We start from the raw sequence: 72,089 nt of genomic DNA on the forward strand, positions 1-72,089 counted from the left end.
AATGATGCAATAGCATCAAGTGATGTAATCACACACACTTTGAAGATACTCACCAAGACATTTTGTTCTGAACCTACTTCATCATAAGAGTAGCTACGCATAGGAGAGAGTAAGTGATGGGATTGTTAAATTGTGCAGCAGTTACATGGAACACAAAGAATTCATGCAATAGATTTCGTGGAGAATGTTTGTTCAGCACGAGCATTGTGAAACGTACAATGGTCAGTTGAGGGAGGATTCATCTGGGTCTCCCCGGCGCATGTATTGTGGGCAGTGCCACAAAAGCAGTGGTTTACGTTAATGTTTTTTTGTAAGCACTCTCCACATAACCGATGTATTCCTAACCGCACATAAATTCCAGAGAGACACGCGTCTGCGTTCCAGAGCCAGATTCGTTCCACAGTGATAAGAGGAATATGGCTATCAGCTACAACAGACAACCCTCGTGGCAAATTTGTGCATGTTTGTATTGATACACATCTAAAATGTGATCTAGAGTCAGATGAGAACTTGAAAAATTATTTTTTGTAATCTGCAAAAACAAAATGACCTTCGAAACAAGCTATAAGGGTCGTCGTCAGAATCATCAGGCTGGTCTTACTCTGGTGTCAATTTCATTACTGCTCATACACGTGCATTGATGTTTTAGTGAGCCAGGACTGTAATACAGTTCCTAAGATTCAAGGACATCAGATAATTTTTTATTTCGTCCGTCTCAGTTGCACTTCTGTAAAATTTTTGTTATGTGTTTACTGGTTTCGGGCTGACACTCCCATTCTTAAATCACACACCTTGTTATTAACCGTAATTAGTCATACAGTATCACAGCACGAATAGCTTCTGTACAGAAAGGTATACTGTGGACAACAAGTACTCTCATTGATATTAGCCTATCTGTCTGTTGCGCCTGACTGACACACTTTCATTCTGCCAGTCAGGTACAACAGATACATAAGCTAAAATCAATGAGAGTACTTGTTGTTGACAGTACACCTTTCTGTAGGAAAGCTATTCATGCCTTTTGGAACAATATTGCATGACTAATTACGGCTTATAGCAAAGTATGTGTTTGAAAATGGGCTATCAGCCCAAAACAGGTAACCACTGCAATAAAATTTTTATATCAGCGCAGCTGAGACGGGTGAGATAAAATATTATCCAGTTTCCTCAGTACTGAACAGTTGCGGACCTACGCTCCCGTGGCAGCATACCTCCAATAACCTAAGACTCGAGTTTTCATGTCTTTTATCGTGACGTTTTCCTCTGGAAATACTTTGTTTATATGGAAAATGTCAGACTGTACCTTGGTTAGGACTCTACAATAATTATACAGGAGTTTGACAACTTCTCTCGCAGACTTCTAGAGGTTGTAGAGGGGACTTAGTAGATGAGGATTTAATACGGAACCCATGTCTGGAACTGTGTCTTTTGGACATAGAATAAGTTTGAAGATCGGATCATTTCCAAATCTCCCACTTCATTTATGAACACGGCAGAGTCGAGGGGCTACGACCTAAGTCCTCTACAGGGGGCTGCGGCATGGGCAGTACCTCGAGCACTCGTCATCGGCTTCTCTTCTGCGTTACGACGTAAGTGCTAATTCACGCCGAGAGTGGAAACTTATTTTATATACAAACGGCACATTTCCTCACATGGGTTCCTTATAAAATCTTTATCTACTAAGTCCCCTCTGCAACCCCGCGAAGCGTGAACAGAAACTGTGAAAAGGTCTATACTGAAAGTGTAGGTGGCTATGTAACTTGTTTCACAGATGGGAGCAAGGCAAGTACATGCCATCCAACAGGAGAGTAGTGTCCAAACCAAACAATGTGAGCAGCTCTACAAGCTAGATGTCGTGGCAGTCTAAGCCGCCCCGTCCCTCCGGAGGTTCGAATTTTCCCTCGGGCACGGGTGTGAGTGTTGTCCTTAGTGTTAAGTTATTTTAAGCAGTGTGTTATTCTAGGGACCGATGACCTCAGCAGTTTGGTCCCTTAGGAATTCACACACATTTGAACATGTGAACATCTAACCCACCAACATCGTCGATGCCCAAGTCGGTCACTACGCTGTCCAGACACATTAACATGACCACAACCTATGCTCGACGTCAACGTGCTATAACCGCACTCAAACTGCAGGTGGCAGCGCTAGTAATGGAGAATAAATAAAGCGTGTCTGGTGGGGGGGACACGGAAAACTGCAGTTGTTGTCATAATGAGGAAACGGAGCGATTTGTCTGACGTCCAAAAGGGCATGATCAGTGGATTTTGGGCCAACAATGGAAACGTCTAAGTTTGTAAACTGTTCGTGTGACACCGCGGTTAAAGTATACCGTGCTTCGTAAAATGACGCTATCCAAAACTGGCGCCGAGGCAGTCTGTCGTGCATCATGGGCTATAGATGACACGCATCAATAACGGTTGCGGAGATGTGTTCAGGCGACTGTCGAGCGGCTGACCTCCCAGATGAACCAAGGGGCTTCCTACAGTGCCTCCTCAACAACCATTCAGCAAACACTGGTGCAGCAGGTGCCTTGTTCATACTCCCGTGCTGACTGCTGTTCATTGACAATGAAGGGTGGAATTTGCGCGCAAGTACTACAACTGGACGACCACTAAATGGCGACTGTTGGGCTTTTTAAATGAATCACATCTTAAGCTGCATCGAACAGATGGCCAATGGCGTTTTACGGTACGAAATATCTGAAGCCAAACACTCTGCAACAGTCATCAGAAGGTTCCGGGCCAGAGCGCATTTTCTGGGTGACCTTGTCATTCCAGAAGGCACAATGGATCAACGTAAGTACGCATCTATGCTTGGGGACCATGTGCACCCCTACGTGCAGTTTGTTTTTCATCGGCTCAATGGATTTACCAGAAGCACAATGCAACGTGCGACGCCGCTCGCAGTGTACGAGCGTACCTCGAAGAATATCAGGATGGGTTTACTGTACGCCAGTGGCATCAAACTCCCTGATTTAAATCCAATCGAGGATCTGTGTGACCACCTTGATCGGGCAGTTTGAGCCATGCGTCCTCAACCGTGAAATCTAGCGCAGGTGGCCATGGAACTGGAGTTGACATAGTTCAGCATCCCTGTCAGTATCTTCCAGAATCTCATTGACTATCTCCAACACGTCTCGCAGCGGTCTCCACTGCAAAAGGTGGTTTTTCAGGCTTTTCAAAGGTGGTCATATTAATGTCCCTTGACAGTGCATTACTGAACGAAGACTAGCGGGTCATGAGAGATCCATGTGATGGGGTAGACGCCTGCCTAGAGTCTGCGACGGTAAACTGGAGGGGTAGTTGGTCAACATCACGATCCCACTACGTGTTGCTACTTGGAACGACATGCGCATGGGTTTGTTGGATTATGTGACTACCAGCGGAATGATTACGCAGGGAATTTGTATTCTGATGTTATATCTGAGGCCGCCTTCAGTTACGGATGGATATGGGTTCAATTGTCGTTAGCTCTCAGGTTTCTTCGAGATATGGGGGTCTGGAACGGAGTCCACTCGGCCTTGTGGATAAGAATGAGGAGCTTCTTGGATAAAGAAGCAGCGGCATCAAAACGATTCATTTATTGGCAGTAACGGCTGGAGGATCGGCGACATGCTGATCGGGTGTTCCTCGATCATAGATCGCTCCTCCTTCTGCCTTGTAGGTAACGGTCGACCAGTCCGAACAGGCCTAGGGTCTAATCCGTTTGTGGTATTTACATTTTACGATTATCTTATTACTGAGCAGTAATCCAATGAGTTATCTGAATTGAAGGAAAGCCTCAATCAAGGGAAGACTGTTCTGAACATTACACAGAGATATAGATTTATTATTTGAAAAGAAGAGGAATGCTGATGTTTAGAGCGTGCATTGAGTGACACATGTGTTATAGCCTGGACAGAGAGGGCACTAGAGACTCGGATGGCGTAACGGTGTCAGAGCAGCCGGCGGCCATTAAAACCGGCCACAGACGGCGGCTCCCATTAATGTGGGAATGCCCGGCCCCGTGTCACCTTGCTTCCTCCTCTCCTGTGTCTGGTCACAAGGCCGGTTTACCTCGCCACTGTGGCAGACATCTTGCGAATGTAATGCGTAGTTCGCTAGAAAGGATGCGGGAGAGGGGAAGGTCGTTCAGGGTGATCAAGAAGGGAAAGACAGGGAATAGAAGTCATCAGCTGAAGTATAGACCCACATCACTGGCATCGATTTGCAGTAGGACCTTACACCATATATTATGATTTAACGTTATGAAATACCCGAAGAAAACAAACTGCTGACATATAAAAACCACGAATTCAGGAAATGCCGTTCTTGTGAAACTCGGCTGGCTCTTTATTCGCACGATATTACGAGTACTGTCCATAGGGGTCTAAAGATGATTCCATATTCCCTGAAAGCTTTTGACGCCGTTTCGCACAAGCAGCTTCTAAACTGCGTGCCGGTTGAGTATCATCTCAGATGTGTAATTAGATTCGTGATTTGCTGTCAGAAAGGTCGCAGATGGTAAGTCATCTACTGAAACAGAAGTGCTATCGGAGTTTTCTATAGTAAGCTTTAAAGACCCTCTCCTGTTATTAATCTACGTGCACGATATAGGAGACAATGTGAACAAGACTTGCTTATACCGTTTGCAATTGATGTTGTTATAGTCATCAACAGATCAAAACAAACTGCATAGAGATTTAGCCCCTACATCTGTATGCTTGGAAAGCGGCAGTTGAAGCTAAAAGTGTGAGATCCTCTACATGAATAATAAAGAAAAATACTTTAAATATCGGCTACTTGATAAATTATATGAATTTAAAAGTTGTCTATTCGATTCAGTACCTAGGGGTTACAATTACGAGCAACTTTAATTAGTTCCATTACACAGAAAATGTATTTGAGAAGGCGAAGTAAAAGCTGTGTTTTAGTGGCAGAACGAAGACACACCAAATCTACTAAAGAGAATGCCTGTATTACGCTAGTCCGGAAAAGTTCAAAGAATGACAAATCGTTTGTAAATTGCGAAATGGGGCAGAGAGTGTCGCAGGTATGATACATGAGTTAGGTTGCACACATTAAAACAAAGGGATTCTTTACTGCGCCGATATCTTTTTGCTAAATTTCAATGACCATCGTAATAATATAAGAAAAATCAGTGCTCGGGCAGAAAGATTGAGGTGTTCACTTTTCCCACGTACTATTCGAGACTGGGAGGGTCGAGAAATACTCTGAACGTGCTTCTCTGAACTCTTTGCCGAAGACTTAAGCGTGAGATGCAGATTGGCTCTGTAAATGCGGTTGTAGATGTAAAGTATATTTAAATAGGTGACAAAACTGGAGACTGGTAGGTTCGATTAACTAATGCAGTTCAGTTGCATAAATTTATTAGTGCTGGTTTGGTTCCTTGCATTGTGACCTTTCAGTGTTGTGTGATAAGAATAATGATTTAGTTCTTGACACGGTGATATGTATGTGTCAACTGTATTGTCGTGTACTACAAAATGAGGGGGGGGGGGGCAGAGAAAAGTTAAAATCCGGTAATGGCTGCTGGTCCTTAACACACTTCCAGATTAAAAAACTGCAATGCCCTCAGCTATTGTCTTAATTGGAAGCGGGGTATAAAATGTACGTACTGAGGGACTGAATCGTTAATCATTCATTCTTCATGGTCATTGGCTATCAGATGACGCTTAGGAGATCTGTCTGTGCAAACTCTGTTTTCACTCTACAGGTAGTAACTGTTGTTGAGTTCAACGGTGAACAGTGTTTACAACATTCATATTAAGGCGCAACTACGTCCCACCGACGAGTACGTACTCCTGTTGAACAGCTTCAGCCATTTGAACGGGTTCGATTGGTGGGCTTAAGGGAAGCTGGATGGACGTATCGACAGATTGTCGCACAGGCTGGCACAGTGTATCGGTGGTATGTCACTGCTTTCAACCTGCATAGCAGGTTCTGTACGTCCGCATAAACAAACGCATGTTAAGACGGACGCAGTGTGCAAGGAGCTGTGGCCCACCGAACATCATCCAGGTACGGAATCCGGACACATGTTACACTTGCTGTGCCATCAAGGACCACTGGGAACCGCCTCCTTGCAGGAGAACTGAGCTCACGTGTGCTCTTGGCCAGACTACCTCTGAAAACACAACACAGCCAAGCGTGGCTACTCTGGTGTCGTGAAGGAGTTGAGTGGGGAGCGGAATGGCGCTCAGTTGTCTTCAGTGACGAGAGTAGATTCCATCTGTATGCGAGTGATGGACGTACACGCGCATGGCGTAGACCTTGTGAGCTGTCTATTCCAGAATGTATTCGCCCTCGACACCCAAGTCCCATCCCAGGCTTCATGATGTGGTGGGCCATCAATTACAACTCGGGGTCGCATTTGCTGTTTCTGCAGGGTAAAGTAACCAGTATCGGCTACAGTGCACAGCTTGCCATTCCCATGCTACTGCCAGTTCTTGACAGGAAGATGATGTCCTTTTCCAATAGGGCATTGTACGTTCTCATACGGCTGCTAGTATGCAACGTGCTCTTCGTGATGTACAACTGCCCTGTCTAGCAAGACCACCAGATCTCTCGCCAACTGAACACGTAAGAGAGAACGTTCTTGTTTTCCAAAGCCTGCAAGAACTATTGTCTAAGCGCACCAAAATGCACAAGATGATGGGGGCTGCCTGTCGCAGGATGACCTTCGCCACTTTTATGATCGTTTGCATACGAGAATACACGGCTACGTTGCAGAGGGGATTACTCTGTGTATTTGTACGACAGTTGGCACGCTTTATCGTGACTGTGTGTTTCAATTGCTGTGAATTTGTTTTCATGCACTCCTACAACGATGAATTAGCTCTAACCTCACTTGCGAGTAAAATGATTTCGGTCTTCAGGGTGCTGCATTCTCTTTTTTATGGCAGCATAGGACCGAGGGGGCCGCCGAGCTTAGCCTACCCAGCGAAGATACGGCGTTACGTAGCCTCGATGAGTCACTGCGGAGGTATTTCGGTTCTAACTAATGACGTTGGTACAGAGTGGGCCGAGTAAAAGTGGCACGGACGAATGGATACGACTGGACGTGAATCTATGCACGTAACCAAACTAACACCAACTTCCAACAAGATGAGACAACTGCCCGTAAAGCCGCACATTTACACAGTCTTCAGGCTTGACAGAGCTGTTAGCAGAGGTGAGTCTGGTCGTGGCCCTAGCTAGCCACCCAGGTCACCTGATCTTGTCAGTGCGCGATTACTTTGTGTGGGGAGCCCACAAAGTCAAATGTGTATCCCTACAATCCTCGTAGTGTTCAAGAACTGCAGCAGAACATTCCGGATGAGACTGTAGCAAGTCCAGCAGTCCAACTTCGACCCGCTTTCAGCAACTTGCTGACAAGAACCCAAAAGTGCCAAGAAATGAATGGTGGTCATTTTTAACACCTGCTAAAGTCAGGTTAGTATTGTATCTCCTTTTCCCTGTTGTGTTTGTTTGTACCCTGGAACACTGTTATCTGGGCCACTTTTATGTGCCCCATCCTGTATCAGTATTGTCCAGCAGACAATACACACTTTTCCTCATTTCCAACCAAATACTGGAGGCGAAAGTTTCTTCCACCACCTGATTTCAAAGCAAGTCGCGGGTCACAACATTAGGGAGCGTTCGCGACCTAGGCTATGGTGAGGTGCCTGCAGCTGTTTCGCACAGCGACCCCTCCTGAGTTTTAGCTTTTTTGATGCGTTGATGGAGATTGTAACGAGTTCATCATTGCACAAAAGCCCATGATGTGTTCGAAAAAACATATAATTAGGAACGGTAAATTTTGTCCGTCAGTGTTCTGAATCGCAAATAACGAGAAAAATTTGGAAATAGTAACTTTTTTCCTCCATTTAATTGCTTGTTTCAATTCATTGACTCCTCGGAAAACGGTCACGCGTTAGCGCTTATGCATGACTTTATCTGTCCAGCAAGCTCTGCACTTCTTCACGAAATGTCGCTTCTATTTTTATCATTCCCTCCCCATATGAGTACGTGAAACTGGCTGTAGGCTGTAGGAGATCAACTGCGTTGTATGTTGTCAACGCATAAAGTTATTTCCATACATTACCATAGATTAAAGAACCGCTTTCATCGCGGCCAAAAACCGTTTCGTGATCAGTTTAGCGCAATTTTTTGTATTTTTCTCGAGAAAAAAACTGTGCTCGAATTGGTAGCTTATAGCCTTTCCAGAGCGTGCTACGTTCCAAAGTTCTTTTTTTTTAAATACACTATACGACACATGAGCATTTCACAATACTGTGACCATTTTCTGACACTTAGTAGTCATCTTCATACTGTCAATAGATAAAAAGAGAAGAGAAAGAATCATTATATAATCTATAAAATCTACCAAGTAACTATTTATTGAATGATAAAAAAGAATAAAATTATTCCTTAGAAGTCTCTTTTATTGGACGTCCAAGATAAATCTATAAAATCTGCCAAGTAATTATTTATATACTGATAAAAAAGTATAAAACTGTTCCTCAGAAGTGCAACACAGTGTTGCCTGTTACCGGTTTCACGAACACTGTTCCTCTTCCGAAACGTACTAACGACGGATCTGCCTTTATGTGAGCAGTCGCCGAGTCCAGCCGTTGACTTAGTGCTTGTCCCAGCTAACTGACTTTTACAGCCCACCGTTTGTCAAAGACATTCGAATCGTAGCTACCACAATTCCTTCTACATGCTTAATCCGCCCTATGATTTCTCTGTATTGGCCCTCTACATGATTACGACTTCATTCGCTGTATACGCTTTCTAGTGGCTGTAGGCACCATTTAGCGGCAGAACAAGTTCTGAACGAAGGAAAAGTTAGTTTCTCACTGGCAGTAACTGATACAAAACCACCTCCAGGTTAATGGCTTTGTTTGTTGGAGAGGAAGAATGGCACGGCGGGCTTAATTTCCTGTTCTTTTATTTGGTGGATCGTTTGTAATAAGATTTAGTTCCTCTTGGCGTGTTAAAGAGAAACAATACGTTATTCTCCCCATTATCTTCAGCTTACAGAACAAAGAAAATGCATGCTATCACAATCTCTACAGCAAGAAACCTTTACTTCATCAACAGCTTGAGTTCCAGTCCGTTCTGCTGCACAACGAACAGAGGCCGCGTAATACGAAGTCTTTCCATTGAATGACATCTCGTTTACTAAGGATATCAATGTTATTGTGTTGAAACGTACAAAATTTATGGAACACTTTACTAAAGTAGTAAAAATACTGGTACGAAGAGGTGACGAAAATTTTAGTTCCTTAGTACAGTGCCTATGAATTAACACGAGTGATAGTGAGTCGTATCTTTGATGAGCAACGTAAATGTTACTCATTGTGAGGTGTGAGCTGTAACTGACCTGAACTTCACCACTCGCGGCAAATCCTCACTCAACTTCGGCTCACGTTCCAAGTCAAGACTTTAGACTGAGGACAGGCATTGCAATCACTTTCAGAAGAAGCGGGGTTCAAACTCCCACGCACTTTTCCAAATTTATTTGTTCCGTGGTGTCCTTAAATCACTTCAGACTTACGCCAAGACTATTCCTTTGGTAAGACCGCGTCCGATTCGTTATCCCTTTCTTCTTTCATCCTAGATAGCGCTCTTTTTGTTATGATCCTGACGTCGACGGGGCAGTAATTGCTAACTTTCTTTCCTTAATATGACAGTACCTCTCGGCTTCTTTTCTCATGTCCAGAGATAGTATTAGGCGTATTCCTTTGGCTGTGCACCCACGGTGGAAAGAATAACGACGAAACCACAATCTCTGATATCGTTCCTCGGAATCCAACTGTATCCAAAACAAAGGATACTGTAGACCGATGAAATTCTATGCAATGGAACTGCGTTACTACAGGAAGTGGCGGCGAACATTGGTAGAACTGTATATGTGTGCATCTGCCATGTGGCGTGAGTGGTGGTTGTTAATACGTACTGAAACAGACTGCACTGCATTTTCTCAGATAAAGGTTTCCAGTGATCGCAAAGAAGTGGGTGATGGCGAAAAGTTCTTGCTTGACGTATAGGACTGTAACCGTCTTTGAGCACAGCATGTTATGTTGAACATTTTTGACAGAGACGCGAAAATACTAGAAGGTCGTTACACGAAATAGAAGAGGCTGCAAGTTGAGTTTGAAGAGTTAAAGAAGCGAAATTTTGATCGATTTATTCTTATGCCTTCGTATGTCAAAATCTACGACTGTGAAGGAGATACCGCAAACGAAGAAATTTAAGTAACACACAATTCCATAATGTTGTGTTTGTAAAAAGGAATAATCAATACTCTTGCGACTGTTATAGGGATTTATAGTCAATATTGAAACAGATAATGAGCAGGCACAATTGGAAGAGTGGACAGAAAGGATTTAAAACTTTTGAGTGTGTCCCTAAAATCAACCTCTGATCGCTGAATCTGTCCTTGAGACATTACAAGTTGATATATTGACAGGTCAATATTAAGCTTCATAAAGAAGAGTTTTATACTACGTCCTCCCAAAATATCAAAAGCAAGAAGCTTGCAGTAGAAGAGATCGACTGTCAAAGGTATCAGAACGATTTTCGCTTACTACTATCGTTTCCGGACCAGGTTCCCTTACCTCAAGTTGATACAGTTACCGTTCTCCATCATACCTGAAAGTTAGTAACATCATCACGAAATCACCCTTTATTTCAATATTTTCTACAGGCATAACAGTGTAAGTGACTGAAATAGAGTTAGTGAACATCATTCAACTTTCCATTACCATGTTATGATGAAACTGGACGGCTGTTGGCACAAGGAAGTCCTAAGGTGTCGTACATTACACTTGTCATCTATTCCATTAAAATTTTGATTTGAATGTATTGAAGCTGATTATTGGCTACCTTTCGCTGCACATTGACTGCTCTGTCTCTGTTTATAGATTTCCAGCAACTAGCAGATGTTTTCGCCACTAATAATTACTGCATCACTTTAGACACATGGATTTTAAACTAGTATCTAAAAATGAAGTGACAATAGTTCATTCACAAGGGACATATTTCCAGTCTGTCGTTGTTCCAGACTTAAAAGTCACATCTTTTTCTCTGCTGATCTCTTGTAGCGGTTATACGAAGTGGAATATCATTTCGCTTAATTCAGATTAAAGCGTCTTGTTATGTACATTTCATGACCTTCGCAAACTGTATATTGTATGATTCGCTTAATATTTTTATAGATTACACTTACAATAGTCCTCTTTATTATTCTCAGACTTTCTGTGTAAACTCGCTATGATTTCATCTAAATACTAATTAACACTCCATTGACAGCTATGCAAAGATAGCACTGCTCAGGTGGACAAGGACGGAGGGAGTAATCAGATGCTGTCATGCTAAAGAATAGCAGAGCACGGTCATTCGCTACGCCACGGAAAATCGAAGAAGAACATCCTAGACAATGATTTACACGCAGTTCCTCCAGAGAACGAGTCATTTTCTGCTTGTATATTATTTAACTCTATAACAACAGCCTGTCAACCAGTCGTTTCTTCAGCGCCGCTCCATTAACAATACAGCTTAAATGCGACACAGCTTTTGCAGATCCTGTTGTTCATAAATATGCTGAAATTGGTTAGAGTGAGTGACGTTACGTCGGTTCAACTAAAAACTACACTTGCAGTAGCTGGAAGTAATCATGGAACTCCGAGCCAGGATACGACACGGGCTGGACCAGGAATTGACGCAAATATCTGTTTATCTGTTGCCTCGATCTCACACGTGAGACTTCTTCCTCCTATTTCTTTCTCTTATTCGTCTCCTCCTTCTCCTCTTCCCATTTCTGTTTTCCCATCTGGTCATCCTCCTACTTCTTTTCCTTCACCTCCTCCTCTTCATGCTCCATTTCTCCTCTTATGACTTATGTCATCAGACACGTTTCGACTGCTCATAGCTTGTGAATGTGTCCCGACATAAGAGCAACCGGGTGACTAGCCCCTAAACACTCTCGGCCGGTCCGACTTTGTAGTGATCATTTGTGTTCGCTTTTTAAAATGCCTTTTCCATACAATCTGTAAGATTTCTCTTATGTTGTAGTGGAGGCTAATTTTTCGGTGTAGCTGCAGTTAAAGACATTACCAGAGCTCCAACTGCCATCACATTTAGGATTTATTGACTTTCGAATTAAAACTCAAGTGACAACATATTAAAACTCGAAGCATTTAACTAAATCGCCACATGAAAGAATAATAACCCTCTCAAAGAAGAAAATAGTTTCGCAAATAATTTATTAATAAATCGTTTAATAAAATAAAAGTTACTATACGGTAATACCATCTACTTGATGGTATACTGAAGGAAGTCCTAATACTGGATTTAGTTCCTCTCCACCTCTATTGCTACACAGGTAAACTGGCGTTGCCTTTGCAGTAACGTTTGTCTGTTTGTTTCTTTTGCCGTAACATTCATCTCAAGAGATAATTAAGGTTGAACTTGCATGCTAGATTCCAAAGTATTCAAAAAGTTGCTAATTTTTCTTAAAAAATAAATATTAGCTTTCGTAAAATCTGTTCGTTATTGGTTTCGTTCCTTTTCAACTTCTGAAAATTCGGAGTTGTTGCAGTCTTCGGCTATATATGGTTTAAATAATTAGCAAGACTCAATGCCTTCTGATTTCATAAAAAAAATAAGGTTACTCTGAGGTACGTACATACGTTGTATTATAGTTTACAACACATTCATCACAATAGATGGAGTTTGATACAGAACGTTTGCTCAAGCCTAGTACTGAAACTTGAAAAATATTGTCTAATGCGTAATTTTTGCCAAACATTTTGTCGACTCAAGTGAACCACACCCGAAAATTGACATGAAAAGGATACGTTGAAATTGTCAGACAGGATTTATTAATCTGAATAGGTGAGTTTATTATCTGCTAACATAATATAAAGCTCTCCCTGAACACAGTTCAAACTGGAGACCTTTCCACTATCTTGAATCCTTATGCCACGGCCGCTGTGCACTTTTGACATCTCTACACTACTGAAACTCAAGTTATTGGAAAAAATACCAGAAGATTCCAATTTGAGATTATTTCCACATTTATTCTTGATCCATAACTGTAAAACATAACAAAATTAATGAATGTAATTGCCTTGAAGGAACATCAGATTACTGATTGCATAACCTGCGCTGCAACTACCATATAGCAATAACTGCTCATTATTGAGGAACCCTCTCGAAATTCATCGCCGGCCGGAATGGCCGAGCGATTCTAGGTGCTACAGTCTGGAACCGCGCGACCGCTACGGTCGCAGATTCGATTCCTGCCTCGGGCATGGATGTGTGTGATGTCCTTAGGTTTGTCAGGTTTAAGTAGTTCTAAGTTCTAAGGGACTGATGACCTCAGAAGTTAAGTCCCGTAGTGCTCAGAGCCATTGCATTTTTTTTTAAATTCATCCTCGGCACTTATAAATCAGAACCTTTCAAAACTAAGCTCATGGAGAAAAGTAATTATTTCTCAAATGTTCAAAATAACCAAAGCAGGACCGTTCAAGTAATACTACAAAAGGAAAATCAACTGCGTCATTTTTCGAAGTATCTTGGCGTTTGACTTAAGCTATTTAGGGATTTCGTGGAAAAGCTAAATCTGGACAGCCGAAGGGGATTTGACTACATGTCCGCCGAACGTGAGCTCAGTTTGTTACCAAAGTCTCGAATAGTGGTATGAATATTGTCCACGCTGACATCTCCTGTGAGACAGTTAGGATTACATAATAATCAGACAGACATCTGCAACTGCTGTCTTATGTTAAACTATTGTTGACAACATGGCCGCATTGTGACATCTTAATCTGTCCATAAATGTTGTTGGAGTACATGATCGTGTAACAGCCAGCTAAATATTGTTATGAGTTTCGAACTGATTTCATTTTTTTTTTTACTGTTAAAAAAGTGATGGCAGGATATAGTCGTGGTCTGTATCTACTGAAGATGATGAGTGCTAAGGAACTGCAAAACCTGGATGACCAGAGAGATGGAGGCAAAAACTCACTGTGTTGTACTCAACAATGGCTCATTATAGGTACGCGAGCTCGCTTACATTGCAAAGATTTCCATATACCGAATACAACACATTTTGCACGAAGTTTTTATTACTAATAAGGTTTCCACTCAGTGCGACTTCCTCTAACCATGGGGGAAAATCGCCACTAGCACTCAGACCTGTTTAACGCAGAGCACTAAAGAAAGCAAAAATCTGTTCCATTTCCAGAAAATGTAATGACTGTTTTTGTGGCATCATTATGTTGTGATCCTCAGAGACCACATTCACGATAGCAAAAATCATCTTCGCTTGAAAGTTCTAGCCAACTGTTTGCTGCTTTTAGGACCAAACGTCCACGTCCTGCAAAGCGGAAAACCACCCTCCATGACGATAGAACACTGATACACAGGAGTCTGATCAAAAGCAAGTCTTCGTTGGGGAAGGATAAAAATCTTAATTGATTTGGTGATGTTGTCTAACGCAAACATTGCGAAATAAATTACCAAAATGCACCTCAATTACTGATAATAATAATTGCCATAAATAGGGACATTTCAGTTAAATTCAATATATTCACGCCTTTTTCGTGGCAGTATCACAAAAAATGAATTTACAAATAATCCACTTTATCAAATAAACGCCAGTAGCAAGCAATAAACTTGTTAGGAAAAAGTTTCGCCATTTCACCTATGCGTTCTTGGCACTCTCGCTAGCTCCAGACTTATGATACCATATTCTAGCGAACTGTAGCGAGGCATTTACGAATTTCTTATCCATTTACTACAGAGGATAGAACTGACACTGTCGGGAACAAAATACATATATATTTAACAATACTAAAACATTAATATTAAATATCGATTGAGGATTCGTCAAAGCATGACGGAGCGATACGGAGACAAGGATTCGAGAGTGAAGATTCAGCCAGAGTCCAGTTTGTTGTAAACAGACGAACTTGAAAATCAAGTGGAATTGATAGAACTCCCTTAGGCTGATCTAGTTGAGCCTTCTAGAAGCCGATAAGAGCTGTACTGTAGAAGATAGTCCCCCCCCCCCCCCCCCTCCCAACTAATTCTTGTTGCACGCATCCAACCAGCATCTCAAGGCGCATCCTTAATATTAGCTAAACATGTTTGAAAAATGTCTCTCGATATTAACAGTTCTGAAAAAGTTGACTCGCATTATTTAAAATATTCGAAATACTGCCTGGTATTTTACTTTCTGTAATACACCAGTGAAGCATACACGCCTTAGATCTTTTAACTAGGAGCCATAATTGTCCCTGACTGTTGTTGCAAGGCTACATGACCTACACTTCAGAGAAAGTCCACGACCATCATATTCACTTGATCTGGCTCCCATTAATCATTTTTTTGCGGCCAAACTTGAAGAAACGGCTGGGTGGTTAAGTGTTTACATATAATAATGTGACAGACGCTAAATTTACGCACTTTCAGAAATCCAATTTTGCTGACGGTATTAAAAGGTTGAATACATTAATCGTTTTAACTTAAATCACGACTCTGTTGAAAGATAAGACCAAGGAAAGGAATTATCTCTTAATTTTTACTAACTTAAACATCTTGGAAAGGTGGAACGGTGACGACTGTAGCAGTCTGAGAAAAGCACCCGTAAAAAATGTTCAACTAGTGAAATTACGTATTAATTTACTCAGCGTATTACATTTTTCAAAAGACTAGCTTCCATCATCATGTATGGAAAGGTGAATATAATGAAATAGTAAGGTTCTCATATGGTGTCTGCTATTGTAAATAATTCACCTTTACTGTACTGGGACAAAGATGAATGAGTGCCCTGTATGAGTAGTGAATAAGATCCTTCACTCTATGTTTAGTTTTATGTGTGGTCAGTTGTGCAGCGCTGGAGCGTTCTTACTTAAGTCATAGTAACGAGCAGTTGAGTATTTCAGTGAGTGAGATATGTTATTAGTGAGTCTGGGAGAAACTATCTGGAATACTTTATTATGTAGATGAAAACGCATTTATAGTACTTTCTTATTCTTTATATCGATGGTGACAGTTTTGAAGGAATTTTAAAGGTATGTTTGTAGTACTGTATCTTTGTAATGAGAGAATTTTGTAATCGTTCGATTCTTCTTGTGTCGTGCAGTCTTTTTGTCAGTAATCAGTGTTTGATTTCTCAAACATGATTTTCCTTAACCCCCCTTCATGATTTGTAGTGAAGTTTTAAATTTTCTGTCGTGTACGCATTGCACCTTCCGCCACGCGCAGCAGCAGATCCTTCCCGACAGTCAAAAAACTTCAGAGTAGATTATTTATCTTTAGCTGATGCACCTGCTGATTTGTATTTGCTTTCGAGAACGTTAGTACTCCAGACACCAAAAATATGCTGAGCAAGAGATAAATCACTTTTGTTTCAGTGCAGATCTCATCCCAGTAAACAGTGTTGGTAATTTCAAACGGTTATTTTCTTCCAAGTAGAGAAGGATTTTACATTTGGGGATATCCCAAGTCAAACATTGCACTTCTCATGACGCAACGCTCATAATGTACTTCGGCACTGAGTTTTAGTTGTATAGTTTTCATTCGGCACACAGTTAATTTATTTTGGCATTTAATTAGATTCATTTCATTATTTCAAATTTTACATTTCATGAAGGTTAAAGTTTTATTTCACGGCACTGTTCACATCCGCAACACACGGCTAACCAACAGCCAGATTTGTTAGGAGAAAGTTTTTAAAATCAATATATTCAGTTTTATCGCATACAGCCAATTTTTATAGATAGCTTACAAACTATTCACATAAATACTTAACCAAAGTAGTCCAACAATGACAGTTTATGGAACCTGATAACTAAACGTGGATTCCATAAATTGTCACTGGTGGCCTGTGCGAATAGTTCAATGATATCGCCTTCCCACACCCGATGTGGTGTGGTAAATAAATTAATTCACAGTGGCAGAGGCTGCCCATTCCTTGTATCACTGCATTTCTCATCCATCACGATAAAGCATCCTTACACTGGTAACTGATCTTGCGTTTCTTTGTCACGCAGAAAACTTTCTGCACGTGCCACGTAACTGACAGTTACAGCGCCCGTTACAACAGTCTCCTTTCCTTTGAGGCGCTGAGCGCGGCCTGTCTGCACCCTAGCTGCGTACTTTGTGTATCAGCAAAAGTGCAGACTGGCGGGCTGAGCCAGCGCCTTGCTAGGTGGCGCGTGGCGGCAGAGGCGACCTCGCAGACGCGCCGCGGTGTTGCGGGTGGAGGCTGTGGCGGCGTGAGGAGGCGGGGCCGCCCCTCCCCTCCCAGGCGGCCATCCCTACCACCTGCGCCGCGCGGCGGTTCTGCCTCGTGCCTCTGCACTCGCTAAACGACCAAAACAAATGTCTCGCGCTACTCCCTACTGGGCTGCAGCGTATTGAGACATCAAGGGAAACGAAATTGAACACGATTTGGCTGTATGGGGCATTCGTGATGGAGAAACTGGTCATTGTGGTATCCTGTACCGATTTCCTACTTATAGGGAGAGCCACATCGAGGTAAGCGCGGGACAACCGACAGCAGGAGCCCTCAGAAAGAGAAAAGCTCGCTCGAAAATGTACATCGCGCTTGGAGTGCATCGCTGGTGTGACCACCGACAATTCTCAGCGAACTTCACAAAAGCCACCATGCGCTTGCTTCAGTCGCGAACTTAGTAAGAAACATACATCGCGCGTCGATCTTATACGATTCCCACTGTATGCATTTTTTAATGAGAGGGACACCAACTATATATTCTTAGGCAGCATAAAAAACGTGATCCCGCATACGCTGTATTAAAAAAATAACTTCTATTCGTAGTGTTCTAAGCTTCTAAATATTTCAAGACGTTATTATTAATCACAATACAGCTGCTGCGAGTACACATTCTTTATTGTTGCGAATACACTCTGTCTGAAGATCAGATTCAGGCGAATAATATAATACAGAGTGGAGAAACCAACCTGATAATAAGATTAGAGCAGGGTTGCAGACTCCCAAATGAGCAATGCGATGTATACAGCCTGCACTGCAGCACTATCCGGCCGCTGTGACCGAGCGGTTCAAGGCGCTTCAGTCCGGAACCACGCTGCTGCTGCGGTCGCAGGTTCGAATCCTGCCTCGGGCATGGATGCGTATGATGTCATTAGGTTAGTTAGGTTTAGTAGTTCTAAGTCTAGGGGACTGATGACGTCAGATGTTAAGTCCCATAGTGCTCAGAGCCATCTGAACCATTTGAACTGCAGCACTCTAAATACCGTCACTTTAATTATAACCACCCTGTATTACTTTCTCTGGCTTTAAGAACGTGCCACGCACAGAAGAAGTCGGAATGCTGGTAGGACGGAGACTCTGCCCACACCACACAGGTGGGTGCTGCCTTCACTTACTCGTTCTAAGTGTGTATCGTAGCTGTTTATCTGGCTCAAACTCAAGGGCGGAAAATCAATTTTTCCATTTGTAGCGCCTCACTACGCTGTCGATGGAAAATAAAGACGCCGAATAGAAGACACGTAGTGCTCATGCAAGCAGATACTACGCCTGTCCTACCTTGACAGTAGTTGTATGACAGACAGTTGGTACTGAAATAAAAACGTCCACTTCAACGAGTGTCACTTTTGAAACAAAACGCCTTGCTCAAATATGCTTGTGGTAAGACCTTAAGTCTGTATTCTACAAGGTTTTCGTTCCCAAAGGTTTACACTCACAAGTCATCACGCAATAGCTGTAATTTACGAGTAAGTTTTTTATAGTTCTTCAGCGAACGATTAAATATGTTTAACACCTAAGCTGCTACGAGTGATATCTTACGAACTGAATAGGGGAGATAAAAGGAACAACATAATTCATTGTCTTGTTTCTGAGAGAATTGTATAACAATTTTGGGCATTTCATATCGGAAAGTGTTTCGCACTGGTAAATGCCATATCCAAGGGAAGAGACACAAGCCTTGAAGGAATGCTTGTGGTGAATAACAATATGGAACTCTTATAATGGTACATAGTTTCTTGGAGTCTTGTGTGACAGTCTCAGGAAGATACTATGGCATGCTGAAAGGTAATGCTCCGAATTTTTTATGTGAAAACTCTTAAAGCTTTTTAAACAAGACAAAGTAATTAGCGTTTTAAATCTTAATTCTCCATGTTCAAATACTTGCACCCCCCTCCCCACCCTTCTGCTAGAGAGCTCCGAATTTTAGCGTGTAATATGGTAGTGTGTAATGTAAATATTTTGGTACGTGGGAAGCAGCGTGCTGTGTTTGAATTTTGATTTGTGAAATGAGGCACGAGTGGGAGGTGTGCCACAAGTATGCAACAACTGAGTGTCATTCTAGGCACTCAAGAAATTAAACTGTGCAAAATAAATAATTGCGGAAGAAAATACAAGTCAAGGTTGACAATATATTTATCTTACATCGGTAATTGAAATAGATCTGTTAAGAAGTACGGAGATATGAGCAGGTGATTAGCGCCTAGGGCAAATTTTGGTAATTAACTCTGTATATAAACATCTATAATTCGCGTAAATAGTCACAGCATCGTTCATTTGGAGGGAGAGCATTACGCAGATGCTCAACAAGCTGCAGAGGCAGGCACTACAAGAGACGCCTTCTGCTTCACGGGGAGGCTTACTGTTGAGGTTTCGAGAGGCTGCGTTCCGAGAAGAGTCGGGAAACATATTACTTCCTCCCACTCACATTCCGGGGAATGATGACAATGAGAAAATTGGAGAAATCAGATGTTGTACGAGGATTTACCGACAAACATTTGCCCCACGCGATATTCGGGGGAAGAACAGAAAAGGGAAGAAAACTACAGTGGCACCAGAGGTACTCTCCTCTACAGATGATAAAGTGGATCGCGGTTTACAAATGAGTTTCCAAACTAAAAAAATTAAAGAGACAAGTTCGAAAAGTGATTATTGCAGCAGAGATAGAACGTTCACGTACTTTGACGTCATCAAGAGTACATACATCTTTATATACAGTGAAGCGCTAAGGAAACTGGTGTAGGAATGCGTTTCAAATACAGTGATACGTAAACAGGCAGAATACGGCAATGCGGTCGGCAACGCCTTTACAAGACAAGTGTCTGGCGCAGTTGTTAGATCGGTTACTGCTGCTACAATGGCAGGTTATCGAGATTTAGAGTTTGAACGTGATGTTATAGTTGACGCACGAGCGATGAGACACAGCATCTCCGAGATAATGATGAAGTGGGGATTTTCCCGTACGACCATTTCACGACTGTACCGTGAATATCAGGAATCCTGTAAAGCACGAAATCTCCGACATCGCTGCGGCCGGAAAAAGATCCTGCAAGAACGTGACCAACGACGACAGAATAGTTCAACGTCGCAGAAGTGCAACCCTTCCGAAAATTTCTGCAGATTTCAATGCTTGGCCATCAGCAAGTGTCAGCGTGCGAACCATTCAACGAAGCATCACCGATATGGGCTTTCGGAGCCGAAGGCTCACTTTCGTATCCTTGATGACGGCACGACACAAAGCTTTACGCCTCGCCTGGGCCCGTCAACACCGACATTGGACTGTTGATCATTAGAAACATGTTGCCAGGTCGGACGAGTCTCGTTTGTAATTGTATCGAGCGGACATGGACGTGTACGGGTATGGAGACAACCTCATGAATCCTTGCACCCTGCATGTCAGCAGGGGTCTGTTGAAGCAGGTGGTGGCTCTGTAATGACGTGCAGCTGGAGTGATATGGGACCCCTGATACGTCTAGATACGACTCTGACAAGTGACACGTTCGTCAGCACCCTGTCTGATCACCTGCATCCATTCATGTCCATTGTACATTGCCACGGACTTGGGCAATTCTAGCACGACAATGCGACACCCCACACGTCCAGAATTACTACAGAGTGTCTCTAGCAATACTTTTCTGAGTTGTACACATCCGCTGGCCACCAAACTCCAGAGACATGAACATTATTGAGCACATCCGGAATGCGTTGCAACGTGCTGTTCATAAGAGATCTCCACCCACTCGCCCCCTCGTACTCTTACGGATTTATGGACAGCCCTGCAGGATTCATGGTGTCATTTCCCTCCAGCACTACCACAGACATTAGTCGAGCCCATGCCACATCGTGTTGCGGCACTTCCGTACGACATTGGCAGGTTTACCAGTTTCTTTGGCTCTTCAGTATATAAATGCATTCATATCTTCATAAGGTGATAGTACTCACTCTGTTTCTGTTTGATTATAGTTCTATTATTTACAACCTAATGTAAAATGGCTTCTAGAATCAAATATTGTCTGTCATTCTTTTTAGATTTGAATTTTCTATTCTTTAAGTCAGATAACCTGCATTTAGTATACAATTAATATTGTTTCTGATTCATAATAATTTACGAATATATATATATATATATATACCACTATTTAATCATCATTATTATTATTATTATTATTATTATTAGGCACAACTTGGTAGCCAATCAAATTGTATAAAGACAGAGAGTAGGGGTAAAGGAATCAACAAAATAAAATATAGTAAAGAAGTATAGATGTAGGTGGAGATTCCGAAATCGTTTGATTCTCGTGATCGTAGGTCTTCGAGCACCGACTGGGATCAGTTATAAAATTTATTTGGCTCGCAATTCTTGACTGGAGCGATTCAGGGTGGCACGATAACATGAGTCTGGCAGTGCGAAGAGTTGAGCCTGCTGGTCTAATGGTGTTCGTCCGGCTTAGCAGCCGAGCGGGTTGGGCATGCTACGTGTTCTCCGCCTGCAGTGTGAGCACGCGCGCCTTTTTACTTTCTCCGTTCGAGACTAACGTGACACCGTAACGCGACAAGATCATGGCGAGTCAGAGCAGGAAATAAACATTGAAATTTGCGTTTAGTAACGACTTGGCTGGGTGAAAAGCGCTGGAAGTCTAACGCCTTTTAAAGGAGGAGATAAATATATCGGCTGCCAACATCGTAGGCATCCACGTTTCGATCGTAAGTAATACGGTCTGTGTGAAACGCTACATGTGGCAAGGTTCATCGAAAGGCAAAGCAAGGACTCCGCTTCCGCCACGCGCACGGAAGTGTTGGCGGCGTTGACGCTGACTATTGTGGAATGGGACCACGGACTATAAGCATATTCGAGCTATCCTTCGGACTCCCGTTGGGGGGCGTTGTGGAGGATCTCCGCTCCTACGGCACAGTACAAGAGCGCGTGGCAGAAAAGCAGACCCAATTTAAGACGTATTCAGTCCTCAACGGAGAGCACAAAAGGCGAATTGGACTCCAACTACACGTACCATAATACCTCAGATAGGAGAAAATGTGTTCCGGATGGGGCAATGGAGATCACCTACGTTCCGAGTGCCTTCAGCGTCGGATAACACAATTTACATCACATGGCGTGATATCTCCACCGAGGCCGACGAAGCTCCGCGGCCGACACGACGTCTCTGCCAATCCGACGTTCTGTAATGGAACAAGCCGCCGCAGACCGATGTGCACTGTGCCGGAATTGCCGCATATAACTTCACGTAACTAGCCCTGTTATTAGTAGACACAACCCCGCTCCAATAAAAGAAGAAACTGAGAAAAAAATTTAAATAATATTAAGAATTAAGATTTTCAATGTGAAGGAACTCAGGAGTAACTCTCTCGCTATACAAAAGCTCAATTTCTGGGGAACTGCAATTGAGCACACAAACGGCAGGTATTTGAGTAGATTGTTGTCGATGTCGTTTTTAAATACCTTTCCGTTGTGTATTATTATGTTAACGTCAATAGCAATGACTTTTAATAGGTAGTTCCTCCTATAATGACGTGAATACACTAACGGAACAATGCACTTGCGTATCGCATAGTGTCCATTAATACCAAAGATTAAATATCATAAAGTGATCGAAATTAATCTAAAATTATTTTGTCTAAACACGTACGTAAGAGGTAGTGCTCTAGAACTGTTCCTATAAGAAATAATTTCATTTTTTTATTCGTAACCTTTTGCAGTAGCCAAGAATCACTACTACCAGTACACATGTCAGACAGCTGTTTCACATAAGTCACAGACCTTAAATGCCTCATTTCCCTATTGGGCTTCTGGTAAAATCACAGTAAAGGTTGACATATTTTTGCTGTCTTCACTAAAAATCCAAAATATTTAACAGATATTTGAATTTTGACAGATACAGTCAGTGATCTATTTTGTTTCTATGGCAACGTCGACAATATAAACAATGTCTCTATCTTTATGTTAAGAAACTACGTTCGTAAACTTTCAACGTTAGAACGAAAATAAACCAATCCTTTGTATTTTCTGTATTTTTAAATAGACAACTGACTCTTACATCCTTTTAAACCCCAGCTATAGCCCTAATTATTTTATTATGGTTTTATTAATCAAATGATCTTGAAGTGAAAACTCTTTATCTCGAAAATACTTTGGATTACCTTTCTTGTGTCCATTTATCATTGAATAAACTCTGACTTTGAGAGCTCTTTTCTACTTGTTAATATTCCACAATTTAAGATCTCGCTTTCTTATATCATAACGAATGATTTCTCTCAAACATCAATTATTTAATAACATTGAGCTAAATGAGAACGCGGGGACTAGGTTTTGACTTTTAAACAAAATATCAATTTACTTCCTTCTCTTTACTAACTACATACAGAGACAAACGGGTGATAGAGTGACAAACAAAACTAAGTCTCCAATGTAAGCGAAATTAAGTAATTTAAAATAATCAAGCAAAATCCTAGCTGCGACCACCATTTTTAACTCAATTCTGAGCCACTTCAGATGTTAGCGATCCGCGATCCCACTAACAGCTCAATGAAAATGTCACTCGTGACTATTACATTTACATCTGTCTACATCTACGTGATTACTCTGGTATTCACAATAATGTGCCTGGCAGAGGGTTCAATGAACCACCTTCAAGCTGTCTCTTTACCGTTCCACTCTCGACCGGCACGCCGGAGAAACGAGTGCTTAAATTTTTCTGTGCGAGCCCTAATTTCTCTAATTTTATCGTGATGATCATTTCTCCCTATGTAGGTGGGTGCCAACGGAATGTTTTCACAATCGGGGGAGAATACTGGTGACTGCAAGTTCATTAGAGAATATCCCGTCGCAACGAAAAACGCCTTTGTTTTAATGATTGCCGCTCCAATTCAGGTATCATGTCTGTGGCACTATCTGCCCTATTTCGCGATAATACAAAACGAGCTGCCCTTCTTTGTCATCCGTCAGTCCCACCTGTATTAGCTACAGGTATAATGGTTGTAGTGGAATTCCGCTTAAATATGGTTCAACCCTGGTCTGGACCAACACGGAACGTTACTATCGGACTCTGAGCGGGGTAAACTTTATCAAAATAAAAAATAAAAAAACCACAGGTCTGGGTGTTCCGCTAACCATCTTCAAATCTCTACAAAAATCAAGAACTCGGCTGGACAATAAAATAATTCTGCATCCACAAAATCCTATTCACATATCACCTCAAATAGCAAATCCATCCAACACATTCACGGCCGTTGCTCTGTACCTCATAGAACGCCTTCTTCCACTTTTACAATTAATCGCAGCACCCACTTTATAGGCGTGCTACAAATACTTCATAACCGGAACCCCGACTCGAATAGCTTTTGGCCAATCGCTGAAATCAAACAGTGCTTCTTCGATTCACGATTCAAAATCCTCAGAAAACTCGTAACCGTGTTATAAATACAAAACTTAAACCCACACTCAGCTAATTGAAGAATGCGTCACGGCGATAATTCTTCAAAATAAATCGAGAAACGCAATAAAATTAAATTACTTCCAGTTTCTGATATCCAATTCCATGCTCGTTGCTGCAATCTCTCACCGAAGTACAGGCACTTTCACTCATACTTGTAAAATTGCGGAAACTTACCTCCGCCATACATCGGCACAGCGGTCCTATTAATTAATATCACTAGCTAACCGCATCAGCTCAAGTTAGCGAACAAACAGCAACTAAGCATCCGGTCCTTCCGATCCTCTACACACAAACTTAGTTCCTAGTAAGTGTTTCTCACTGCTCCTCGATAGTAACTCAACTTCCCTTGGGCATAAAACCAGAAATGAACCCTTTCGTTGACAAAAATATGGTGCCACAATTATTCCTTAACAATTATTAATGAGCAGCCGTCGGGTGTTCTTCTAGCGGCCATCTGGTGCACGATGGTCTATGACTCCAGCGCTCTGCGGCTGTCTCTGGGCTGACAGATGATCTTTGCCTCCACCTCCTTTACATACTGCACAAGGTATTCGATTACCTGTACAAATACACAAGACATACATTACGTACAGAAAGTTCCTTTTCCTATATTTTATATGTCTAGTGTCGTTTCAGTAAAATGAAATGAACCCTAAAAAAAAATTACATCGCCAAAACGTGCGAAATCATTCTGTCCCAGCATAGACACCTGTCCGGTCAGTCAGCCAGCCTGGCCAGTGCCAGAACTCCGTACTGTCCAGTCGATAACACCAAATACTGCGGGCTCGCAAACAGTAAGTGGCAATCGATCCACTTATCGTACCAACTGAAGTCTTCGTGCTGTCAAGACGTGAATCAATGCCGTCGTCCGACACTGAAGGCCACTCACGAAAACAGCGTTCACCAAAACGCTGAAAGCGACGCCGCAGGACCGTATCAGAGCACGGCAGCTCCCACTCGCCGGATGAAGAAGAACTGATCTGACACGACACCAACCACAAGGCTGACACCACTGATACCGACTCCGACTCCGTCCCAGCGGAACTGACGGCAGGGCGGGCGGCGTCCAACTGCAAATACTCTGCAGCGAACAGTGATCAGCAGGAGGGTTCCAGTGCAGACTGTGAAGCTGCTCGGTATCATTCTATCAACCACTACAATCTTTTGGAACACAGACTTCTGTGGCCACACCGTGGTCTGGTGACGTCGTAGGAATCTGATCGGGGACCCACTGAGATGTCGCCGGAATCCAGTCTGAAATACCCTGGGAGGGTCGCGGTCGCCGGGGTATGATGTCACTCGCGATGTCCTCCATCATCACTATGCATAACACTGCCGAACCACTGTGCCGCTCGGCTTACCTCTTGGCCACGATGGAAATCAACATGGTTGCTACCCTGCCACGATTTAACTCCTGAGAGAAACAACACGAACCACAGGAGTCGACTTCGCACTCCTGTAAGAAGTGGAAACACTCACACTCCCGGAGTTTTATAGTTACGGAACATACGTGACGCCTGGTGCTCCCCCAGACACTGGCGTGGCGATTTTAGTGCGTGACGGCATCGAAGCCACAGACATCATGTATCTCCCCTCACCTCGAGGATTACCGGTAGCAGCACTCGACATCTGATTCTACAATGTCTATGCCTCGCCGGGCACCACCAAACATCGTGACCGGATCAGGTTCTACTTCTCGGACATCACCCCCTTTTACTAGGGTGGTATGGACGCAGCGTCTTCACCGGCGATTTTGATCTCGTCCTTCATCCCAAGAACTAAATCCCGCGCCACACGCCTTGTTTGCAGTTGGGTATGGTGATGCAAGATCTTCACTTGGGCGACACGTGAGATTAGGTACATGGTGACAGCTCTGGACACAAGCATCTTACCACTCACTGGTCGAGCAGAGTGAAACGCATATTTGGGTCACAAGTTCATACACAAGGAGTGGTGACCGGCGAACGATGCCATCTGGCCCCTCCTATCACAGCGGCAGTATCTGTACGATGCACCTGCAACCCCATCAAGTCTGGAATACCAACGGCGTTTGGAAAATGAATGTAACTCACCTCAACGTCGTCAACATCATTACCGATATCCATCGACTTTGACGTGGTGTCTCTTTTGATCCAAATTGGCAATCCACAAGACATGTATGCAGTTTGAGAAGGAAACGGCTGTGTGGCACCGACAGACACAGTATTTTTACTATGCGTCGCTCAGGGACCTCGATGTTCTACATCCATCGCCAAAGAAACAACGAGAACGACTCCAAATTAAGGCTCACGTACTATCATTGAAGAGTCGCCGACGAGAAGCGCCACAGTCCGCTCGCGACGACACGACCGAAGGGCCGCAGAGGTACCCATAATGGACCACATCGTGGCGGACATGCGCCGACATCGCTGACGGTTAATCACACCCCTTACGATGCGAGACGGACGCTCCTGTACAATCCAACCAACCATAGTAAAAGCCATGGAGGATCATTTTCGCCATCTTTAAAAGCAAAGAACCATAGACACGAAGCCACTGCAGACGCGCACTATGGACATGGAAACAGTGGCAGCATTAAGGAGGAAGCTTGGGCTGAAGAGGTGGGAGGCGCCTTGGACAATGGTGCGGGCAGTGTCTCCAGTACCTGATGGATTAGCAATCTAGTTTTATCGGACCTTTCGTGACTCGATGATGCCCCGCTGGTTTACAACTCATGTCCTTGCACTGCACTGTACGATCTACTTTTGTCGGACTTCTTATTCTCGTAAACAAGCTGGCGGCAAGGCAGTCGGGCAACGACTATCGGCCACGTACAGTGTTTAATACCAACTACAATATTTTCGCCAGACTTTCGGCAGGTCGCATTGTGACGGCATTACCAAAGATCCTCGTCCCAGACGTTGCAGGGGCGAGATGCCAACATTCAAATGGCCACCGACTGTAGGGACTTAATTACGATCACCTCGACATGCCGCCTGAGAGCGGCGATCGTCTACATCGATTTCAGTCGGACAGTAGAGTGCACCACTACTACCTCCAACATGAGATGGACTATACGGCATTTTCGCCAAGCCTTATCGACATCCGACGGCGCGTTTTCGCAGCAGCCAGCTCTCAGGTCCAGTTCAATAGACGGACGGTGGGCTCAATTACCATTAAGAGGTCTCTACGACAAAGTTGTCCCCTTTCTACCTGCCGTTATGCAACTGCACTCGAGCCACTCCTCGGGCTTCTCAAGCACATGCTACCCGGCATCACACTACGGGTCACCACCCTCCGCTATAGAGCATACACCGACGACATGCTACTGCTCGTTCGTTTCACCGATGAAGTCAGCAGTGTACTAAACTGGATCGAGCGATACGGAGAAGTCGGCGTAGTCTCGGGCCAGGCGCTGTCGCCCCCGTCGCACCAGTTACTGAATTGAGATGTTGGTAGTCACGTTTACGTAGGATGTGCGCGGAACGGCCGCGGAAAACTATCGAAGATTATTACGGATGATGGTGTGCCAGAGCCTGCTCTGGAACTTTAACCAGCTGCAATGTGTGGAATACCTGAACTTCTACGTGGTGTCAAAATCCAATCGCCGCGCGGGTTAGCCGCGCGATCTGAGGCGTCTTTCTGCGGACGGTTCCACTGAGCGCGGTGGAAACAAATTACCCATCTGTCCATTGGCCACGAGTGTGTAAAAAGATACACCACTACTTATTGCCCACCACCGTGAGCGCGGCATGGTATCAAGTAACCAACAAAAAATGTGCGACAAGACACTGGCTCCACATTATTGGATTAACGGCCGCCCCCTTCCACCTTGTCATGACTGTCACCTCCTGGACATCGATGAATATCGCTTCACATGCATGTCGGCTGACGCAGATCAACTTAGCTTGTTATCTCCACGTCACATCTGACATGACTGAACCTTGGACCCTCCTGTGACCAGATGACTGTTGCTTTCCCCAGAAAAATACAATGCAATTACATGGTTCAAAGGAATGACCGTCGACAATGTCGTCGGCGAAGGGGAGAAAGTGGGGCCTAGTTACTGGTGGTACCTGAAAAACGCTCACAACGCCCTGAACGCACACCGAGATGCCGTACGCTCTTCATAAGTTATTTACGCAGTTAACTCCACCAGTTGCGGATTGGCCAGCTCCGTCTGGCGACCCGCACAGCGTCACATTGAAGAAAGAAAGTCCTGAATTGTAAGCAGTGAGAAAGAAAAGATATTGGATTCATGGAAAGCTGCAATCATTGAAGCATTAGCGAAGCAGAATGAGTTTGTTGTAGAGATTATTACATGGCATTGCTGGAGATAGGAAACGCTGATGGCAGTAGACAAAAAGCATCCAGCCGCACGGTTTCTTTTTAGCTGAAGTTTCACAAGCTATCAACAATTTTTTTACACATTTATTAATTACAGTCAGGTAAAGAAACTGTAGAACACTAGATCCTATCACCTTTGAAGATTTTTCGAAATAATTAGGGGCAACAGCTGAAGAGGGATAGTTCACATTTTTTAATGGTAGGGTAAAAGGAACGATGCCAAGTTGGGGTAGCTTTGAGTTTTGTTTCATTTTATTTTGAAGGTGACACTTAGGCAAATAGATAGGCGATATTTATATGGCGGTCAAGGCATTAGACTACCAAGCCGCTGGTTCGCGCTCTATTCTTGGTCTTGACATTTTATTTCAAAAAAAGAAGTGCGAGCATGGAGAGCAAAAGAAGATCGCAGTATCGAGGCCTGGTCAGACACTTGAATTTTTCACTCTGCCCTTACGCTAGCCTTCACCAATCACTGATGTGAAGATATTCCTGGAACGACTTGTGGTTCAAATCCCATATTAAAATGTAGGTTCCGTTTTGCCGGTAGGGTTACTGTAAAGGAGACCGCTTCTACTCATCATCGACTTAGTCCAAATGTTTGGTACGTGCAAGTCTTGGGTACATGCAGGTCATGGTCAGAAATGAAAATGAGAGAAAAGCGAGATCCAGATGGCCAAGCGTTTAGAGAGTGCAATTCTGCGATGTCTGTTTTTTTCGTCAGGTAATGAAATCGATAGAAAACCTTCAAACCTGCTCTTTTCTCATCGAAAGAGGAAAAGAAATCGCTTTCCGAGAAGATTGCATAAAAATACATTCCACTGTACATCGCTAGCTATCCTATCCAATATTTGGCGAAATAATGTTTGGGTACCAGACTGTGCGGTGAGAGAGAACCTTTTCTGAATGCAAATCATTTCTTTGTACAGAAATTTTAAAACAATATTGTAACTGTAAAAATACGGTGTTTATTAAGCGTGCGAAATCGCAAGAAAATTAGTGCATCACGGTATTTTTACAATAAAAATGACCCCAACACGTGTAAATCATCAACTCTAAATTTAGGAAAAATATCTGATTTTATATACGAAGTCCAAATGTACGTCTTACAATCCTTCCATAGAAATTTATTTACAATTGCAAATTATCCTTTGTCTTTCCTTTTCATGCGTTTTATGAGAAATGTTAATAAATAAAATATATTGCGCACTATTTGGGTTTGTTTTCATTATACGTAACCTAAAAGTTCAAAATAAAATAGTTTCAGAATAGGGGCTCGATATCACGACCCTGATGTTACCGTTCTCTACGCTTCTCGCTGCACCAAACGCTGCCTTGAGACTATGCTAACATAAATGGCGCATGATTCGCCTGATGCGCGCCGAAAATGCTGTTTCTTTTCTTTTTCCGTTTTGGACGCTTAGCCATCTGTAATTCCCACTTTTGTCACTTTCATTCCTGGCAGAGCCATGTATGTATCATAAATGTGGACGAAGTCGGTGAGGATGAGTAGGAGGGGTCCCTTTATGAGGTAGGTTAAGTGCGCTCATGTCGCCGAAGTGGTATCCAGCTGAAAGAAACTGCAAAGAGGAAGCTATTAGACAACCGTGTCATACTAATTTACCTTTTAGCAGTGAGGCAGATATCAGTCTCAGGTTCTTTGGAAGAATCCTGAAGAATTGTAAGTGATGGTGCAAGCATCCTCATTCGTGTGTAGATTACAAGTCCGTCGTTAGACCAATCCTTGAATGTTGCTTTTCAATCTAGGACATTTACCAAGTCTGAGTGGCGGAAGATAAAGAAAAGTTTCGAAGGAGAGCTGCACGATTCGTCACGGGTGACAGTGTCCCAGAAATGCTCAGCAAACCGCAGAGATACTTTCAAAAAAATGGCTCTGAGCACTATGGGACTCAACTGCTGAGGTTATTAGTCCCCTAGAACTTAGAACTAGTTAAACCTAACTAACCTAAGGACATCACAAACATCCATGCCCGAGGCAGGATTCGAACCTGCGACCGTAGCGGTCTTGCGGTTCCAGACTGCAGCGCCTTTAACCGCACGGAGATACTTTCCAAAGGAGGTCAACTGCATCATGGTCACTCTTATTTGCAGAATCCCGAAAGTCAAATATCGTACTGCTTCCTGTAACATACTTCTCACGTAATGCCCACGACACAAGACTGAGACCAACTAAGAGGTGACGAAACTCTTTCTTCCTGCATACGGTTCGCAAATGGAAGAGGACGGGAGTAGGATAAAACTGGTGCACTAGTAGCCGCCGCCATACACCATACTGTAGCTTACCGAGTGCAGATGTAAATGACGAAGACTGTTAGGATTAACGATGTATTGAGCAGATACATTCACAGCTGTGTTCATTTATTTGACCGTTCTTCATTCACTCTACGATCGTGGATGCCAGAACCACGCATTTCGCAAATATTTGGGAATTTTTATTCAGTTTGAAATGAACAACATGAGTTATCTCTCTTAAATAATCAGCAAAGTGTTCCCAAAAAAGGTAGTACTGAGTTTCAGTACAAAATGTTATCATTACCATCACGAAGCCTTTGTATACCAGTTTGTATACGTCGTCATTCTGTGTGCTGGTGGACTTGTCCGTGAAGGCAGATACCATCTGTCCGCTGCTAGGAACACTTTGGAGGCTAGAGCGTTTTCGGGTTGTCGATTAGCTTATCCGATATTGTGTTTTCCTGGAAGTCGTTAAAGGCTCTGCGTAATGTTCCGGATATCTCGCGGCACATCTCATTTGCTTCTCTCGATAAACCGAGACCTTCACTCTTGAGGCGAGAGGGGTTTACTTCATTGTTTGTTGTATACTCGTCAGGATTTCACACGATCGAAATTCTTTGTCTATTCCCTGTTTCATTATAATACATCATATTGCGTTTTGGCATAAGGTAACCATGTCAGTAGGTAGTATGCAGGTTAGTAGAGTGATTTTAGAGAAATTAAAGTAGTTTTAGTACAGTCTTTTCCTGGGGGTTCACCAGAGCGTTTATTGGATTGTTATTGTAGTTTCCATTACTGCTATTAAGAATTATTACAATTGTTGAAATCGCTAAAACATTAATGTGGTAGACAGAATTGCTTCAACTACGATTAATCTGGTACCTTCAAATATATTGATATTATTTCTTCGTGATGTCTAAGAACTTGAAAAATGTCAGTATAATACAATGAATTCAATAACGTTCGCATTGGCACCTTTCTAACTAGATGATTCACTGGGAACGGAAGTAGTTTCGCTATAATAATTGGCTCTGTACGAAAATTTCCCTCCCCCCATGAACCATGGACCTTGCCGTTGGTGGGGAGGCTTGCGTGCCTCAACGATACAGATAGCCGTACCGTAGGTGCAACCACAACGGAGGGGTATCTGTTGAGAGGCCAGACAAACGTGTGGTTCCTGAAGAGGGGCAGCAGCCTTTTCAGTAGTTGCAGGGGCAACAGTCTGGATGATTGACTGATCTGGCCTTGTAACACTAACCAAAATGGCCTTGCTGTTCTGGTACTGCGGACGGCTGAAAGCAAGGGGAAACTACAGCCGTAATTTTCCCCGAGGGCATGCAGCTTTACTGTATCATTAAATGATGATGGCGTCCTCTTGGGTAAAATATTCCGGAGGTAAAATAGTCCCCCATTCGGATCTCCGGGCGGGGACTACTCAAGAGGATGTCGTTATCAGGAGAAAGAAGACTGGCGTTCTACGGATCGGAGCGTGGAATGTCAGATCCCTTAATCGGGCAGGTAGGTTAGAAAATTTGAAAAGGGAAATGGATAGGTTAAAGTTAGATACAGTGGGAATTAGTGAACTTCGGTGGCAGGAGGAACAAGACTTTTGGTCAGGTGAATACAGAGTTATAAATACAAAAGCAAATAGGGGTAATGCAGGTGTAGGCTTAATAATGAATAAAAAAATAGGAGTGCGGGTAAGCTACTACAAACAGCATTATGAACGCATTATTGTGGCCAAGATAGACACAAAGCCCACGCCTACTACAGTAGTACAAGTTTATATGCCAACTAGCTCTGCAGATGATGAAGAAAGTGATGAAATGTATGATGAGATAAAAGAAATTATTCAGATAGTGAAGGGAGACGAAAATTTAATAGTCATGGGTGACTGGAATTCGTCAGTAGGAAAAGGGAGAGAAGGAAACATAGTAAGTGAATATGGATTGGGGCTAAGAAATGAAAGAGGAAGCCGTCTGGTAGAATTTTGCGCAGAGCATAACTTAATCATAGCTAACACTTGGTTCAAGAATCATGAAAGAAGGTTGTATACATGGAAGAACCCTTGAGATACTAAACGGTGTCAGATAGATAATATAATGGTAAGACACAGATTTAGGACCCAGGTTTTAAATTGTATGACATTTCCAGGGGCAGATGTGGACTCTGACCACAATCTATTAGTTATGAACTGTAGATTAAAACTGAAGAAACTGCAAAAAGGTGGGAATTTAAGGAGATGGGACATGGATAAACTGAAAGAACCAGAGGTTGTACAGAGTTTCAGGGAGAGCATAAGGGAACAATTGACAGGAATGGGGGAAATAAATACAGTAGAAGAAGAATGGGTAGCATTGAGGGATGAAATAGTGAAGGCAGCAGAGGATCAAATAGGTAGAAAGACTAGGGCTAGTAGAAACCCTTGGGTAACAGAAGAAATATTGAATTTAATTGATGAAAGGAGAAAATATAAAAATGCAGTAAATGAAGCAGGCAAAAAGGAATACAAACGTCTCAAAAATGAGATCGACAGGAAGTGCAAAGTGGCTAAGCAGGCATGGCTAGAGGACAACTGTAAGGATGTAAAGGCTTATCTCACTAGGGATGAAATAGATACTGCTTACAGGAAAATTAAAGAGACCTTTGGAGAAAGGAGAACCACTTGCATGAATATCAAGAGCTCAGATGGAAACCCAGTTCTAAGCAAAGAAGGGAAAGCAGAAAGGTGGAAGGAGTATATAGAGGGTCTATACAAGGGCGACGTACTTGAGGACAATATTATGGAAATGGAAGAGGATGTAGATGAAGATGAAATGGGAGATATGATACTGCGTGAAGAGTTTGATAGAGCACTGAAAGACCTGAGTCGAAACAAGGCCCCCGGAGTAGACAACATTCCATTAGAACTACTGACGGCCTTGGGAGAGCCAGTCCTGACAAAACTCTACCATCTGGTGAGCAAGATGTATGAGACAGGCGAAATACCCTCAGACTTCAAGAAGAATATAATAATTCCAATCCCAAAGAAAGCAGGTGTTGACAGATGTGAAAATTACCGAACTATCAGTTTAATACGTCACAGCTGCAAAATACTAACGCGAATTCTTTACAGACGAATGGAAAAACTGGTAGAAGCCGACCTCGGGGAAGATCAGTTTGGATTCCGTAGAAATGTTTGAACACGTGAGGCAATACTGACCTTACGACGTATCTTAGAAGATAGATTAAGGAAAGGCAAACCTATGTTTCTAGCATTTGTAGACTTAGAGAAAGCTTTTGACAATGTTGATTGGAATACTCTCTTTCAAATTTTGAAGGTGGCAGGGGTAAAATACAGGGATCGAAAGGCTATTTACAATTTGTACAGAAAGCAGACGGCAGTTATAAGAGTCGAGGTGCATGAAAGGGAAGCAGTGGTTGGGAAGGGAGTGAGACAGGGTTGTAGGCTAATCCCAATGTTATTCAATCTGTATATTGAGCAAGCAATAAAGGAAACAAAAGAATAGTTCGGAGTAGGTATTAAAATCCATGGAGAAGAAATAAAAACTTTGAGGTTCGCCGATGACATTGTAATTCTGTCAGAGACAGCAAAGGACTTGGAAGAGCAGCTGAACGGAATGGACAGTGTCTTGAAAGGAGGGTATAAGATGAACATCAACAAAAGCAAAACGAGGATAATGGAATGTAGTCGAATTAAGTAGGGTGATGCTGAGGGAATTAGATTAGGAAATGAGACACTTAAAGTAGTAAAGGAGTTTTGCTATTTGGGGACCAAAATAACTGACGATGGTCGAAGTAGAGAGGATATAAAATGTAGACTGGCAATGGCAAGGAAAGCGTTTCTGAAGAAGAAAAATTTGTTAACATCGTGTATAGATTTAAATGTCAGGAAGTCATTTCTGAAAGTATTTGTATAGAGTGTAGCCATGTATGGAAGTGAAACATGGACGATAAATAGTTTGGACAAGAAGAGAATAGAAGCTTTCGAAATGTGGTGCTGCAGAAGAATGCTGAAGATTAGATGGGTAGATCACATAACTAATGAGGAGGTATTGAATAGAATTGGGGAGAAGAGGAGCTTGTGGCACAACTTGACTAGAAGAAGGGATCGGTTGGTAGGACATGTTCATAGACATCGAGGGATCACCAATTTAGTATTGGAGGGCAGCGTGGAGGGTAAAAATCGTAGAGGGAGACCAAGAGATGAATACACTAAGCAGATTCAGAAGGATGTAGGCTGCAGTAGGTACTGGGAGATGAAGAAGCTTGCACAGGATAGAGTAGCATGGGGAGCTGCATCAAACCAGTCTCAGAATTGAAGACCACAACAACAACAACGAAAATTTCTAACAGACATGAGAATTTCGCTTTTGTAGGAGTCAATATTTTGATGTGTCAGCTGTGGACAGCAGATTTTTACATCATTTATGTTTCTATATTGAGTCCAACAGAGGCAAGTAGTTGCTACGACGAAGTAAGACAGTTTCTTATGTCTTATGATCTAGGCAGTCTTCTGATCCTATAGGATACTTACGCAGTTTCGCCTTTTTAGTTGAATTTTCGAGAAATTTCATTGATGTATGAGAACTTTCGCAATTTTTCTTGATGTGACATGGCCCCGTCCCATATTCTGTTCTAAATAACATTGCGACACACAGGTTTGCTGTCTAGAAAGCAATAGATTCCTAAAGAATTTCTGTGATGTCCTCTAATAAGAAATACATTCGATAAAAATATAGGTCTCTTGTGACAACAAAGGGAAAGCAATCGACGTGGGACCCGTTTAATATTACCAACATTTTCTAGAGAACATTATTGCGCAATTGATATCTAGGTGAATATTATACTCCTAAATTAGGACTTAAGGTCAAGATATAATACTGATGAAGAACGCTCAAGCAAAATGTGAAGGAATTCTGTTTTTAAAAGCACTATAAGCGTGTGTATCGTCTTACCGCCTGATACGACACGTAGTGGATGGCATGAATCAGCCAGTAGTCTTGTCAAAGATATGCTTGTTTTCTAGTCCCATTTTGTTTCTGTCGTTTCGCTGCGGTTAGCGCATACGTTTCCCACACTACATATAAGCGTAGAGTGTAGTATAGGAGCCGGCCGCCGTGGTCGAGCTGTTCTAGGTGCTTCAATCCAGAACCGCGCTGCTGCTACGCTCGCAGGTTCGAATCCTGCCTCGGGCATGTGTGTGTGTGTGATGTCCTTAGGTTAGTTAGGTTTACGTGGTTCTAAGTTCTAGGGGACTGATGACCTCAGATGTTAAGTCCCATAGTGCTTAGAGCCATTTTTGGTAGTGCAGGAGTTGCATTTGATTATCAGTTCATTTTCCATAAAATATGTTGTGGCATCCTTATCAGGGATCTGACCTATTTCCCTACTGATCCTCTTCGTTTCGAGGAAGACTGTACCCGATTTGCACCGAAGGACGCACTCCTGGGACGAGACCTATCAACCACGTTGTCTAGCTCTCGGCCAGCTTCCGCCGGATATGCGTCACTGTCCTTCTAGCTGTCTCTCGGTCTCAGTCATAAATAGAACTCTGGTTCCGCGTGGCGGAGCCGAGTAAGGTGCAGTCGTTGCTCATCATTAGCTGACCACATGGTTATGTGTCACTCACTTTCACGCGGGTGAGCTCTCGCCGATTATGACTCAACATTCGTATCACCCCTTCTAGCGGCTAAGGAGACATGGGGCGTGGCCTACGATATAAGCGAGCTCTGTGATGTGCGCCGCAGCACGTGACACTACAGGTCTTACGAGTTCCAGCAATCGTCTCCGGAGAGGAGCGAATTACTAATTCGGACGAGTTTAATAATTCTTAACTGCCCATTTAAATACTTGTACATGCAAGATGTCGGTAACACGTGACCAGGTTAAGACCTTCAGTGGGTACCATTTCATTGACTTATTGATGTGCCCAGGGCTCTGGATGGAGCCGAGCATTCGTGATGTTTGTCAGGCAAGGCGTCACATGTTCATTGCTGGGGTGCGGTATTTCTCTTGGGCCTCGAATCGTGGTTAGCTACGTCACAACGCTGCACGAGTTGTTGTAGAAGAGCGTCGAGCGTGCGCACGCTGCGACTTGCGGCCTACACGCATCTATGTTGAGCCCCGTGTGGTTATGCAACCCGAGAAGCCGCCCGTCCACTATTCGAGGTAATGTCGGTCATCTTCGGCAACTTCACCAAACTGTGCGAAGCTTATTCGGACAGCGCAGCCAAATGACCGTCATCTGGATAAGGCAAGCGTCTGGAGCGCTCTAATCATAAATAGCACTTCCTAAACGTGCGTTGTAACTGGGAAAATGAAAGCGGCTTATATTTAACGTTGAGAATGCCGTTTAAAGTGACATTAGAAATAGTGCCGAATGCTCTGGAGATGATATGGTAAAGCCAGCTTGCACATGCACGGGTTGTGGCCACACAGTCGGCAACGGGCATGAAACAGTGGCTACCCGTCTTGGCAGCTGAACACTGATTGATACCGCCTATTCTCCCAGAGATTTGCAGCACTTCATGGTCCTGAGGTTGTCGTTGTTCAGACACCCTTGTGCTGCACCTGCATGTGGTCACGTTGGCCTTTTCTTTCCTTTCTGGTTTTGTGTATTACTTTATGTAGGAGCGCTTCATCATCATCATCATCATCATCATCATCATCATCTGGTGCTACAGTGTACCGGCTACTTCGCTCCACAGCAGAACTTTTAAAACAATAAACATGAATTTCATCCACGTTGGGTCTTGTGAACTCTGCAGCCGTTAATGATAGTTTGTAATGCTGCAACCAGCCACAAATACTTTTTAAATGTTTTACTTTAATGCCATAACCGGTTTCCGGCTATCATGCCCATCTTTAGATGGCGAATATTTTTAGTTACAAAAATGTTTTGACCCACAACATGTCGTGTGCTGCCACTCTGCACAAGAATACCTGAGTATTTAGTGACACTTTATAACTTAAAATCGGCCTGGAAAACTACATGAACCACAACAATACAAATCGACATGTACTGGAACGTATGTTAGTGAACACAATTATTTTGCACCACATATGAATAAATGCGAGCACTTTAGTGTATTTTTTATTAATGGAACATATTATAAAGTGGCACTAAATACTTTAAATATTCTTCTGCAGTGTGGGAGCAGACGACCTGCTGTTGGTCAAAATATATTTGTAAGTGGAAATATTCACCATCTGAAGATGGGCGTGGTAGCCCGAAACCGGTCATGGTACTGAAATAAAACATTTAAAAAGTATCTGTTTGTGTCATTCAGCAACTAATAAACAGTAAGAATAATAATAATTCATGCGCCTAAGCTTGCTCAAATAGTGTCAACTCGAAGTTTATCAGTGGAAATAAGTTCCTCGTGTGTGTCTTCTATTGTATCCTACAACTTTTCACGTTTTACGCACGTTGAAAGGGAAGTTCTTTGTGCGCAGTGCGGCGCAGGTAAATAAGGATGTCTGAAGTGCAACAGTGTCTATTCGGATGGAGCAATCATGAAATTATCTACGAGTAAAGTACAGGAGTTTGACGTATTAACACGAATTCTATAAAGTTATTAACTCTGCACCACCATAGTTGCAGATGTACAAATTCGTTATAGACCATTCGTATAAATGACGGACGTATCGCCTATTGGCTCTTGTCTCGGGTTCTTTGGCCGACGTTTGCTTAACAATTTTGATAACGTTCGGCCACCACGAGTGGTTAGCATTGTCAAGGGTTCACACTCCTTACTGTCCACGACCAGCAAAGGAGGGTGAACTTTTGACACTTCCGGATGCTCGTGATGGCAGAACGTCATTAAAATAGTTGAGTAGGCGTCGACCAAAGAATCCTAGACAGAAGCCAACAAGTGATACGTCAAAAAGCGGCAGCCTCAACAATGTTGTTTAATCGACTCCTGATGAATTAATTCATGAGCTCATATTGTGCATTTATTTATTATTGGCCGGCCGTTGTGACCGAGCGGTTCTAGGCGCTTCAGTCCGGAACCGCGCTGCTGCTGCGGTCGCAGGTTCGAATCCTACCTCGGGCATGGATGTGTGTGATGTCCTTAGGTTAGTTAGGTTTAAGTAGTTCTAAGTCTAGAGGACTGATGACCTCAGATGCTAAGTCCCATAGCGCTTAAAGCCATTTGAACCATTTATTATTGTTTGGACAGGAAGCGAATGGAGAATCGCTTGGACAAACTGTTCACTTGTGGCCCCATATTCATATATATAAAACTGATACCTTGGGAACACAGACAGATTTGACATTAACTTTTCTCTGGTTCTGATTGTTACAAAGCTACACTGCTCAAAAGCATTAGGAGAACATGACTTTGGCGTCTGCCGTAGTCCGTTGAGTAATAATTGAGGACTGGGCCTGATACCAAATTACACCTTTATCTTTCACAAATTAAGTGCATAACAAAACAGTATGATATCCTCTTTCGTTTACACAAAAAGAACTGAAATGTCCTACAAGTATTGAAAACAAAGTGAAAAACAGTCATTTATTCCGTCATCCTGCGTTCTTTTCATTGGACTTTGAGAACTTCAGTAACGTGTGTGCCATCCGTGAGCATTTAGCATCACCTGACACCTACGTAGCATGTACCGTGTAAAACCACAGAGGTCATCCTGTGGTATCCGTTCCCATTTTTCAATGAGAGCCCTTGAGAATTCTTGGAGAGTCTGGCGGAACAGGACGACCACGAACACGTCTGTCTGTCAAGCATGTCATACACGCGCTTGATGCGGTTTGGATCGGGACTCACCGCTGGCCATTCCATTACTACAATGTCCAGTCGCAAGAGGTCCCTGGTGACGCCCTCCCCAAGGGTCCTGGCATTATCGTATCTGAGAAGGAACTTAAGGCCACCACCGTATGCAGCAGCCATAACATATTACAACAGAATCTGTTCGATGTACTGCCTGGTGGTAAAGCGAGCATAGACAATGAAAAGATCCGTATCGCTGTCAACAAACCATCACAGAACCTTTTGACCGGATCTGACGACTTCCTGGACAACATTTGGCAGATACCGGTACTTCTCACCACAGATTTCCACACACGAACACGACCACCACCTTGCACTCGTCTGTGGTTATAACGTTTCCCCATTGACGAAGTTTCCAGTTGACAAGTGAATGGCAGAGCGGAAGACAAGCTGCGAGATGATGTATCAAGCGGGATACTCTAACAGAAGGTTCGGTTCGTAAGGTCCTTTCTCGTAACCTGTTCCTTACAGTCGAATCGGACACGCCCTCTCCAGTGGCGTTCATAGATTGTATTGCAGTGGTCTGGCGATAGCCGAACGACGCATCAACACGGAAATAAGCAGATATCGGTCTTCACATGGGGAAGTAATGCGTCGGTGACGTTGTCCACCTCGCCTTGTGTACTGGCCTGTGTATGTGTACCATATCCACAAACTACGAATAACAGATGGAGGGACATTGGCATCTGCAGCAACACGACGAACAATCCATCCTTTTGGATCAAAGATACTGCCCTTGGAACCTGCAATGCATTAAGATGTCGCACTGCATGTGCCTGATTGACTACAACGTCCACAAATGACAACTGACGCCTGTGTATCTCCTAGAGAGTACTGGGTCACTGGTGCCCAATTCCTTCAGAGCAGTCACGTGATACTGTAATGCATAAAACAGCCTGTAGATGACGAGTGACTTTAGTTGTTGCATACATTGAAAGCTAAGATCTCAGGCTATGCAATGAGACCAAAGGCATCGCCCGTTTGAGAATAGATTTAACATGCCGGACTTCGATATACATGTTCCCATAGTTGTTTTGAGCAGTGTACATAAACTGTAACTTTAAACTACAAACTCTTGCTGTTCTTGTTTAGATTCCAGTCAATAATATATCAAGAACTCTAATACCAAGAACGAACAGAAGAAAGTGTCTCCTGAGCAAGAGACATTCGATTTCGATGTTGAAATAAATTTAAAACTGTTCCTGTGTTTACTTTTGGTGAGTGCTGTGAAACATAAAAAATAAAAAAGAATTACAGGAGAAATGGCCATTTATATTACAGGGTTTTGTATTTAAGACGTAAAAAAATGAGGAAATAAAACTTCCCGAAATATCAAAACGGTGCGCCGGTCCAATACTCGAACGTGGAATCTTGTCTTTGGCAGGTTGTGCAGAAGAGCTAAGAGCTGCTAAGACCTTCGTGAAGTGGGAGACAGATACTAACAAAGCTGAAACTGTGAATCAGACCTCGGTAGCTCAGTCGGTAAGAGTACAGCCCACGAAATGCACACTTTTAATCTACGAGGAAGTTTCAGATCAGCGAACAATCCCCTGTAGAGTGAAAAATTTTTCTGGGAATGAAAGACGTATATTATTTGTTTGTTTTGTTCAGATCAGTGATATGAGAAGTATGTTCTGTACCAATGTAAAAATTTCTAGTCAAAGTTAGACCTACGTACATATTATCCAATGCAGTAGACCACTTTCTTGCATGCTCTTATGTGAGGTGAATAACTGATATGCCTGCTCTTTCTGCAACTACCTCTTTCGTCTCTCTTTGGATACACCCCACTTATGGCGCCGCTTAGTCTTTTATTTGTGTCTATGATCGCACTAATCGTGCACGGCTCCAGGTGACATCCCTGATCTAAATGATCGAAGACCTCTATTCGTTACATGATTTCTGAATACAGCTTCTGCGTTGATTGTCGTATTCGTTCCTCCGCGCAGAACGATGCAAGCGGTAAGTGTAAGTTTCCTTGCAAAATTATACGTATGCCATATGAATTTGGTATTTTATACCATGAAACATCATTTTATCCAGTGAGACATCTTTAGAATGTTCTAAATATATCGATACGGCTACGTTATATGTTTGAAGATAAAGGTAATGAAGTTTGACTGCACTGAGGACTTTGGCACGCGATGGTACGAGATTGCGTAGTGATTGAAATGGCCATCTAGGTACCTATATTTGGGTTTTCCGGCATTACTCTGTGGTTGAATATGTCTTATCGACCTCGTCAATATGGATTTCATATAGGCCCGATAGGACCAGTACTCTTTCTAGCGTCACGTAATGTAATCCTCCATTTATTCAGTTAATTGTTTAATATTTTTTGTTGCACAGTTATTCAGACCCGTCCGGCAAGTTCCTCTCCATGTATCCCACAGCACAAATTTCCCAGCTCATATTTTCCTTCCAACGGCAGCTTTCCTTCCAACAGCAATGCTGCCGACCGTGGTGTGGTAAAATTTTAAGATAGCAGACGGGACATGAGACATCTACGTCCAGTTATCCCGATTTGATTTCGCTGATTTTCCTGATTCATTTTAAGTCAACACTGCGCCGATTTCTCCAGTTGGTCACTGTTAGGCCTGTCTCCTGTCCTTCTCGATCGAAACTGCTTCATTACCTCTGATTTATTCGCAGTACATTCTTACGTCCTTTTCTTCATGTAATGCTGTGCTCCAGCTGTATAATCTCACGAACTCCCTCCTCAGTTTCGTGCCAGCATGTGATGGAAGATTCAGATAAAATCTGCTCAAAAAGAGAAAAAAGTTTGCGCCATCCCCATCACTTGCGTGGTTTGTGTTTCTTTGACTGGAAATCTCTTTCTCGGTATTTCAATGATACAGGAAATGGCTGATACGGCTAGCTATGTAATATAGGTACATACACAGCATAATTCAGCAGAACATTGTGTTCAGCCGTGAGCTGGACAATATGATTTGCATACACAGGCATGAGTCGAGGGGTCTTTCCGAGCTTAGACCGTGGACGCATTGTCATTTTACTGCTAGAAGACCTGTCAGTACCGTATGTTGCCCGCCAAATTGGCGTATGCGTGCCACAGCGATATTCAAGATCTTCCTCTTAGTAGTCGCCTGCGGTGCAGAACACTAGCTGACGACCGCTACTACAAATTAAGGCAATTAAGTATCACGAGGAGGAAGCAACGACATTGCATTTCTGGAGGCAGCTGAAAGGGCAGTATGCAGCTGTCTCCACACTATCAATTTGGCCCCTAGGTGTACATTCTGAATAACAATACAAGTGACACAGCATCGCGATGTCCGAAGAAGGAGGGCAAGAGAATACCTTGAAAGCAACCTGGATGGTCTCTTCGCTAACGAGTGGAGGATTAGTCTGAAGTCTGAAGTGGGCCATAGAAGAGTGGGGAGGCTTCCAGGTACCAAAGGAAGTGACAAGTACAGCAGCTTTCATCATCTTATGTTCTTGTTTGGCTTCTGCGTAAGAGGCCATGCTTTGTAACATTTATTTCTTGAATTCTTCGTTCTTCAGCGAATACTGGGCAGTCTCGCCTCCAGACAGGGTGGCTTCCAGGGCAGTTGTTTCAGACAGATGGGGACAGGCAGTCAGTGCTAATCTTCAGAGATGTGGGAGGTTAGGCCCTCATCGACGACGAGGCTAACAGACAGCCGGGTCAGTCAAGTTTTGGGCCAGTGACATGTACGCCTCTCATCGTTATCGAGAGCAGCTTGAGGACTGTGCAGTACCGGGGTAGTATCGTCCAAATAACTGTCCAGCATTACTGTCAACATCTCTGCGGCGAGTTTATATTCCAAGACTACAATGCACGATCAGACATCGCCTGCTGCGAGAACACGTTCCTCAAGGAGACAGCTATCAACGGAGTGGAATCGCCTGCGGTATCTGCTGTTGTGAACCCGATTGTAGATACTACACACCGATAGAAACATGAAGTGCTTTGCCGCAGGAGTCTTCCAGAGACTCTAAATCACCTCAGATCGGGACACCTTCAAAGAGTGGGACAGTAACATATCGACTACCTTGTGGACATCGTGTTAAGAATGCGCAGCCCGGAGTCATATGGTGCTCAGTGTAATCCACCAGCATATCTGTATTTCACAGATGTGCAAGGGTACGTTCGAACAGCCTGATGTTATTTTATTCGTGTTTTTGTTTCCGCACAGTAGAATATTTTTTTAGTTTCATGAGGCTTGTTGTTTCAATGCCGACTCGCTTGATTTCAAGCGCTCTCATGTTCGCAGATATGGTGACGCGAAACTTGTTTTGAGCGACTTGTATATTCGTGAAAATTATAATCGTAGTAGTGAGACCGTGAACACGTTTCGAAATTGTGTCCCTGAACGTGGTTTGTGGCATGTGCTATGGACGATCGTTGAAGGGAAGAGGCTACAGATGTACTGTAAATAGCAGTGCACTTGACAACTTTCAGACACGAATATAGCGAGGAAGGGGGGCTAGTCTATCGCTAACGGCGCGCTTTCAGTGAGGGTGAGCGTTCTGTGGACTGCTGATCGGCCCAGAGTGTCAGTCGCGGGGCTGAATGAGGCCGGCGTGCCGCGGCGTATCGCGGCTGACGTCGCGACGCCGGCGCCCAGTGCTCCGGCGGCGGCGGCGGCGATAAGCGGTGCGCAAGAAGGGTCGCCGTGTCACTCAGCGGCTATCTGGCGCGTGTTTTCACCGCCGACCATTGTCTGGCGGCGCGCCGCGGCACGGCCGCCCTTATCTGCAGCAGGTGGCGCTCGCAGCACACTCGCGGCGCCGGCGCCGGCGCGCCCCCGCCGTGTGCCGGCAGCCAGGGCGGCTCCTATCTGCCTCCGGGGCACCGCGCCGTCCGGTCCACGCGCCGCTACTTGCTGCCACCTCCCGCGGACACTCGCCTTGTTAACCGCCGACCCTCAACTGAATCAATACCGCCGCCCTGCGCCGCAACACCGACGGTTGTTGGCCGCTCTGGATGGCCATTTTCACATATGTCACATCGTCGTTGTTGTAATAATAATAATGGTTTATGAACTAGGACTTAATTTTGATTTGTAGGATGCTGTTGTAAAAAATAATGTGGAATTAGATGTAGTATGAATCACCTAAAACTTGTACCTTCCTCACTCCCCCGCCTCTTTTCTCTCTCTCTCTCTCTCTCTCTCTCTCTCTCTCTTTCATTCCACACACACACACACACACACACACACACAAACACACACACAGAGTGTAAGCCCTCCCCCCAGCAGACGCACAACAAAACCCTTTCACCCAACGTACAAAATCAGCGCCACACTCACAGTCATCAGAAACATAACGATGAACAAGTCAGCAGCGACGACAACATAATGTCCCTCTACGAGTATGGTGACACAGATGTTTTCTCAAATCTTGTATTTGTGAAAAATTGTGAAAATACGTGAAACTGAAGTACAAAAATGTGTGGGAAACTATATAATTACAGTAGAAAAAGAAAACACACCAGAGATGCACAAATGGAAGGGAAAAGCAAGCACAGAACATACACAAACGCTATTCACAAAAAAGTATTTCCAAAAATAAGCAATTTCTTTACGACTGCTTTCCAGATGACTTACTGTCGGACGATAAAAGGCATAAAAACGAGTCAACCTGTAGTAATGAACTGTTTACATATGTAGTTCTAGGTGAGCAACCGATATATATAAAATGCACTTATCTACGTTTTAAACCCTAAAACAGAAAAATAACCATGATTTTTGTTTGATATTTTGCATTGTGTTTTGCAGAACTCAAATCTGCACCCCTTTTACTTCGTCAACGGTCCACAATATCTGCACGGACAATCGTAACAGGCAACGTGCGCGTAGTTTTGCTCTACTCCCAACTATTCTATGAACCGACATATTGAAGTAAATATTTTTAACGCGGTAATGTACTTTTTGACGCGATTTGAATGCTCTTGAAAATACAAGGCCCGTGATATAACGGTTGTTAATGATGACTTTGTAACTTTTCGCAAAAAATCTGAAAAATGTGTTAAAATTGAATGGTTAAGTGACCGGAATCGGTTATTGCGGTCTAAATATCCCCGAATTTGCTTCTCATTCTAGGCTCCACCGTTTTATCGTGCCTTTCGTCTTTATTTTTTTTTTTATTATTTTTTTTTGTAACAAAAGCTGTTCACTTAAGCATGAGCATGTACACAAGTCTGATATAGTTTTCCGTAGCCTCTCGTGATGCGCTTGAAGTCAGTAAATAGTTTCATTTACAACAATCATGCTGATCCCCTATGAATGTCGTATGAAGTAGGCCATAGTAATACAGGCCTACATAAAATGACGGAGCACGAAGTAAATAGCCCACTTGGCCGAGTTTACAATGCAACGGGCGATTCTGGCGTTTGACTTTTAGGATAAGGACATTCCTCGGCTACTATTTTCGAAAAGTTTAAACGCCAACGTTAACGAGTATTTTCAAGAGTTTCCGAGTGCCATTAAAAATAGTATACTTGCAATGACACTGTTCGTCCAAGAATTCGCATACTACTATACGTCCAAAAACATCGTTTCGTAGCCTTGAAATGTTCACCAACTAAAATGGTTGTCACTATTATGTGATTCATCAAGTGTACCGGACGACAGTCACTGGTTTTGTATTTACTGCTAGCGAAACCGGCAACTCTCCCCCCCCCCCCCCTTCTCTCGGTGCACATCCTCCTTCCCCTCTCTTTGTCTAGCTCCTCCCGCTCCCCTCCCTCTCTGTTCATCACCTCTTCCCCTCTCTCTTTCCATTTACTCCTCCCCTCTCTCCTCTCTCCTTCTCATCTCCCCTCTCTGTCCATCTTCTCCTTCTTCCTTTCAATCTCCTTTGTACCCCCTCTCTGTGATGTTGAGTCTTGTGTATTGTTATTGAAATTCAGATTCCGTAATGGTATTCTAATCACAAGCCAGTAAGCCAAATTTCCTGCCTTCTGTGGAAACCGACTGCGAGGAAAAACCGGCACACTGCTGTGTGTGTGGTTTGTTTTCATTCTTGCAATCAGTTGTAACTACAATGGCTGGGCATTTAAACCATTAGACAAATTTTTTCTCCCATATATATTACTTACATGCAATATGTCGGTTCATTCAAGAGTTAGCATGCTACTATGCGTCCAAAAACCTCGTTTCGTATCTTTGAAATGTTCACCTCACCAGTATATATACGTATATATGTTGGTCAACATTTCAGCGTGACGAAACGAGGTTTGTGGACGTATAGTAGTAAGCTAACTCTTGGATGAACCGAGATATTGCAAGTATAAATAACAAATATTGGTTTAAACGCCCAACTATTGTGATTAAAACTGGTTGTTAGAAAGAAAACAAACCATACATTTTCACAGTAGAGCACAACACAGCTTTTTCGTTTTCGGAGTCTATTTCAACAGAAAACCTGTACATCGACTTCTCTTTATATATTACGTATCTATTCGTGATTTTTGGTAACAGCTTTTCCCCTTTATATATTACATGTCTATTTGTATATCATATATATTAAAAATATATAGCCTGTGTCCGTTCGAATGTTTATTAAAGTGACGTGTAAATATCTGAAGTAAGTCGGTAGAGTCATTTCTAGTTTTTTGGTACCAACGTTCAACAGCGACTCTTCTTTATATAGTAGTACAGATTACTGATTTCAGTCGCGATGTATAGTCATCTTCAGATCAGGTTTCAGCATAACAAGCCTCGTAACACAAAGGTGCATTTATTGTCATACTCACACTCATGCACCTCTTTGTTATCGGGCTTATTATACTGCAACACAAATCCGGAGATGAATGAAAAGCATTCCCTAAAACTGCAGTTGTCAAAATAAAACCAATCAACGGCGTTCAGTACAACAGATCGTTAGCCTCTTGGTGTAGTCACTTTTGCAACTGCCTTTTGCGTTTTATTTCCAAAAGTTACACCAACGGCACAACAGAACATACTACGTTTAAATATGCATCTATTGCTTGAGTTTTACAGCTTAAGTAGATAGTCTGCACAAACATTCGCAGCTGTGCTTCGAACTTACTTAAATCATCTACATATACACTGGCTGTTTCCTTGGTCTAGTAGTACAGAACTACATTCCATCAGGTATGATGTCACAAAGTTTCCATTCAGATGAAGTTTTCATACCCTATGGTACACTACAGTCTATCATAATTTCATTTGTTGTAGTTACTTTGAATGACATAAGACTGTGATGAGTATAGCATTATTCTTCGAACGTAATTATATTTTCCTCCTCTCCTCTCTCGTTTAGGGATAGTGAAAATGCTTCCGTTCAAGTAGACTCCCCAGCACGTATCTCTCCATTGGTACGTTTCGTGTTCAGGTCCCACTTCTCACAAAAGGGTAAGAACACTGATTGTATGTGTTGTGTACCAGATACACCCGAAGCTTAGTTTTGAAGCTCCTGTTTACTTTATCGCAATCATTTAAGGACACTTTTACTCTTAAGTCTGGTTCTTTTATGACCATCCAGTTATCATCGTCAACTGCCGTGAGTACAAAAATTCGTCATCCGTAGAACTTCATTTATAATTTGTACCATTTTAATTTAATATGTAAATTACCCACTATTTTAGTCACACTGTAATTTATTTTAAGACCTAATTGCTAAGTTCTTCAGTTTCTTCGTTAAAGTTTATGTACGCCAGAGGCAAACAGTATGAAATCATCCGAAAAACGAAGCTGATTCAGGTATTCCCTCAATGTTCTCTCAGTTTAAGGATTTGAAAACTTCCTCTAGGACTGCTGTCAATAGCTTCTGTGACTCGTGTTTGAGTTTGATATATCTCACTATCCTGCTCAAGTCTAAAGGAAGCTATAACATTGATGTAAGTATCAGTGGTATGTATATCCTTCAGTAGGCTAAAATGTATTGGATCGATGGTAAATCTCTCAAGGACTGCTAGCACAGATTTCTTTGAACCCCTGCGATAAGCTTTCTCAAACTTTATAAATCCCTAGATGAGTGCTAATGCACACACACTGCTGCAGTATGTATTTCCGTTTACGAGTTGCGTGTGGGCTATTGTGCTGCATCCATCTCTAGAGACAAATTGTTCCTGTTTTCTCCACATTTTGATCGTTTTCAGACTTTTCTCACATTCTCTCGAGTAGGTTTATTTAATTCAGCATAATCTATCATGTTCCTGTCATCCTCTGCTTGAAATTCTCGCCTTGTTTTTAAGAGCTGTCTTGTGCAGTGTGCTGTATCCTTTCATTTGCTTTCTTCGAATCTGCAATGACTTTTACTTTTGCATAAAAGCTTTTGTTACATAATTGTCTACTTTGTCTCTCTAAGTAAAATCATCACGTTCTAAGATGCTCTGTTTTTTGCTTCATTTAATGTGGTGCACATCATTATTCCGAGGTTTACATTCACGTATATTTTTTAAACATTTTTTCAGTTTTCATCCCAGTGGACAATGTTGAAAGTTGGTTGTATCTGTTTAAAAATTTATGAGAATATTGTTGTTATTTCCCGAGATGCAGATACCACCAAGTTCTAGATAAAGTTCCCGTACACTTTTTTTTTCTTTCAGATCTTGCAGTAGCTTATGTTTCATTTATAGGTCAACGAATTTATATCGTTTCTTGTATGCAGTTTACAAACGCTTGGATGCCTGAAAGCCAGAAATTGCTAGCGGAATACCGCAAAGCAGTTCCCGTACACTTTTTTTTTCTTTCAGATCTTGCAGTAGCTTATGTTTCATTTATAGGTCAACGAATTTATATCGTTTCTTGTATGCAGTTTACAAACGCTTGGATGCCTGAAAGCCAGAAATTGCTAGCGGAATACCGCAAAGCTGAATACTACAACACTACCTCCTGAACATTTCACCTGTTAATTATACTGTCGTAAAGATAAAAATACTGAAATACGTTCGTTCCATTATTTTCTAAGGATTTTTTAATTTGGATATTCCATCGATGACAAGAGGAGAAAGATTTGACTGTTGCGAAAATCGTTTTATGCAACGTGTCTCTCATTAGATTATTCTTGTATTGAAGTCGATCCAAAAATGAAACATTAATTTCTTGAAACAGAAAAACATCCCAGAGTTTGGGACAGTTAAGCACCAAGTGGTTGCTCCTACTTGAGTTACGTAAATCATCACCAATATGTAAAAATAACTGGCACTTAAATGACATTTCCTTCAACTTTTGGGGCCTTGTTTGTATTTCTACAGACGAGTGTTTGTACTTTTATACGCAAGGGACATCACAGCTAAATTAGTCTGAGAACTTCAGAGAATTCTTTTTACTATTTTCTTGCGTTTTACATTAGATTCGCAAATCACAGGCAAGCAAATGCATACGAGGAAATACTAGAAGTAAAAGGAACTGCAAGAACGAAACTATAGTTGGAAGATTCTAAAACAACGCTGGGATCTAAGTGTACCTGTGAAGGAAATAATGAAACGACTGATGTGTTTGAAATCTGGTTTCTATCGCAACTTTTTAATATTTAGATTCCTTTTTCAGTATTTACCTATGATGTGATAGTTTCAAATCACACTTTAGTGCCACAGTCAGAGATCAGGTACAGTTCTGTAGTGCTAAACATTTACATTTAATCATTTACGTAATCTGTGGTACAAAGTTCATTTTAGTGTCCTGTACGCTTCTTAGTGTCAGAGCGTGCACAAACTTTTGTAGAGATCCTGGAAAAAGAGTTGTAACTGGAGATGTATTACGATCCGGGATCTTACGACTGCAGCATACACCCAAGCCATTTTAGCACCTAGCTGACACTTTATTTCAAATCTGAAAGCGCATAAACATCACGTTGGGTAATTTAGTGAACCAGAGACATCTAAGAACAGAATGCTACGCTGGTGAACAGGTTGTCGTCCAGCACAATGAGCCTGAACTATATGCGGCGGTGTACAAGCTTCATAAAATCCACGTAGAGGTTAAACTTCTGAGCAAATACTAACGCAATTGTGATAAGTGAAACATCGGAATTACGTAAAAACTTTCATCGCTGGAACATCGTCGTGTCAAAGATTACACGTTAACTTTCTCGAGCATGACATTCTGTGACGATGACAAATGTAGTATCAATAGCCTGTACTGGAGGACATGCAATCCAATTGAAACTATGTAGGTTGAGGGCAGTTCATAATCTTTTCAATGGAGCAGAACGCTAAGCTCAAGGTAACATGCAGGAATTGGACAAAAATATTGAAACTCAAAAATACAACACATTACCACGCGTAATACGGCTTAGGATACCTGTTGGCGTTCAAAACAGCTTTCAGTAGTCTCACTGTATGGTTTTAGGGGAATCTTACACCATTCTTCCAGCAAAATAGTGGCAGCTTCAGGTAACGATGATGGAGATGGATAGCGATCACGTACTCTTCTCTCCACAATGGACACTAAAGGCTCGATAATAATGAGATCTGGTGACTGTGAGTACGAGGACGAATGTCGCGTCTCCCCTGGTCACCAAAATCAGTCCTGGACGATGCGAGCTGTGTGAACAGGGGGCCTGTCGTCTTGTTACACAGCATCATCTCTGAGAAACAAACATTGTACCATGGGATCGACCTAATCAGCCGAACTGGTTACATAATCCTTTGCAGTAATGCGATCTTGCAGAGCAACCATGGGGCTCGTGGAATACCACTATGCGGCTGCCCATATCATCAGAGAACCCTCGCCATGTTTCTCTCTTGGAGGTAAATTCGGCCAGATGTTGGAAGCAGCGAGATACAAGACCCATCTGACCAAATTACGTTCCTCCATTGCTCTGTAGTCCAGGTTTTATGACTTCGGCAACACCTCTTCCTGCTCGGGCATTTGCGTAACTGATAAGCCTTACAATTCCCTGTTTATTTTTAAATGGCTCTGAGCACTATGGAACTCAGCTGCTGAGGTCATTAGTCCCCTAGAACTTAGAACTAGTTAAACCTAACTAACCTAAGGACATCACAAACATCCATGCCCGAGGCAGGATTCGAACCTGCGACCGTAGCGGCCTTGCGGTTCCAGACTGCAGCGCCTTTAACCGCACGGCCACTTCGGCCGGCTAATTCCCTGTTTATGGACGCCCCTTCTTGTTGTTTTGATGCTGATAGGGTTCACGAGCGCGACATTTACTTGTGCAAGAAGTTGTGAAACAGTCGTTCACTGTGTGTCGTTACAATTATCTTCAATGACCGTCTGCGATGATCACTCAACACACACTTTCGTCCGCTTTGTAGCTCGCTCGATTTTCTCTTGTACAGTGTAAATCTTCGATACGGTGCCATTTGAAACGTCAAACCCTCCGCTTACCTTGGTTATGGAAGCACCTATTATACGATCACCAACAATCTTCCCACGTTCGAGCTCACTTAAGTCCGACACAATTTACTTACGACTACACAAAACATAGTTCTGAACACGACTGACGCTTGCAACGTGTTGAGGACGTTGCACAGGGGCCGTTCGTGCTCAGATACAAGAGCGCAACTTGCAGGCCTGTGCAGCGTCTACATTTATGTTCAAGCGCACATTTCTCGCGGTGTCCCCATATTTTTGTCCAATCCCTGTATCTTAAGCAAGTACTACCCATTCAAAACATTCTAAAAATGGATTAAACACAATCTTGACCGCAATAAAATATTTAATTACAATAGTTACCGGTTTCCGATAGAATATGACCATCTTCAGACCACTCATGCCATTATGGTAGGTGGGCGGTGAACGGAGCAGGTGTTATGACTCCATGAACGTTAACCCCACGAGAAATGTTCTCAAAAATTATTAAAATATTTATTGCAGCAAACCAAATAAATCCTGATTTTCGCATGCAGCTAGAACTAGGTGCTTTGCAAGTATGAGAAAATAAGGCTTTGAACTAAAGTAAAGTCTTACGTCAATGCATCAGACTTTCCAGTGTCTCAGAATGGTGATTAGTGGTGAGCCTGAGGGCTGGCTTGTCCTACACACTCTCTAATAGCACGCGGAAAAAGTGAACAGCTAATTTTATCACGACGGATATTTCTGCCTATTTAGGTGGTAGTCGACAAAAATTTTCCGCATTCAGAAGTAAAAAGATAGCGCTACAACGAAAAATGTCATTGTTTTTAATAATTTGCATCCCCAGCTCCGTTACCACATCGTCAACACTACCGACCCCATTTTGAAATAATACAAAACAAACAGCCCTTCTCCGTACATTTTGATGTCCTCCGTCATTCGTATATTATAAGGAGCCAATACCGCGCAGCAGTACTCCAGGAAAGGATGGACAAGATAGACTGTTATTAGATTTGTTGCACTTTGTTTTTTTTCAGTAAAAAAAACATTTACGTTCCATATATCATCTTCTCTGTGAGTGTTTCAGTTCAAGTTGTTCATTATTGTAGTCCATAGGTATTTAGTTGAATCGGTAACCTTTAAATCTGTAGATCTTCGCAAGTTTGTGGTAAGTTCTATGGGACCAAACTACTGAGGTCATCGGCCCCTAAGCTTACATACTACTTAATCTAACTTAAACTAACTTACGGTAAGAACAACACACACCCATGCCCGAGGGAGGACTTGAACCTCCGACAGGGGGGATCCTCGCGAACCGTGACAAGGCGTCCCAGACTTCGCGATTTAAATTGTGTGACTTATAGTGCAACCGATATTTAATGGAATATTTTTAGTACTCGTGTCAAGTACCTCACAATTTTTATTGTTCAGGGCCAATTGCCATTTTTTACGACATGCAGATTTCTTTTATGAATCATTTTGTAATTAGTTTTGACGATTTTACTACGCGGTAAACGACAGCATCATCAGCAAACAATATGCAAATTAAGAACAGCACACGGCCACCTACGCTTCCGAGGGAAATCTCATATATACAGTGTCATTTCGCGAACTGGAAAGTATTAGCAGTAACAGACGGGGGTGGGTTACAGTTCGCCGGCGGCCTCTTGTATACTCCATCGTCTCTAGTTCGACCTGCTCGAAGATTAAAAGAAAATAACATAAAAGAAGTCATGAGTGCTTGAATTACTGTCTATTATTCGAAAGTTATTTGGAGAGTTCTCGTGTATCTGTATACATATTCCACAAGCCACCTCATAGTGGGTGATGGATGGTAGCCTATAGCGTTACTACTCATTCCCCTTCTCGTTCCACTCGCAAATAGAGCGCGGGAAGTAACGACTATCTATATGCGTCCGTATGAGCCCTAATTCCTCATATGTTATCTTCGTAGTCCTTATAAAAATATATGTCGATGTTAATAAAATCGTTCTGCAGTCAGCTTCAAATGCCGGTTCTCTAAATTTTCTCAGTAGTGTTCCCCGAAAAGAACGTTGCCTTCCCTCCAGGGATTCTCATTTGAGTTCCCGAATCATCTCTGTAATATTTACGTGTTGTTAGAACCTGCTGCTAACAAATCTAGCATGTCGCCTCTGAATTTCTTCGATATCTTCCTTTAATCCGAACAGTTGCGGATCCCAGACTGTCGACCAGTGCTCAAGAACTGGTCGCACTATCGTTCTATATGCGTTTTCTTTTACTGATGTATCATACTTTCCTAAAATTCTCTCAATTAACCGAAGTCGACTACTCATCTTTTTTATCACAATCCTCACATGCTCGTTTCATTCCACATCGCTTTTCAGCGTTACGGCCAGATACTTAAACGAGGTGACTGTGTCAAGAAGGACACTATTAATGCTGTATCCGAAAAACTGTGGGTTTGTTTTTTTCTACTGATCCACATTAACTTGCATTTCTACGTTTAGAAATAGCTGCCATTCATCATACCAACTATAAATTCTGTCTAAGTCATCTTGTATCCTCCTACAGTCAATCAACTTTGACACCTTTCCGTACACCGCATCATCATCAACAAACAACCTGAGAGTGGTTCTCATACTCTCCCCCAGATCATTTATGTATACCGAAAATAATAGCTGTCCTATCACACTTCCATGGGGCACGTCTAACGATACCCGTGTCTCTGATGAACACTCGTCGTCGTGGACAACATACTGAGTTCTATTACTTAAGAAGTCTTCGAGCCACTCATACATTCCTATTTATATTCCATATGCTCGGACATTCGGTAACAGCCTACAATGGGGCACCGTGTCAAACGCTTTCCGTCGTCTAGAAATATGGATTCTGCCTGTTGCTCTTCATCCATAGTTTGCAGTATATCATGTGAGAAAAGGACAAAGTGAGTTTCACACGAGCGATGATTCCTTAAACTGTACTGATTCGTGGATAAGCTTTTCGGTCTCTATGAAATTTATTGTGATCGAACTGAGAATATGTTCTAGAATTCTGCAGCAAACCGATGTTAATGATGTTGATCTGTAATTTTGCGGGTCCATTCTTTTATCCTTCTTAAATACAGTAATCACCTGCGCTTTATCCCAGTTGCGCAGGGCGAGAGATTCGGGATACGCGGAAGCTAAGTAACGGGCCAGTACCGTAGAGTACTCTTTGTAAAACCAAACTGGGGGTTCATCCAGACTTGGTAACTTGTTTTTAACTCTTTCAGTTGTTTCTCTACGCCAAGGATGCTTATTACTATGTCGTCCATATGTAATAGTCAAACGACAGTACGATTCTCGTGAACGGTTTCTTAAAATTTCGACTTTCGTTTTCTTGTCTCCTACTGCCACACCAGACTGGTCAACGAGTGACTAGGTGGGAAGCATTAGATACGCTTAGCAATTTTACATAGGACCAGAATTTTGTCGGGTTCTCGCCGAGATCTTTTCCTAAAGTGTGGTGATAGTAGTCGTTATATGCTTTCCGCTTGGATATTTTCATAGACGCACGAACCTCCGCTAACCTTTGCCTGCTCTCTTTTGAACCGGAAGTGCAAAGCGTTTGATTTCTCAATATTATTCAAATATCGTCGTTAAACGACGGTGCGGCTTTGCCTTCATTAAGCCACTTACAAGGCACATACTTGTCAAGAGCACGATTTATTATCTCTAAGTACAATCCTTTCCCCGTCATTTATTTGCGGCCCCATCATTCCTCTGCCTTTCTTTTTGACGTCTTTTACGAAAATTCTCGTATTAATAGAGACAAGATGTTTAGTTCGACAGTTATTCGGTTTATTTGTAGTATAAGTAAAGAAAAAATTAAAAATAAAATAATATGCGCATAGCAGTTCGACACTACCGTTCTGTACTATTTGCACTGCACCAACCGTTGCCTGGAAACAACGCTAAAATAATTGGCAAATGCCGTGCACGACTCGCGCCACAAATGCTTTTCTTAAGGCTTGCTCTTCTAGAGCCCCCACATTCCTTTCTGGCCAAGACCTGCATGCACCGTAAATTTGGAAGAAATCGATGCTGACGAGTAGGCGCGTCCCCTTATCAGTAATGAACGTGTGACGATCGGGCACTGGTTCTGTAGCAAACGTTATCTGAGGTTGCTAGTCAACTGACACTGATGATCAGCGTGTTGTAATTATAGTTTATTGCAATTGCAATCAAGAATATTGCAATTTTTAAGATACTGTGCGAATCACTGTGTATTCTTCAGCCGTCGATGTCGGATCTTGGAAATGAACGTTCTTCACAGAAGTGCCGCAGGGAGGTAACATATTCGCGGAGGACGCACGTCACGGTGACGCTCGACGTCGGCAACCGTAGTCGCGGCGGCAGCGGCAGACGAGCGCGCGCGGCGGCCGGCTCGGCCCGCGGGGTGCCGTTACACCAGTCCCAAACGGGGCGGCCGCCGGCTAACGGCCCGCTAATGCGGCCACTGATAGCCGCCGGACAGCTGCAGCTCAGCGCTGCTCATCTCGCCTCGCCTCGCCAAATTCTCCCCGTCGCCTATCTCGCGCGCGCTCCCGGAATTCCACTAATTATTTTTTTTCCCTCCTGGGAGCGTCTGTCGCTGATAACATTCGCAAAACGTGCCTCGGACTGCCGGACTATTGTACGGTGCACACGCTGCAGATGCGTCGCGCAAAAACGACAAGACGGTTATCGCTGGAATAAAAAGGGGAGGGGCTGGAGGTGCTCCTGCCGGTGCCGGCGCGGCGTACACGTACCCCAGCTGGGAAAGGGGTGGGGGCGGCGGGGGCGGCGGCGGCGTGGCGGCCGGCCAACCTTATCGCCGGCCACAATGGACCAACCTATATTCGGGGCAAGATTTAGCACGGGAACGGCGCCGCGACAGATAGGCGGCCGCCACAATGGGCAGCTTTCATGGCCGGCGGTGGCTATCGCGCATCGCATCCTCCGGCGCTGGCCGCCGCCGCCGCCGCCGCCGCCGCCGCGCCGCCGGCCTGCTGGAGGAACAGATAGGGGCGCGCACTTGCCGCCCCCGCCCGCCCCCGCGCCAGATAGCGGCCGCGCTGACAACTGCCACCGCCTGTCGCCGGCGGCCGCCGTTCTTCCAGCGTTCGCGCTGTGTTGCCCGCCAGCCAGTGTTGATAAGCCGCTGCCTAAGGACCTCGCCTCTTTCAAAATATGTCAGCTGCGTAATTGCGTGTGAGTGGCCGTTACCTCGCCTTTATGCCGTGAACTTTTTCCAACTCCGTATAAAACACATTTCGAGTTACATTATTGTCACAGTCTACTAAACGCCATGTGTGTGTCCAAACCGTCCCCGTATGCATAGGTTAAAACAATATGTACACTAAAGTGACCAAAATAGTGGGACAGCGATATGCATATATACAGATGTCGGTAGTACCGCATACGCAAGGTATAAAAGGGCAGTGCATTGGCAGAGTTGTCATTTGAACTCACGTAATTCACGTGAAAAGGTTTCCGTTGCGATTACGGCCGCACCTCGGGAATTAACAGACTTTGAAAGCGGATTGGTAGTTGGAGATAGAAGCATGGGACATTCTATTTCGTAGATTGCTAGGGAATTCAGTATTCCGAGATCCGCAGTGTCAACAGTGTGCCGAGAATACCGTATTTCAGGCATTACGTCTCACTACAGACAATGCAGTGGCCGACGACCTTCACCTAACGACAGAGAGTAGCGGCATTTGCGTAGAGTTATCAGTGCTAACAGACTAGCAAGACTGCGTGAAATAACCGCAGAAATCAGTGTGGGACGTGCGATGAACGTGTCCGTCACGACAGAGTGGCGAAATTTGCCGTTAATGGGCTGTGACAGCAAACGACCGACGCGACTGTCTTTGCTAACGACATCGCCCGCGGGGCCTCTTCTCGGCTCGTAACCATATCAGTTGGGCTCTAGACGGCTGGAAAACTATGGCATGGTCAGCTGTGTTCCGATTTCAGCTGGTAAGAGCTAATGATAAGTTTCGAGTGGTGGCGCAGACCCCACGAAGCCATGGGCCCAAGCTGACAACAGCGCGCTGTGCAAGCTGGTAAACTGGTGGTGCCTCCATAATTGTTCGAAGTGAGTTCTCGGCATTTCGAACGACCGGCATGAATACCATAGAACATTTGTGGAACATGATCGAGAGATCAGTTCGTGTACAAAATCCTTCAACGGAAACACTTTCGCAGTTATAGACTGTTATGGAGGCAATATCGCTCGGTGGTTCTGCCAGGCACTTCCAACGTCCTTTTGAGTCCATGTCACGTTGAGTTGCTGCACTGCGCCGAACAAAGGAGGTTCGACACGAAACTAGAAAGTGTCCCATGACTGTTATCACCTCAGTGTAAATTGGTCCTTAATGAAACGTACGTGGGTGACGTCAACTCCTACTCAGCATGAAGTCAACCGGATTTCAGTGGGGATTAATTTAATCTTTACCTCTGTTCTCGTTGATGTACTCCTCGTAGCAACAAATATCCGGCAGCGCTTTATTCTACGGTGGAGCTAAGATTAAAAAGTAAGAAAAAAAATCATCAGGATGGTGTTCATATAGCTCGTTATAAATGATAAAAGCTTTTGATGTGTCAGCTTATTTATTAAGAGATGGTCCGCAGCCCAAACAAAATGTTAGTATACTGTGTAAAGCGTGAACAGTTAATTACTTCTGACCTCTACCATGACTTGAAACAAGCTAAGTGGGATTTTTTCGAATGCGTCTGGAAGGCCGCTCGACTTAATCAATATACACTAAATAAAAGTTGTTAATAATAGCAAATAGCCGCCTGACGACTTTCCGAAGTACCAGAGTCATCATACTGGAGAAAATGAGTTACTTCCGGAATAATACCACTTGGGACTAATGCAATATGCTGCAGCGAAAATACGTTGCCCCTGTGCTGTAAAGCACGTTTGGCAACTCCACCAGTGGCACCAATGAAGACAGTTGCGTCACGCATTTACTTCCTTCCTTCCCGCTGTTCACATTCTCACAGAGTAAGACTCAGTAGGTTATTAATGTTTGATATGCGTTGTTGGGTAGTGTTCTTGGATAATTGTGGAAGGCAAAACAAAAACGATGATTTGGCTAGAATCAACCAAATATACGAGGGGCGTTCAGAAAGTAAGCTCCGATCGGTCGCGAAATGGAAACGACTATGAAAATCCGATAAAGCTTTGCACAGATGTGTTGGGTAGTGTCTCTAGTATAACCCCAGTTAGCATCACGTCACTCTTCTCATTTCTGAGCTCGCAGTGAGTGCGTAAAGATGTCTAGAAAATAGTGTCTGCCGCCAAGTACGAGGGCCTGGTGAGAAATTTCGCCTGAAGCTATGCAGCTAACATTACATAACTGTCGTGCTGTTTCTTCTTCAAGACAATTCTCAGCCGCATTCTGCAGGGGCAATGAAGATGCTCCTGCATCGTTTTCAAATGGAAATGTGAGATTACCCACAATACAGTCCGCAATTGTCTCCCCCTGAGTTTCATCTCTGGTCACATGAACCGCTGTCTTTGAAGACAACATTTTGACACAGACAACGAGGTGTCGGCCAGCGTGGAGAACTGACGGAAAGCACTGGCGGCTGCCTTCTATGATGAGGCTATTGAAAAGTTGGTACAACGCTATGACAAAAGTCTAAGTCAGAACGGCGACTACGTAGAGAAGTAGCTGAAAGGTGTAGCTAATTGTTACAAGTAAAACATTTCTGATGTTCACTGTGGTTTCAATTTGGCAATCAATCGGAGCTTACTTTCTGAACAGGCCTCGTATTTACGTAGGTCCGCAACCAAGACGATCTCCGCACAGTCTACCTACTGCCTGACATACCCCACAGTAAGTCCCAATAAAAATCAGCGAAGAAAGAGTTATGAGGAAACTGCTTCGTTGCACATATGAAGAGTAAACTTCGCGCATGGCCAGTGAGTGTGTACAGCTCAACTAGTTTTTTTCCACAAATCTCAAAATAATTATAGTGGATAGGTTATTCAACTAGGAATTTTCAAGGTCTTCTTAATACTGGAAGTAGTTACTCATAACGTTACACGATGAAGCCTGCATTTATAACTAATATCTGAGAATGCAAAGAATTCTAATTGTACGAACTGCATATGTGTGTGCTGCCACTTCTGGACGTCTGTGGTTTGATTGTTCAAAATGGTTCAAATGGCTCTGAGCACTATGGGACTCAAGATCTGAGGTCATCAGTCCCCTAGAACTTAGAACTACTTAAACCTAACTAACCTAAGGACATCACACACATCCATGCCCGAGGCGGGATTCGAACCTGCGACCGTAGCGGTCGCCCGGCTCCAGACTGTAGCGCCTAGAACCGCACGGCCACTCATGTGGTTTGATTGTGTTTTCTTGCGGAAATATAGGCAAACGATAAATAAATTACATCAAATATTGGTGCATCCAGGAGGAGCATCAGTCCCTTTCCTTAATTTCATCACTCACATTAGGCAAACGTTTGAATGTCAAGTAATGTTACAAAATAATAATAAGCACACTGGTGGAAATTATAATACATAGTTTTGTAATCTTAAGACTTTCTAAGAGAATTTTACTTACACGAAACTCACCTTAAATGAGGTCCTTTCATTAACACTACTACAGGTAGAATTGTGTATCTACACTATGTGATCAAAAGTATCCCGACACCTGGCAGAAAATGAATTACAAGTTCGTGGCACCCTTTATCGGGAATGCTGGCATTCAGTATAGTGTTGGCCCCCCTTAGCCTTGATGCGAGCTTCAACTCTCGCAGGCATACGTTCAATCAGGTGATGGAAGGTTTCTTGGGGAATGCCATCCCACTCTTCACGGAGTGCTGCACTGAGGAGAGGTATCGATGTCGGTCGGTGAGGCCTGGCACAACGTCGGCTTTCCAAAACATCTCAAATGTGTTTTGTAAGATTCAGGTCAGGACTCTGTGCAGGCCAGTCTGTTACAGAGATGTTATTGTCGTGTAACCACTCCGCCACTGGCCGTGCACTATAAACAGGTGCTCGATCGTGTTGAAAGAATCAATCGCCATCGCCGAATTGCTCTTCAACAGTTGAAAGCAAGAAGGTGCTTAAATCATCAATTTAGGCCTGTGCTGTGATAGTGCCACGCATAACAACAAGGGGTTCAAATGGTTCAAATGGCTCTGAGCACTATGGGACGCAACTGCTGAGGTCATTAGTCCCCTAGAACTTAGAACTAGTTAAACCTAACTAACCTAAGGACATCACAAACATCCATGCCCGAGGCAGGATTCGAACCTGCGACCGTAGCGGTCTTGCGGTTCCAGACTGCAGCGCCTTTAACCGCACGGCCACTTCGGCCGGCTAACAACAAGGGGTACAAGCCCCCTCCACGAAAAACACGACCACACCATAACACCACCGCTTTAGAATTTTACTGTTGGCACTACACACGCTGGCAGATGAGGTTCACCGGGCATTCGCTATACCCACACCCTGCCATCGGATCGCCCCATTGTGTAACGTGATTCGTCAGTCCACACAACATTTTTCCACTGTTCAAACGTCCAACAACATTTACGCTCCTTACGTCAAGCGAGGCCCCGTTTGGCATTTACCGGCGTGATGTGTGGCTTATGAGCAGCCGCTCAGCCATGCAATCCAAGTTTTCTCACCTCCCTCCTAACTGTCATAGTACTTGCAGTGAATCCTGGTGCAGTTTGGAATTCCTTTGTGATGGTCTGGATAGGTGTCTGCCTATTACACATTACGACCCTCTTCAACTGTCGGCGGTCTCTATCAGTCAACAGACGATGTCGGCCTGTACGTTTTTGCGCTGTACGTGTCCCTTCACTGTTCCACTTCACAAGCACATCGGAAACAGTGGACCTAGAGTGTCGAAATCTCGCTGACAGACGTATAACACAAGTGGCACACACTCACCTGACCACGTTCGTGTCCGTGAGTTCCGCGGAGCGCCGCATTCTGCTCTCTCACGATGTCTAATGACTACTGAGATCGCTGATATGGAGTACCTGGCAATAGGTGACAGCGCATTGCAACTAGTACGAAAAACATATGTTTTGGGGGATGTCCGGATACTTTTGATAACATAGTGTAGCTGATCTCTACAGTATATGCACCGGCGTAACTGACACAGCGATCTATGCTTCTCTGTGTCTGTCTTCACGGCTTTCGTAGCATTTCAAGAATCATCCTCTTCGAAAGGCTTTGTCAACACTTCTGTGAATTTAATTTGTTTTGTACCAACATTGAGCCACATGGCTATTCCCCCTAATAAGTTGTGTGGTGGGAGGGCCTTGTGGTAACCACTTCAGTGGGGCAAGTCGCAGATTTTCTCTGGTCGGCGACTGAGTGTTGGTATTGTCCTCATCACTGCATCTCTTCTTCATGCAGGCGCAAGTCTCCAGAGTGGCGTCAAATAGAAAGACCTGGAACAGACGGCCGAACAACCCCTGATGAGGTCTGCCGGCCAAACACGATACCAGCATTTAATTTTAATAGGGCTGGAGACGTTGCTGAACTACGTCTCCAGCGACCTCTAAACTCTTTATCAAGGAACTCGCACACCTGAATAGCAAAGTGTACTGGATCTCCATCCCGCTGTAGCGACTCAAGATCGAAGATTTCTTTTCCTTCGAGCTGATGTGTAAATCACGTTTACAGAATGTCCAAATAAGAGTTTCCATTCATGTACCATTCAAAAAAGTACGGTCCGAACAGCAATCGTAATGTCATCCTGTTCCATTTCACACCATGAGGTGGATTCCTTTCCAACACTCGCGCGTAACGGGAATTTTCCTTAGAGTAGAGAACCACATTTCTGCTGTGTGAACTGCGATATGTCACATACTGAAACAGTTAGCTGTTGAGTGAGACACGTCAGCTGCAAGTTGACTGCGGCAGATGTTTCCTCTCGCTTTTTCGTATTCCACTCCACTACCTGACTTTGACACTGCCTGAAACAAACGCACGTTTCTTGAAATCAAGCAAAGTTGCTTTACGAGGCACGTCCTTGCGAATTCAGGGATGCTAATAAAACTATTTAATTCTATAGTGTGGGAAAAGTTCAGTGGAACGAAGACACGTCGCACACCTTGTACAGTGCGTATACTTGACGTGCATCGCGTGGTTTGCGCTTATTTGAACGCACTTTGTGCTTCTGTCCGTATGAATACGCACACTTGATCCGCGGTGCAGGAGCTGTAGGCTCAAGTTTATAAAAAAATGTACTTTGAGCGCAGTAAGGACACCATTGTGAATAATCGTCATGGGAAAAAGCGAAGCGCCCCTTTCGGATAAAACACGTGGTGAATATCGACTATGACCGCGCGGGAAAGCAACGTGACATATTACATTGTAGAAAAACAACTTTCTGTGTTCTATAAGTGCACTCTAAGAGGCCTGGCCCTGTGGCTGATGAGAATAGAAATCGAACGGCATCAGCCGGTATCGACTGATCCTTGGTCGCTGCTAATTTTAACTAGCTCGAAAAACTGTGTTAAGGTCGTCGGCGTACATGAAAGCAGAAATGTTATTATGTAAGTACATTTCAGTAATATTGTTTATAGATACGTCACACTCATTAAACACAGTGTTATCGTTAGCAGTGACCAGAAAGGAGTCAGTACCATTTAATTTTTTATTAATTCATCTACCTCACCGAGGGTCGTCTTGGACCACATTTATTAAAATTAGGTTTATGGGGCTCCGAAGCAAACAGAAATGCTTGTTTCAGTCCTACGTCCGAAAATCTCTACTGCGACTTCCTCATATTTAATGCTCTATGTAATCCAATAACCCGCTACCAAGTTATCTTCTTTACGTTGTGTCAATGCTAACATTACTCTGATTACATTTCAAAAACATTGGCACTCGAAATGAATACTCGTAGCATCAAGTTATATCTATTCCATATCTGGCGTCTGCAGTCTGAACGCCGACGCTCCGGACATTAGTGACTCTCGATTGTCTCATGGTGTGTGAGGAAGAGCCACCGCAAAAGCTTCTACAGGTTATATCAGATGGTGTTCATGCATAGCAAACTCATTCTCACTTTCCACTGATACTCATTCTGCTAGGCAGGATCACGCAAAGGCTTCTACAGAGCCTCTGCAAAAGCTACAGGTTACTTCAAATAGTGTTCGTGCTTAGCAAACTCATTCTCACCTTCCACTGCTAGGCCATTAAGAAAGATGAAACTGCCCTTAGACCTAATTATTTCACATACATGAATACCTTTGCACTGCGGCATCCTGAGCATGAAAAGTATGGGACATTCAAACACTAAGGATATGTAATTTCGTGTTCTTTCAACAGAATCGCATTCAGAAATCCGTGAAGGCCTTTTCTCTGTCCGTATAAACATGAAGGGTAGCGGACACACACGACCAGTAAGAAGTATCATCCCAAGCGTGTACTGGAAAAATGTAAAGTCTAATCTTTCGCCTACTCTAGAAATAACTTCGATATTTCTATGACCTGTATGAGAGGTTTTACATTACATCTACAATATGCCTCATAGAGTACTCTTAATATCTCGTTTTCTAAATGAGGGTTGACTAATTATTTAATTTTGTCCAACTTCCCTTTCTTTAACCAGTAAGGTGCATCTTACTAAGTCAATGGACGTGGTACAAACACCACATATCATGTGTCAGTTGGAGTGGTCCCAAATGCCCCAAACCTTCGGAGGATTATAGTCCTTTGGAATGCTCTCACTGTCATGGCAGTTCTCACAGGGTTAAATCTGAGCGCCCATCTAAAACACAAAAGCAGAAACGCATGCGATGTGGCGCGGTGGTTAAGACATAGAGATCAGAAAACCCCTGATTAAAATTACTGCCGGGTCATCCTAATTCTGGATTCAAACGTATGCCAAAAGTGCTGCTCCAACCAACCTGCCGCTGATTTTTAGTTCATTACGTTCCATTTCCAATGAGGTCTGTCTTTTTGTGGGTAGCGTTCCCTCACAAAAACATTTCCTAATGTCTTAATATAATGTCCTATCATTCTGTCGTTTCTTCTTCCCAGTCGTTCTCATGTGTTTCTTTCTTCGCCGACTCTAGAGAGCCTCCTCATTCCTTATGTTATCTGTCTACCAGTTCTTAACATCCTTCCGTAGCAGCACATCTTGAACGGTTCGGTTCTCTTCCCTTCTGGTCTTCCCACAGAATCTGATTCACTTCCTTACTATACTGTGCTCCATACGTACATCTATCAGCCAGAACATTACGACCACCGACCTACTATCGATATAAACCTGTCCAGATGATAGCAGCGATATCTGGTGAGGAATGGCTGCTAGTCAGACACACGCACGGTCCATGTAGTATCAATGAATGTACTGTCCGTGTGTAGGCGTGCGATCTGTCACACTGCGATGGCCCAGAGGGTCGGCACGAGCATTTCGGAAACTGCACGACTTGTCGGATGTTCGAGGAGTGCTGTGTGGCGTTTTTTCAACCTGTGGCGAAACCAAGGTGAAACTACACCTCCAGAGGTCGGGCATCGGGCGGCCACCCCTCATTAAAGGTGCCGGACGTCGTAGGCTGGGCATTTTGGTAAAACAAAACAGGCGGCGAACTGTGGGGGAATTAACATCAGTCTTTAATGCTGGACAGAGTACAAGTGTGTCTGAACACACAGTACACCGAACACTCCTAAAGACTGGCTTCCGCAGACGACGACCCATGTTTGTGCCAATGTTAACACCACGACATCGACAACTACGACCGATATGAGCACGTGATCACCGACACTGAACAGTGGCGCAGTGGCAGAGCGTTGCGTGGTCTGACGAATCCCGGTACTTCTTTCATCATGCCGATGGGAGGGCGCGAATGCGTCGTCTTCCAAAGATCACCTCCTTGTCAACTGTAGTGTAGGACGGAGACACGCTGACGGCGGCTACGTTATACTCTGGGGAACATTCACGTGGACATCCACGGGTCCAGTGAAGCTCGTACAGGGCACCATGACAGCCAAGGAAGAAGCAACCAGTGTAGGTTGCAGACCACGTTTCCCGGTGGCAGTGGCATTTTTCAACAGGACAATGCGACATGTCACAAGGCCAGAAATGTGATGCAGTGGTTCGAGGAACACAGCGGAGAGTTCCGATTGATGTGCTGGCTCACCAACTTGCCAGAACTGAACCCGATCAAACACACCTGGGATGTGATTGAACGTGGCGGCAGAGATCATCGCCCCCCTACCCGGGATTTAATGTCTTTTTTTGGTACTCTTCATTACATTCATCTTTCTTTGGTTTCCTTTCAGTCCATGTTCTGTGCTGACTAGATTGCTCATCTCATTCAAGAGGATCTGTAACTCTTCCCCACTTTCACTGAGGATTGCAATGTCATCAGCGGATCCTATCGCTGATATCTCTCCATTCAAAATTTTAATCCCACGCCTATACTACTTTTAATTGAGTCATCGCTTTTCGATTAAATATAGGAAGTAAATAGTGCAACCCTGTCTTACACCTCTTTTAATTGAAGTACTTATTTTTTGCTCTTTCCTGTTTACAGGGCATCAACTATGAGGACATTCTCTTTGTTCAAGTTCCGATCGGTCGCAAAATTAAAACCACAGTGAAAATCCGATGTAGGGTGCAGTGACCCTAGTATGCCTGTCGATCCCGTCACGTTGCGCTTTTCACTTCTGAGCGCACGGTGAGCACGTAAAGATGACTAGAACGTTGGATTTTCTCGCCAAATGTGGAATGCGTGCTGTCATTCGACTTCTTCCGCCTGATCTCATGCTGCTCAAATGACGTAACTGTATGGATGACAGCAAAACAGGCAATGGTGCAGGAACTTTAAAGCAGGACATACAGACGTTTAGAATGCAAGCTGTCAGGGAAGGAAGCGATAGTCAACAGACGATCTTGTTCATGGAGTTGATCAGGCGATTCGAGAAAATCGTCTGTGAAGGGCCGTTCAGTACAGGCGAAGAGGAATGTTGGTATCTGGGATTATGCTTCTTCACGAGAATGTTTGTCTGTAACAGAGACGCTCCTACAGCGTCTTTGATGGGGAGTGTTGTTTGATCACCAACTATACAGCCTATGACTTTTGTCTCCTTGCTCACGTGAACCGCTGGCTATGAGGAAAACATTTTGACACAGACAACGAAATGCAGACCGGCGTAGAGAATTGGTGGAAGGCGCAGGCGCCTGCCTTCTATGACGAGGGAATTGGAAAGTTGGTACAGCGCTACGACGGATGTCTACGTCGGTGCGACAACTATCTGGAGAAGTAGCAGGAAAGAGTAGCTAAATACTGGAAATGGAACATTTTTACTTGTATAAGTTGTCGACAAGTGACGTTAGGAGGTGATGAGAGGAGTCGGCCGCGTTAGTGCAGCTCGCTCGCGCGTTGCCCTGGCGAGGCTTATCCGGAAGGCGCACGCACGGCCAGCGCTGGCGCGGCTTTCACGTGAGGGCCCCGGACGCGTTATCGCGCCGGAGGGGCGTCCACCAGATCGCCGCCCCAGATACCGCTTCCTACGCCTGCCCTGCGGCGCAGTCCACGCCGCCGGCTGCACTCGTACTGCCGCTCGTACTCCTATGGTGCGTTGTGCAGTGCCGGTTTCAAACGCTAGGACCAGGCTGCCCGGTCTGCCGTGCTGCCCACTAAATTCAAGACGTTTTCCTCATGTCTGAACAGAGTATTCTACTGCTGTTTTAAGTTCTTGTAAAATATTTTACGATATGTTTCTATCATAGTGACGGCCACCCTCATTGAGGCCGGCTGTAACTTTGGAACATTTTACGCAATTAGAGGGTCGCACTCCCACAAGACTTCAATTCAGATGGCCGTCTTATTGTTTATAATTCCCCCATATACACCAGCTTCAGTGAAATGATGGGGCAGTATACTTCTAACTGGTTTCTCATACAAGTACACCGGGCAAAAAGGAGCGACCACTGTAATGCCGTGTAATACCACCTCTAGCCTTTATACGAAGGCTGACCAACAGAGATTGATTTTTTTCTATAGCTTCCGTGATAGTTTCGTATCTGTACCAAGCACACTTGAAAACAGTTGTTTTTTTATGTATAATGTCCATAGGCGGCAGCAGTCTCGTATCGGTAGGTTGGTTGTAATGATCTGTTTTGTAGAAGCTCTTTGCATTTCGCACACCAAACAATGGACGTGAGAGAAGCAATACGGTGCAATAAAATGGTGTGTTCGTTTAAACCCTACAGTCACTGAAACTTACGAAAAGCTGCATCTGCAGCAAGCGTGCGCTGAAGATGCACTACCTCTTGCAGCAGTGTTTAGGTGGTTCAAGGACTTCAAAGACGGCAGCCTTGTCTGTGTTAAGCAAGGTGGGCCTGCTCATTCGGCTTCTGCTGGACTGAAGCCAACAAAAGCAGCCGGCAGCGGTGAACTAGCGGTTTTAGGTGCTTCAGTCCAGAACCGCGCAGCTGCTACGGTCGCAGGTTCGAATCCTGCCTCGGGCGTGGATGTGTGTCATGTCCTTAAGTTAGTTAGTTTTAACTAGTTCTAAGTCTAGGGGACTGATGACCTCAGATGTTAAGTCCCATAGTGCTCAGAGCCATTTGAACCATCAAAAGCACAGCTACTGTGATTGCCCGTGAGTATCGACAGATAACATTACGTAACCTCAATGAAGTATTGAAAGTTTCGTATGGCAGTGTCTTTACGATTATGCATGATCGTCTTCTTATGAATGATGTTTGTGTCCGTTAGGTGCCACGTCTGCTGACTCTCGAACAAAAGACTGTGTGAATGGAGATAAGACGTGAGGTGTCTCTTTGCTACTATGGGGGATGCTTTCCTGGAATCGATTATAACCGTTGATCAGTCATGGCTGCATCTTTATGATCCAGCACAGTGTAGAAATCGCCAGGTTTTCCAGCACCAGAAATAGACGAAAGTTATTCCATTTGCTGGGTAAGTGGTGATGATCACTTTTTTCAATGTCGTGAAGTGATTAACTAACATGCAGATCCCCCTTACGGTACTGTTACAGCAATATACTACACGCCACTATTGGCTAAACTGAAAAAGCACATTCCACGGAAACGACCAGGACTATCTTGGACTGGGCGGCGACTTCACGAAAATGCGGAGCTTCACGTCACAAATCAAGTCATGCAGTTTATGGCTCAGTTCAACATTAAACCTGTATACTACATCCGCCTTACAGCTGCGATCTTGTGTCCTGTGATTTTTTTATTCCCTTCACTAAAGATAAATCTTCCAGGTTGCTCTAAAGCAGTCCTCAGGAAAAGTGAGGCGATTCTCAAGGATCTAACGAAGGATGGCGTGCACCATGTGTTCGAGGACTGGCAGGGACTCTATAAAATGTGCATTCTAGTAGAAGGGGAGTAATTTAAAAAAAGACCATGTCAGCAATGAACTGGAGTAATAAAGATTTTCGAAAAAAATCCGTCTCAGTCTTCGTTGATTAGCCCTCGAAATAGCCTCTGTTTGAATAGGAACAGACTTCACAAGTTTCTTCGGGACTTCTATAAACCTCTGAAACCAAAATTGATAATTGAAACACGTAGAGCTACCAAATTTCGGGGATGTTAATTGCTAGGTTGTATGCGTTATTACAAATAGCTCCACACATTTTCTATAGAATTTACTTCGAGTGATTGCTGCATGTGCGATAAGGTGCCTATTGTTCGTCTAACAAGAAACGTATGCATGCAGCCCCCTGAACATGTTTTTATCATCTTGAAATCCTGAATCATGAAGACGTAGAAGAAATGGCAAACTAGGAAACCGAGAATGTTGAAATTAACATACTGTTTCATGCTCTCGCTAACCTGAATAAGTGGGCCCAAGTCATGGCACGAGAAATACCTCCAAAACATCACAAAAGCACCTCTAGCTTGAACTGCAGCGTACGCACCCTCTTCGTTAAACTTGACGGTGGGCTGTCGGTGCATTCGATGCCTTGCATCATTTGAAAACAGGCAAAACCACGACTCATCAAACCATGCTACTCACCTCCAGTCTGATACTGTGAAGATTCTGTGTTGTTTGGGTCCATGAAGAAGTCCAGCTTAACATGCGGCTCTGAGCAGTGCGCTTTTGAGAGGTGCCACACAGAATGCTCATCCCGTGTTGGTGTTCGCTCGGAAACTGGTTAAAATGGTCCTACACACACTGACGGCAGCAATTTCGGTCCGACTTGGGACCGATTGTCATTGACATAGCGTGTCACTCGCCCCAGCCCCTGCTGGTCACGTGTTTTTGACGATAATTTATTCCGTCGTGTCGACTGCTGTGAGTCGTACACTATTCCGCATTGATGCAACAACAAATGGGGCAACATCATTCAAGTTGTAGTCATACACCAACACACAGTAGCTCCTTTCTACCACTCTGTCGTGTCCAGCGTCGCCCCACTGTACTGCGCTGAATCCATGAAACGGCTGTCACATGGACACCACTTCACTGCCATGACTTACATCGGTTGCGGAGATTACATGACCGCCTGGTGCCAGTTCTACACTATTTACAGCGTCTCAAAGCGACCAGTGTACTTATTTAACGGCGTGAGTAATATTTTCTGGTGTCACCTTATTTGGCGACACATTTCTTCGTACTACATGTTAAAGCAGTTTTGCGTTTTGTATATTCTTCTAATTTTGTTGTTTGCATGATACAGCGGAAGTGATGCACGGCACATTAAATATTTTTCCTCACTGCAGCTAAACTTGCTGTTACGAAGCTTATCTGAAGACAAGTAGACAAATATTGTATTACTACTCTCTGCTGTCTATAAAGCAGAAGCAGACGTGAGTGTAATATACATTATATGCACTGTGGTCATAATGAAGGGAAGGGGGGTTTGAATTAGTGATCACAAGATAAGCAGTCTGATGAGACTAAAGATCTACTTTAATGGTCCATAACGGCAAAGTTGCAAAATACTGTGGCAAAACTAGAAGCAGAAAAATCGGGCCCGCTATTAGACTGAAGCAGATCTAAAATAGTGATGAAATGAATTAAATATAATACACTGAAGTGAAATGAATACTTCAATGGGTTGAAATCAAAGGGAATACATGTCGACCGAGTACCAAACCAGTGAAGGATGTTTCAACCCTTGTAAAGATGTGTCAGTTGACTATTGCTGATGTGGTTGTGAAGTGAATGCGCGAAGCAACTGCCACGGTTAAACCAAGACGAGGCAGGCCTCGAGTACTGCCGACAGGTACCGTCGAGCATGGCGGAGGGTGGGTATAAAAAATCGCATGAAATGGGAGGAAGGCATCACTTGTGCGTCCCAAAGTACTACCGGCAGTCCAAGCAACACAATGTACGTAGGGAGTTAAATAGAATGACTTAGAATGAAGGAGCAGCCCTCATGAGCCACACATATCTGCAGTCGACGCTAGGCGACTCTTGAGGTGGTGTATACAGCGACGTCACTGGACGGTGTGTGACTGGAGATGAGTTACTGGGAGTCATGAGCCACGTTATACCACGTGACAACCCAATGGAAGGATTTGAGTTCGGCGAATGGCTGCATGAGGGTACCTGCCATCACGTGTAGTGCGAACAGTGAAGTATGGACGGGGTGGTGTTACCGTATGTGGCTGTTTTTTTGTGGCTAGGTTGTGGTCCCGCTATTCCGCTGAAGAAAACGCTGAACGCCGAAGGATATGAAAACATTTTACGGCATTGTGTACTGCATAGAGTTGAGGGTCA

Source organism: Schistocerca americana, chromosome 5 (assembly GCF_021461395.2).
Source record: "Schistocerca americana isolate TAMUIC-IGC-003095 chromosome 5, iqSchAmer2.1, whole genome shotgun sequence".
Classification (NCBI taxonomy): Eukaryota; Metazoa; Arthropoda; class Insecta; order Orthoptera; family Acrididae; genus Schistocerca; species Schistocerca americana.